The sequence below is a fragment of the Ovis canadensis genome, chromosome 5 (genome assembly GCF_042477335.2).
Source record: "Ovis canadensis isolate MfBH-ARS-UI-01 breed Bighorn chromosome 5, ARS-UI_OviCan_v2, whole genome shotgun sequence".
NCBI classification, from domain to species: domain Eukaryota; kingdom Metazoa; phylum Chordata; class Mammalia; order Artiodactyla; family Bovidae; genus Ovis; species Ovis canadensis.
In genome coordinates this window covers 20,096,469-20,157,085 of record NC_091249.1, presented here as the reverse complement: position 1 = coordinate 20,157,085, position 60,617 = coordinate 20,096,469, and the positions used below count along the sequence as shown (strand labels likewise).

Here is a 60,617-nt window from a genome sequence, read left to right as displayed (position 1 = left end):
ATCAAACTGGGTGTCATCTTTTCAGAGTGACTTCTTTCATCAGAGGTTCCTCTATGCCTCCTTGTGGCTTGATAGATGTTTTTTTTTTTTTTTTCCCATACCAAATTAGAAGCTCCATGACTTGCCCCTGGGGACCCTCAGTAAATCATGAAGAGAGGTGGGAGCTGATGGTGCTCCGCCACAAGCTGCTCCTTTCTGGATGGGCCCTGGAAGAATGTGCACAGAGAGGACACCTGTACCTGTGGGAAGAGAAACGGCCCAGCCTGGTGTTGGCACGTGTGCTGTGAGAGGCAGGGGCTGAGCCGTGCACAAGGGACCAGGAAGCAGCAGCAGCTGCTCAGGAGGGCATATGGAAGAGGAGAGTTCGCGCCAAGAGCTTCCTGAGGAGGGGGCTGCAGGCTGGGTCCCTGCCCCACTCTCCTGGCGTCCTCATCACTTCAGGGGAGAGTTCAGGCTCTCTGGCTAGCGCTGCTGTCTTGCAGGCTGCTTCCCTTGTACCATGGATAATTGTTTCCAGCCTGTGTCTGGCTTCAATGCCTTCATTCCGATTGTTCCTTGTGCCCAAATCACTATCTTTAATTGAGCTAATTATTTAGACCATAAATTCGCCCTTTTAAATATTGCAACATAGCGGCTTTTAGTATATTCACAAGGTTATGCAAGCATCCCCTATGTCTGATTCCAGAACATTTTCATCACCCAAAACCCCTCATATCCATTGTCCTCAACCTCTGGCAACTACTTTCTGTCTCTATGGATTTATCTATTCTGGACACTTCACAGAAATGGAATCACACAATCTGTGGCCTATGGTGTCTGACTTATTTCTCTCAGCATGTTTTTAGATTCATCCAAGTTGTAGCTCATTCCTTTTTATAGCCCAACAATATACCATTGTATGGGTTCAGTTCAGTTGCTCAGTCGTGTCCGACTCTTTGCGACCCCATGAATTGCAGCGTGCCAGGCCTCCCTGTCCATCATCAACTCCCAGAGTTCACTCAAACTCACGTCCCTCGAGTCGGTGATGCCATCCAGCCATCTCATCCTCTGTCGTCCCCTTCTCCTCCTGCCCCCAACCCCTCCCAGCATCAGAGTCTTTTCCAATGAGTCAACTCTTCGCATGAGGTGGCCAAAGTACTGGAGTTTCAGCTTTAGCATCAGTCCTTCCAAAGAACACCCAGGACTGACCTCCTTCAGAATGGACTGGTTGGATCTCCTTGCAGTCCAAGGGACTCTCAAGAGTCTTCTCCAACACCACAGTGCAAAAGCATCTATTTTTTTTTAACCACCAGTTGATGGGTGTTGATTTATTTCCTTTTGTGGGGGTGTGCTATTGTGAGTAATGCTGCTGTGATCATTTGTGTAGAAGTTTTTGTGTGAACATATGTCCTGAATTCTCGGGTGTAAACCTAGGTGTGGAAATGCTAGGTCACATGGGAACTATGTCTAACCTTTTGAGGAACTGCCAGACTGTTTTCCACAGTGACTGTATCACTTTATATTCCCCCCAACAGCAGTGTGTGAGTTCCAGTTCCCCATATCCTTGTCAGCACTTCTTTTTCTTTCTTTGGCCACACTGCTAGGCATGCAGGATCTTCGTTCCCCAACAAACGGCCGAAATTGCGCCCCCTGCAGTGCAATCTTGGAGTCTTAACCACTGGACTGCCAGGGAAGTTCTGTCTTTTTTATTGTGATCATTTTGGTTGGGTATCCAGTGGTATCTCCTTATAGTTTTGATTTGCATTGTTTGAGGGCTAATAAGCAGAACATCTTTTCATGTGTTTGTTGTTGTCTAGTTGCTAAGTCCTGTTTGACTCTTTGCCACCCCATGGGCTGTAGCCCACCAGGATCCATGGAATTCTCCAAGCAAGAATACTGGAGTGGGTTACCATTTCCTTCTCCAGAGGGATCTTCCCAACCCAGGGATCGAACCTGCATCTCCTGCATTGTTAAGCAGTTTCTTTACCACTGAGCCACCTGGGAAGCCATCTGTATACCTCCTTTGAAAAGAAATGTCATTCAGATCCTTTGCCCAGTTTTTAACTGGGTTGTCTGTTTAGAGTTGGAAGAGTTCTTAATATAATTCTGTATACTAAACCCTTATAAGATATGGTTTGCAAATTTCTCCCATCCTGTGGATTGTCTTTTCACTCTTTTGGTAGTATCCTTTGAAACATAAATATTTTTCATTTCGATGAAGCCCAGTTTTTCTTTTTTCTGGCCACACTATGCAGCATTTGGGAACTGAGTTCTCCAACCAGGGATTGAACCTGTGCCCCCTGCACTGGGAGCATGGAGTCTTAACTGCTAGACTGCCACGGAAGCCCCGCTCTTGCTTTTGGAATCATTTTCTAACCCAAGCTCATGAAGATTGATGCATCTGTTTTCCAAGAATGTTTTCATTTTAGCCCTGACTTTTAAACTTTTGTATATGGTTTGAGGTGGGGATCTGTATTAGTTTTCTAGTGCTGAGGTGACAAACACCGCAAACTTGGTGGCTTAACGCCAGTTATTTTAAAGTTCTGAACGTGAGAAGTCAGAACTGGATCTTACTTGGCTACAATCAAGGTTTGGCAGGGCTGCATTGCTTCTGGAGTTTCTGAGACAATCCACTTCCTTGCCTCTTCCAGCATTTAGAAACTGCCCACATTCCTTGACTCATGGCCTCTCCCTCCATCTTCAAAGCCATCAGCAGTGGGTCAGGTCTTTTTCATGCTCCTCCTCCTCCTCCTCCCATTTTCCGTGACCCTTGTGATGATATTGTGCTCATTCATGTAATCTCTTCTAAGGACAGGTGATTAGCAACCTAATTCAATCTGCAGTCTTCATTTCCCCCTGCCAAGTAACCTAACAAATTCAGATTTAGGGAACTAGGGTGTGGACACCGTTGGGGGACTATTTTTCTGCCTACTACAGGGTTCAATTTCATTCTTTTGCATGTGACTGTCTAATTTTCCCAGCACCAGTTGTTGAAAAGACTATTCTTTTCGAACTGAATGCTTCTGGCACCCTTGTTGAAGAGTCACTGATCACAAATATATGGTTTGTTGTTCTAGCTCAGTTCTATTCCATTGATATATGTCTACTGTATGTCAATACCACACTTTGATTACTATAGCTTTGTAGTAAGTTTGAAATCAAGAAGTGTGAGTCCTCCAATTTAGTTCTTCAAGACTGGTTGGCTATTTGGGGCCCCCTACAATTCCTCATGAATTTTAGGATCAGTTTGTTGATATCTCAGAAAAGGCTCTCAGAATTTTTTGAAAGGGATTACATCGTGTCTATAGACCAATTTGGGGATTGTTGCTATCTTAATGGCTTTCCCACGTGGCTCAGTGGTAAAGAAAGTGCCTGCCCACGCAGAAGACACAGGAGTCACGGCTTTGATCCCTGGGTTGGGAAGATTTCCTGGAGGAGGAAATGGTAACCCACTCCAGTATTCCTGCCTGGAAAATCCCATGGACCGAGGAGCCTGGCGGGCTACAGTCCACGGGGTCAGACACAACTGAACACAAGCACACGTGCTATCTTAACAATATGAAGTTTTCCAATCCATGAATATAGGATTTTTTCCATTTATTAAGATCACATTTTAAGTTACTCTTCGGCAAAGCTTTATAGTTCTCAGCGTATAAGTCTTGCACCTCTTTTGCTGAAATTATTAAGTATTTTATTCTCTTTGCTGCTATTATAAATGGAACTGTTTTCTTAATTTGCTACTTCTTTGAAAGATGCACTGCCTATGCAAATCTCACTGCACTTACTACACTATCCTAAACTCTCAGGTTCTGAGGTGGTCCAGCTGCCCTGACCTACCAGACCTCCTGCCCCTTCCAATCCTCCCTGCTCATGTTATTCCCTGAATATTCTATCTTATCGGGCTTCCCTCATGGCTCAGTCGGTAAAGAATCTGCCTGCCTGGAATGCAGGGGAACCCGGTTCGATTCCTGGCTCAGGAAAATCCCCTGGAGAAGAAAATAACAACCCACTCCAGTATTCTTGCCTGGAGAATCCCATGAACAGAGGAGCCAGGCAGCCTTGTCTCCATGCCGGCCCGCGAGCTGCCCTCTGCCGCCGACCTCGCTGGCCTCGCGCGCTGGACGCTGGGCTTCTGCGACTAAACCACCACCATTCTATCATATCAGCCAAGGCCCACTAGTCTCAGTCTGGGAGCTTCTCCAGGCAAGACCCACGGGGGAGGAGATCTCCACAGAAACATACAGGAGAAATTCAACACAGTTCCTACACCGTGCCACAGTTCAGGTGCGTTGAGAGGACTCTGAACAAACCAAATACAATCGTCCTTATCAAGTATATACTTTAAAATACATAATTATACTTTAATTAAAGAGAAACAACAGATACAGAAATTTCAAAGTCCACCAAAATCCCCGCCCTCCAAGAAATCGGCTCCCTCCAACCCCACCCCAGGGCCCCCTCATTGCGAGCCTCGAAGCTCTGAGCTCCGGTCTCTAGCCCCGGCCTGATATCGGGAAGCAGAGCTCAGCTGCACCTACTCTGCCTGCTCCAGCCCAGGAAAAAGCTCCATGATCAGGCAAAAAAAAACCCGTGAGCGCGTCCGGACTCACCGCCCGGCCCCTCTGGGACGTCATCCGTGGGTCTGCGCATGTGCCACAGGCACCTGGGTAACGGGGCGGGCGTTCACGCAGGCGCACTCGTGGCCGCCGGGAGGGCGTCCTCCTGCCTGCCGCCGCCACCGCCATGGCCGCGCCGGCCCCCCGCCTCATCTCTGTCTTCTCGAGCCCGCAGGAGCTGGGCGCCTCGCTGGCGCAACTGGTAGTGCAGCAGGCAGCATGCTGCCTGGCGGATGCCGGCGCCCGCTTCACGCTCGGCTTGTCCGGCGGCAGCCTCGTCTCCATGCTGGCCCGCGAGCTGCCCGCCGCCGCCGCCCCCGCTGGACCCGCTAGCCTCGCGCGCTGGACGCTGGGCTTCTGCGACGAGCGCCTCGTGCCCTTCGAGCACGCCGAGAGCACGTACGGCCTCTACCGGGTGAGAGCTACGGGGGCCGCCGGGGGTCACGCCGAGAGGGCCGCGCTCATCGCCTGGACCCGGCTACGGAGGCCCCCGGGGGTCATTTCGAAAAGGCCGCGCCCACCGCCTGAACCAGGCGACGAGAGTTATGCAGGGTAGCACCGTGCCCTCTGCCTGGACTGGAGCTGGGAATGGTCTGCTGGGTGCCCTGGGGTTCCATCAGGAGGTGCACCTCCGCTGCCACCCGGGTGGACCGGTGATGCATTTTGTGTGTGCTCTGTCGCTAAGTCGTGTGCGATTCAGGTGGCCAGGTAGAGGGCATGACATGAGCAAACGCATAGAGGCGAAACGGAGTGGTCCATGCCAGGGACTTCGAGAAGCGCAGGCGCTGCAGGCTAGTAAGTGCAGAGGCCGAGTTAGGAAAGAGCCAGGTAGGCGGGATCTGGTGTGGAAACTGGGCCTCGGTTTCCCCTTCTTTAACCTGGAGAGTTCTCTTTGATCTCCACTCTGCTTGTGGCGCTGACAACTCCGTGGCTGGTTATCTTTGTCTTGGGGCCCCAGACTCCTATAGAATCAGGGCAAGTCCCCACCCCCATTTTATAAGAAGGGAAACTGAGGCCTGGAGAAGCTATGGTCTGAGCTGCCCTCCACCACCCCCCACCCCACCACCCCCCCGCATCTGAGTCAACTCTTCCTGCCGTGGATGGAGAAGGAAAACCCACCCAGGGAAGTGTGGGAGGGATGGATTTGGCAAGAAGCCTCAGGTTGCTCAGGTCCTGGGTGTGTTGAGTTCTCTTCGCAAAGAAGCTTGAGCTGGGTTTTTTTGTTTGTTTGGTAATAAGGAAGGTTTACTGATTACCATAGCTTTATTCACATCATCTCATGAAACCCCACAAGCGCCTGTGAGGCGGGGACTGTTAGTACCTGCATTTCATAGATGGAGAAACTGAAGCCAGACAAGGAGAGTCACCTAGTGGCCAGGGAGGAAGCTGGGCTATGAACCTGCCTGGCGGAACCCCCCCAGAGAGCACCCGGGACACATTTCAGGGGCAGGGGCCACTCTCAAGTCTGCTGTCCTGCATGTCTTCCCCTAGAGCTTAATTTAAAAGTGACCTCGTGCTTCTTTTTTACTTTGCCAGACTTTGAAAGACTTTATAAATTTTTTTTTTATTTTTAAAGCTTTTTTTTGGGGGGGGGATGTAAACCGTTTAAAAAGTCTTCATTGAATTTGTTACAGTACTGCTTCTCTTTTATGTTTTGGTTTTTTGGCGGTAAGGCATGTGTGATCTTAGCTCCCTGACCAGGGACGGAACCCATATCCCCTGCGTTGGAGGAGGAAGTCTTAACCACTGGACCATCAGGGAAGTCCCTGAAAGATTTTTAATTAGGAAAGCCATACTTGCTCAAGTAACAGAATCCTAACAAAATAGTCAAAGAGAAAGTTGCAAGGATATTCAGTGTGTGTGCTTGTGTGTGTGTGTGTCCTTGTCCTTTTCCTTGTATCCAGCACTAGGGACAGTTCCCTCGTAGGGCTCACAGTGGGGTGGGGCACCAACACACAGGGCAGTAAGAGTGGAAATCCGCTCATAGCCGCGTGTAATGCAGTTTGGACAGAAGATAATAGTGTGAGCACCGGTAGTCCAGTGGCTAAGACTCCACGCTCCCAGTGCAGGGGGGCTGGGTTTGCTCCCTGGTCAGGGAACTTAGATCCTGCATGCTACAATGAAGATCAGAGATCCCAAGTGCTGCAGTTAAGACCCAGTCCAGCCAAATAAGTATTTTTTAAAAACAGTGTGAGATGATAAGACGTGCCAGGGGAGGAGGGAGAGCATCCTTCAGCCAGGGCAGTGGGGCGCTCTGAGGAGGTGACATTTGGGCAGCGACCAGGAAGATACGAGGAGCTGGCCACAGGTGAGCTGGGGCAGAAGGCGCAGCAGAGGCAAGTGCTCTGTGGTGGGAACCTACGTGGGGCGAGGACTTGCTCCTGCCAGTTTGCCCCGGAAGGGAATCATATTATTTTCCTGGGGCTGTGGTAGCAAAGTACTAACCAGTGGGTAGCTTAAAACAACAGGCATCGATTCACAGTTCTGGAGGCCAGAAGTTCAAAATCAAGGTGTCAGCAGTCCCGTGCTCCCTCCAAAGGCTCTCAGAGAGGAGGCTTCCTTGCCTCTTGCAGCTTCTGGGGGTTCCAGGTGTTTCTTGGCTTGTGGCCACATCACTGCAATCTCTGCCTCTGTTTCTACGTCACTTGTTCATCCGATTCTCTGTGTCCTCCTCTTTAAGGACACAAATCTTTGAATTTAGGGCCTATCCTAATGCCCTGTGACCTCATCTACGCTAATGACAACTGCAAAGGCCCTCTTTCTAAATAAGGCCACATTCTTTTTTTTAATTAATTAGTTAATTAATTATTTTTGGCTCTGCTAGGTCTCTGTTGCTGCAAGAGCTTTTGCAACGGGCTTTTCTCTAGTTGTGCCGAGCGGGGACCACTCTAGTCACAGTGTGCAGGCTTCTCATTTTGGTGGCTTCTCTTGTTGCCGAGTTCGGGCTTCAGTAGTTGTGGCTCCTAGGCTCTAAAGCACAGGCTCAGTTGCCCTGGGGCACGTGGGATTACCCCAGATTAGAGATCAAAGCCGTGTCTCCTGCATTGGCAGGCGGATTCTTTACCACTGAGCCACCAGGGAAGCCCACATTCTGAGATTCCAGGTGGCTGTGAATATGGGGGCGGGGTCACTAAGCAGCATGGTACAGGGATGCAGAGGTGTTCCTCTCCTGGAGGATGGACCCCGGGCAGTTGGGCTCACCCTGTACCATGGGCCTTCTGCTGTCCAGGCTGGGAGGAAGAGCTGGGGCCCACCTTCCTGGGGATGGTTCCTCAGCACCTGCAAAGTGTTTAGAGAGAACCCACCCAATCCAGTTCTAGGAAACCTGCCAAACCGATGTCTAGCCTGAGGAGGAGGAAATGGCTCTGAGCCTCTAGGGGGAGGGCAGCTATGAAGGGGACTCAGGTGACAGAAATAAGGCACCTGTATTCCCCCCTGATTTCACTCAGCACGATCCCCAAGGGTGTGTGTAGATAGGGACCTTGGGCAGAGCTGGTCTTTCCCACGATGGATCTTTCTGATCGTGCTCCTTCCCAGCTCACACACCCTCCTTGGCTCCCTGTTACGCTCAACACAGAGCCTGCACTCCGCAGGTCAGCATTTGGTGGGGAGTCAGCACCATAAGCTCTGGCTGGCTTATCCCATGTCCTTGCCGCCTTCCCCCTCTGCTCCAAACACTATATATTTGTTGTTTACCTACTTTTACTTTGTGGATCAGCCCGGCATTGACTTGGCTGAGCTAGGCCATCCCCAAAAGGAGGCACCGAGGTGGGGGTTGCCAGCATCCATCCCAGAGCAGATCAAAGACCATGGGGCTCCTCTCTGCAGGAAAGGGCTGGAACCTTCTGCCTTGCAGGATGCCTGACTCCAGGTACTTCTGCATTAAATCCACCAATCATAGGCTGCAGTGCTTGCTATGGGCCGGGCATGCTCACCCTATAGCGCAATCCAGAAAAGAAATCAGTGCTTACCACAGTTAACATGTCACACCCCCAAGGAGCAGTTGGGGAAGGTGCAGGCAGAGGTAGCTGCTCGGAGGAGGCAGCTCGAGGGATGTATAAGAGTTTCCCAGGCAGATCAAGAGCTGGTGTACCTGCTGAGGCCTGGAGGTCAGCAGGACCTCCTGGAGGGCTGAAAGGGGCTAGGTTTTATCTTGAAGCCCAAAGGACCCTGGGTGTTTAGAAACAGGATCCTGGTGTGGCCAGACAGGTGCAGGCCAGGAGACCTCCACTCACCAGGGACTTGAAAGACCTCTGGGGGAATGCCACTGGGATCCTCACTCACACAGGAGGTGGGTATAATGACAGTCGTGTCCTAACCTGGAGGATCCAGGTAGTCCCTGGTGTAAGCCCCATGCCCCACTGACTGCATGTTGCTGTTGGTGACACCGTGCGTCTGTCCACTGCAGACCCACCTGCTCTCCAAGCTCCCTATCTTCGACAGTCAGGTGATCACCATCAACCCCGCGTTGCCTGTGGAGGCGGCGGCTGAGGACTACGCCAAGAAGCTGAGACAGGTGAGCCCCTTGGAGCTCCTGCAGGGAGGCCTCATCCAGCCAGTGGGCTCTCCAAGAGTGATGGAGTAAGCCTGCTGGCGACACTGAGTGGTCTCCCTGGGGGTGGTCAGTAGACCCAGTCTCCCGCTGGGCAGACCCCTTTGAGAATCCCCCTCTCTCTGAGAGGCCACAGCCCTGCTCTGGGGGAACCCCCAAAGGCGGCCTCACTTCTGACACCCTGGCAGTAGGCCTGGGTATTCACGTCTTGGGCACAGCTGCATCCCCAGATTGTCAGGCCATTGAGAGAGACAGTGAAGTGTGGAGCCTTATAGATTAATAGAGTTCCTTTTTTTTTGCAGGTAAGGCTGAACCTTGCTTACTGTGGTATAGCAACTTGTTTTTCTGACAACTGTTTCTTTGTGTCCTCTGAGCTCTTCCCTCGCAACTTCTTGGGACTGTCTTCTCTCCCCACCCAGGCCTTCCAAGGGGACTCCATCCCGGTTTTTGACCTGCTGATTCTGGGCGTGGGTCCTGATGGCCACACTTGCTCACTCTTCCCAGACCACCCCCTCCTGCAGGTGAGCACACCCACGAAGGCCCTGCTCACGGCTGAGCCCAGCCTCTGCCGTCTGGGGTTGGGAGGTGCCTGCAGCACGGTATGAGTCAGCCTCAGCTGACAGGCGTGCCCACTGGGGCTTGACCCTTCTGAGCCTCAGTTCACCCATCAAAACAGGGGCCTTCAGTCAAGTACCACAGAATTAGCAGGGGGGGATGGAATGATGGCTGCACGGTGCCTGGCCTGTGTGAGTACTCAGGAAGTCAGATGATGTTTTTCTGTTTCCACCTTGGGCCTCCCTGCCTCCAGGAGCGGGAGAAAATTGTGGCCCCCATCCGTGACTCCCCGAAACCACCTCCGCAGCGCGTGACCCTCACTCTTCCCGTGCTGAATGCAGCTCGAACGGTCATCTTTGTGGCGACAGGAGAAGGCAAGGCAGCTATTCTGAAGGTAACAGTGAGGGCCCCCTTCCCTAGAAGGTTGTAGGCGGAAAATGCGATCCTAGACACTGCTGTGCTGAAAGCACCACATCCCAAGGCATTTCGGTAATTCTTGGGTTGAAGGAGAGATGAAAACTGCAGATACAGCCTAGTTAGGGGTTAAGAATTGGGAATTGAAATTGACAAGATACGGCCAAGATGGCTCAGAGGTAAATTCATAGCACTTAATATGTATGCATATATATTTCATTATTAACTAGAAAACAATTGAAATAAACCGGTCAAGCACTTTAGAATGAGAACAAAGGAAAATAACATAAATCTAAGAAAAGTCAGAGGAAGGAATAAGTGAGATTGAAATCACTGAATTGGCTCATATTCTTAAAAGCTTAATGGTAAATAGATCCGTAACATAGAGCCATGACACAGACATAGATCCGTAGCATAACAGCTACCCCTGGTGAAACTGGAGGAAAATCGTGTGTAGTAGGAATAAGAAAAAAGGTATAGTTATACATAATATATTAGGAAAGTATAAAATTAATAAATTTATATTTATATAACTAGAAATATTATATATATTTATAATTTATAAATTTATACATTAATAAATTTATATTGGCAAGAATCCTCCTGCCAGTGCAGGAGACATGGGGTTTGATCCCTGATCCAGGAAGATCCCACATGCCACGGGGCAGCTAAGCCCAGGCACCACGACTGCTGAGCCTGTGATCTAGAACCCCCAAGCCGCAACTCCTGAGCCCACGTACTGCAACTGTTGAGGCCCACGTGCCCCAGAGCCCACGCTCCACACCAAGAGACGCCGCCGCAATGGAAGTGGGTGTCCCACAGCTAGAGAGTAGCCCCCACTCGCCACAACTAGAGAAAAAGCCCACGCAGCAGGGTAGACCCACCACAGCCCCAAATAAACCAAACCACATTTTAAAAAAATCATGAAGTGGATATAAAAATAAACAGAAAAATACCTGAATTACCATCACTGAAAAGACCAACAACTATGGAAGAAACTAGACATATTTTTAAAGATAAATAAGCAACAATTCTTCCACCAACTGTTGGGCCCAGATGTCTCCATGAGGGTGGCTAATGTTAGGGTTCAGGGTGTAGACTCCAGCAGACCCAGTGGCCCTGCCAGTGATACCCAGCATGCCCTTAGATGGTCACTGAACCCCCCACCGCCCCACCAAGCCTCAACTTTCCCATCTGCAAGGTGCACTAGGAAGGTTCCTCCCCATGGACCTCCTGAGGGTCAGTTACGGCAGTTCCAACTCACAGTCCACTCACAGGAGGCTGCCCTCAGCCTCAGCTTCCCTGACTGTAAAAAGAGGGGTGAGAACAGAGGCAACCCTGCAGGGCTGTGGTCAGAAGTGAACAAGTTAATGATTCAGAGTGCTTGCCGCAGACCCAGCTGGCAGAGAGTACTATTTCCCATGCCTGCTGATCATGAAATCACATTAGGGGGTCAGCCCACCACACCTAGAGGGACCAAATCCTCCTGACAGCTAAGAAGGCTTTTGACCTTTTTAAGCGGTTGGGAGAAAAAGCAAAAGAGAAGGCATATTCTTTGGTATGTGAAAATGTTACAGAATTCAGATTTCAATGTCCACGAATAAAGATTTGTTGGAACCTGGCCATACCCACTTGGCGACGGGTCTTCTGCTGGTACTTTTGCCCTGTAACAGCAGAGCTGAGTAGTTGTGACAGAGTTGGGCTGTGATCTACAGAGCTGAAATAGTGACTCTCTGGTCTTGGCAGAAAAGGTGTTCTGGAGACTTCCCTGGTGCTCTAGTGGCTAAGACTCCATGCTCCCAATGCAGGGGGCGTGAGTTTGATCCATGGTCAGGGAACTACATCCCGTGTGCCGCAATTAAAGATGCCCAGTGCTGTAGCTAAGACCTGGTGCAGTCAAATAAATATTTTTTTAAATGTGTTAGAAAAAAAAAAAAGTGTGCTGACCCCACTGTTAAACAGTCACAGATGATAAAAAGGAAGAGACCCCCATCTCTGCTGGTTGCTTGAAGCCAGGACATCTAGGAAGGGTGATCCCAACTTCTGAGGGTTGGAGAGGTCTGAGGGGTGCTGGGGTGCAGGGAGGGGGGCCCACGCTCCTGCCCTCTCCACACAGCGCATTTTGGAGGACAAGGAGGAGAACCCGCTCCCTGCCGCACTGGTCCAGCCCAGCACTGGGAAACTCTGCTGGTTTCTGGACGAGGCAGCAGCCCGACTCCTGACCGTGCCCTTCGAGAAGCATTCCACGTTGTAACCCGTGCTGAGAGGTGCTACCGCTGTGACTGTGTGCAGCCCCAGTGGCCTGGGACCTTCTGGGGCTGGGCCCCACTGCGAGCCCGCTCCAGGCTTCATTTTAGAGCAGCCGAGTGGTGCCGCTGGAAGCTGAAGGGTCTAGCCACCAGGCCCGCCCAGGGGCTTAGCGCGTGGGCTGTGGCTCTGGGTGACTCAGACATTAAAAGGGGCATCTGTTTGAAGTTTCCACTGTCTCGTGGTCCTTGGTGGGTGGTGGGACCATGGGTCTCTAGGTGGCGCGCCTGACTTGTAACATTCATCCCAGCCTGTGGAGGGCAGGGGTGGGCGTCTGGCATGAGTGTCGTGGGCCTGCCATAGCAAAGTACCACACATCAGGTGTCTTAAAATAAGTGCAGGTCGCTGTCTCACAGTTCACAAGGCCAGAAGCCTGAAACCTCAGTGTCAGGAAGGTTGGATCCTTCCAGAAGCTCTGCAGGCGAGGATGTCCCAGGTCTCTCTCGTGTATTCTGGTTGCTGCTGGCAGTTCTTGGCCTTTCCTGGCTTGGTGATGCCTCACTCCAGTGTCTGCCTCTCTTGTCTGGCAGACTCTCAGTGTCTGGCCTTCTCTCTGTGTGTCTTTCCGTACTTGTCCTTTTCTTTTTTTCTTTTGGTTTGTCTTGTTTTTTTCTTTGGCCATGCTCCTAGGTTTATGAGATCTCAGTTCCCAGACCAAGGATTGGATCTGGGCCCCAACAGGGAAAGCCCAGAATCCTAACCACTGGGCCACCAGGGAACTCACTCCCATCCTCTTCTGAGAAGGACCCCTGTCCTTGGGCATAAGACCACCCTAAGTCCTAAATTCTTGAGAGTTTGTCTTAAGATCCTTAATTCATTATGTCTGAAAAATGCTTATTCCAAATAAGATCGCATTCTGGAGTTATCAAGGGTTAGGACATGGACTTAACATTTTTTTTAACTGTATTAAAATAACACATAAAATTTACCCTCTTAACCATGTTTATACAATTCAGTGTTTTCAAATACGTTTGCATTTTTAAGCAGCCGTCACTGCCATCCATCCCCGAAACTCTTTTCATCTTCTAAGTCTAAAACTCTGTACTTGGAACTTCCCTGGTGATCAAGTGGCTAAGACTCTGCTCCAGTGCGGGGGGCCCGGGTTCAATCACTAGTCAGGGAACTAGGTCCCACATGCCACAACTAAGACCCAGTGCAGCCAAATAATTAAATAAAAATAATAGATATGTATAAACGTGTATATATTTATTTTAAAACTGTATACTTATTAAATGCTCACTTTCTATTCTCTCCTCTCCCCAGCCCTGGCAACCACCATTCTGTTTTCTGTCTTTATGAATTTTTTGGAGGGGGGAAGTATAGTTGATTTACAATGTTGTGTTGATTTCTGCTGTACAGTACATTATTCAGTCACACATACATATACATTTTCTGTATTCTTTTCCATCCATGATTTATCATAGGATATTGAATGTTGTTCTCTGTGCTATACAGTAGGACCTTATTGCTTATCCTCTATGATTTTGACTCTAAGTGCTTCATATAATTAAAATCATACAGTATTTGTATTAATGTGATGGGCTTATTTCACTCTGCATAGTGTCCTCAGGATTCATCCATGTTGTAGTGTGTGTGACCTTCCTTCCTCTTTAAAATACAGTCATATCACATTTTAGTTATTTATTCATCAGTCGGCAGACACTTGGGTTACTTCTGTGTTTTGCTATTCTGAATAATGCTGCTGTGAACAAGGGTCGACAGATATCTCTTCCAGAGCCTACTCTCAATTCTTTTCAACAGACATCCAGAAGTGGAATTGCTGGGTCATATGCACATGGTAATTCTATTTTTAGTTTTTGGAGGACCCTCCGTGTTATTTTCCATAGCACTTGTAACATTTTTATATTCCCGCCAACAGTACACGAGGATTCCAATTTCTCCACATCCTGGCTCACGCTTGCTTTCTGGTTTCTTGATAGTGGCCTGTAGACATCATCCTTTGGGGGGACACAGTTCAACCCTCTCTACACTCGCTTGGCCGAACTCCCGCTGCAAACCCAGGGCCAGGGTGACTGCTGCAGGCCTGCTCAGAACCTTGAGTGCGCCGAGGCACTGCTGCTTTGCCTCAGGGCTACAGCATTTCACCAGAGTGCTTATGGCCCACCTGGCTCCAGGAACGAGGGCAAGCAGAGTGGGCGAGGGCTGTGGGAACTGAAACCTCAAATCCGAAACCACAGAAAGTGAAGTTCCTTTTAACATCTTGTCTGGGTTGATCACTCAGATGTGAGAGTGAGGAAGTGGGACCGATTCTGAGCGGAAACCGAGGAAGGTGGAGGAGAGGTTTGGAAGGAAAGCAGCCCAGCCGTGACCTTGGGCAACAGCAGGTGTCATGACCCCTGAAGCCGCAGGCGGAGGCTGAGAAGGGGAGGGAAAGTGATGAGATGGAAAGACCCCGTGTGGAGGGCCCTGCCTGAGGCATGTCACTTCTCCTGTGCCCCTCTCCTGGTAGCAGCAGCTGTTCCTGCTCCATACCTGCCTGTGGCTCCCCTTTGCCTTCATAGTGAAACCCATCCTCACTCGACCCGCAAGCCCCCATGTGTCCCCTGCAATCCCCACCCTCCTACCTAACATCTACTCCCCATTCAGTCTCCTCCAATCCATCCACCTTGTGTTCTTCCTGGAACCAGCCAAGTCCATTCCCACCTCAGGGCCTTTGCATGTGTTGAGCCCACTGCTCAGCATTCTTTTTCCTCCAGCTTTTTGCATGGCTTGGCCCTTGTTCCCTTCACATCTTGGTGCACCATAACCTCCCTGACCCTTCCTTGCACCTAGCATTTTCTGTTTTTTCCTATTCCATGTTTCTCTCTTATGTATACTGTCTGACAGTTTTGTTGCTGTGCTAACCAATGTTCCACTGGGGCTGGACCGTGTGGTCTGTTTTGCCCAGGTCTGCATCCCCTGCTCAGGGATGGCGCTCAGGCTATTATGGAGTGATGTTGAAAACAGAAACTCTGGGGAATTGGTGAAGATTACAGTCAGATGTTCCTGGTTTAAATGGAATGGAGATTTAGCTTTTCCTCTGGAGGGAGGCCACCCAGAACTGGTGGAGCAATGTCATGAACTCTCTGCGGACTCTGCAACTGACATCATAGTTGTGCCATTGTTATCATGTGAGTTTTACCTCGTGGTCCAGAGTGGCTGCTTATGCTCCAGCCATCACGTCCATGTGGCACCCACTGGAATTTGATGCTCTCTTCATCTGAAATCCTGTGAAAACCCCATCTGATCACATTTCAGTCTGAAATGTAGACCTTCCTTCCTTCCTGTCTGCCTTTCTGTCTTTCCTCCCTCCCTCTCTTCCTTCTGTTGCCAAACACTGAGGGCTGCTTTGTGCCAGGCAGTGGAAAAACAGGTGAAGGCGTAAGGAGACCCAGCTAATTCAACACAGTCCTCTGCTGTAGATGGGTAAAGCAGGATCTGAAGGGACATGTCCTACCTGTCTACAGCAAAACAGTGACACTCTACCTACTCCTGCCCCAGCACGGACCCCAGGACTGGAGGTATCAGTTCAGTTCTGTCTTCCCAACCTGGGGCTGGACTAGGCCTGAATCCTCCTGGGCCCAGAATCACTGCCTGGGTACAGATGAGGGGATAGGAACATGATTTAGATGCATGCCCTATCCCTGCCTTCTCCCCGTTTCCCTGGCCTCCCCATACTAACAGTTGCTCTCATGTGCTGCCGGATGTCTGCCCTTCATCCACCCTCCAAGGCCAGCTAAGTCTTTTTTCTCTACCCGCACCCTGGGGCAGCCCCTGCAGAAACCACCCGTTCTGGGGAACTTGGCCCAGGGGAGGCGGGAGGACACAGATGCAGGGTGCAGCGGGCGGGGCAGGGGCAGGGCAGAGTGGGGAGCAGGTGTCCCACGTGCACACACCCCAGGACTGTGCTCTGGCTTTGGATCCCAGGCGGCTGGCCTTGCAGCACTCCGGCCCTGCAGGTCACCTTGCTCCCAGGGTGGCCCCTGAGCTGAGGAACCTGGGGGGTTGTGGGGAACAGAGGGGTGTTTACTTCACTCAGCGGAGCCCAGGAGACGGCAGCAGGATGGGCGGGCGCCCCTCGAGCCCCCTGGACAAACAGCAGCAGCAGCACCTCAAGGGTGAGTGAGGTGGGAAGAAGCCCAATGTTGGCAGGTGGGATTTAGGGCTGGGTTGTCAGCTACACACGATGTCCTGTTAATGTGAATTCTAGAAAAGCAATGAATACTTACTTTAGTATCAGTGTATCTCAAGTTTTGCATGAGGGCATATTTGTGCTGAAAAAAAGTATTCCTTAGTTACCTGAAATTCAGATTTAACTGGTGTCATGTACTTTTATTTGGGTAAATGTGGTAATCCTACTTGGGGCATGGGTTCAGTTGTGGCGGGCGGGGAGGGCGGGGGAGCTGCATGGGGCCAGGAGGGAGGTGCCCCAAACCTGGCCAGATGTGGAATGATCCTCTCAGGTGGGCAGGGACCAATAGGCCCCTCTGTGTGGACCTCAGGGACTGAGTCACAGTTCTTTTGAGACAAAGAAGGGCCAGTGTCCTTCACACTCCGTACCTACAGCTGAGCACTCACTGTGTCACGCGCCCTGGGAATGTGGGGGGGCTCACAGAGAGACCAAGAAACAAGGTCAAGTTATCAGTACATGAATGGATTCAATAAGCTACTCTGCAGAGTTTTGACATTTTTTTCTGTAGTGGCTTACACAAGATATTTATTCTCCCTCTTATAGAGGGTTAGAATCCCTGAAGAAGGAAATGGCAATGCCTGGGAAATCCCATGGACAGAGGAGCCTGGCGGGCTCCAGTCCACAGGGTTGCAAAAGAGTTGAACATGACCGAGTGAACAAGAACATAGAGGGGGACAGAGGAAGGCAGGCTGATGATAGACAACCCAACTCCTCCCGTCTCATGGTTCCACCATGCGTGGCTTCTGTGCCTGAGGTCACCGCCTGGCCCAGAGTTGCTGCTCAAGCTCCAGTCATTAGATCCACATTCCAGTCTGCTCGATGGATGTGTTACAGACACAGTCAAGTGCACACATCTTAGAACAGCTTGAAGAACTTTAACACGTGTGTAATCACCTCCTAGATCAGGCTACAGGACACGTCCATCAGCCCAGAAAGTCCCCTTGTGCTGGGTGAGGTTTTTAAAGATTTTGATAGTCTCCTCAGGTAAGGGGCACAAGGAAATTTTCTGATGCAATAATCTGTTCTTTATCTGTGATGATTTCACAGGTGTGCACATATATCAGACTCATTAACATTTGTGATTTATACAATTAAGCCGTGTTGTAATCAGTTATAAATTAAGCCCGAGTCCCTTAATTCCCCTGCCCCCCACCAACCCCCCTGTGGATAAAAACAGGTCATGGAGGGTTACCAATGAATGGAATTGGAGCCTGTCTTTTGGGGAGGCTTTGGGGTGTGGGTAGGAATCCATAAGTCGCTTCTCTGCCTGTTTGGCCTCCACTTGGGCAGGTTGAGAGGACCTGATTCAGCCCCCTCACCATCCTCTCGTCCCTGCAGGCCAGGTGGACACTCTGCTGAGGAACTTCCTGCCTTGCTACCGTGGGCAGCTGGCGGCCTCGGTCCTGCGGCAAATCTCCAGAGAGCTGGGCCCCCAGGAGCCAGCCAGATGCCAACTGCTACATAGCAAAGTGGGTGCCGCAAGGGGGGAGGGGGCGCGGAGCAGGCAGGGCTGGGGAGGCCGTTTGTTTGAGGGTCCCTCTTCACATCTTTGCCCTTGCTGGAGCCACGACCTAGGGTGACTATTAAAAATTCATTCTTGGATTGCAATAATGACATTAGCAGCCACATAGATGAAGCTAGAGGTTGTCATACAGAGTGAAGTTAGAGAAGGAGAAATATCGTATGACATCCGTTATATGTGCAATCTAAAAAGAAATGATGTAAGTGAACTTAGAAAGAGACTCATAGACTTAGAAAAGGAACTTATGGTTGCCAGGGGGAAGGATGGGGGGAAGGGATAGTTGGGGAGTTTGGGATGAACAGATACACACTGCTTTGTTTAAAATGGAAAACCAACAAGGGCCTGCTATATAGTACAGGGAACTCTGCCCAGTGTTATGTGGCAGACTGGATGGGAGAGGAGTTTGGGGGCAGAAAGGATACAAATGTGAAAAAAAAAGATTCATCCTTTGAACAAACATTCACTAAGCATCAGCTGCCTGCCACGTCCCTGGTTGGATGCTGGGGTGCAGGGTGGTGCTAAGTTGCTTCAGTTATGTTCGACTCTTTGCAACCCCATGAACTGTAACCCACCAGGCCCCTCTGTCCATGGGATTCTCCAGGCAAGAGTACTGGAGTGGGTTGCCATGCTCTCTTGGGTATCTTCCCAACCCAGGGATCAAACCCACATCCCTTACGTCTCCTGCGTTGGCAGGCAGGTTCTTTACCACTAGTGCCCCCTGGGAAGCCCCGCCAGGGAGGCTGGGGACACAATAGTAACTGAGAGACTTCCCTCTGCCCTCTGGGGCTCACAGTCTAATTGGGAGAAATGACAAGTTAGTTATCAAGTTAATGTATCATGATGCAGGATAGCCCCTGATAGGTGCCAGGAAGACAGAATGAAAGGTGGTGTTGAGGGTGGGAAGCTGGGGTGTAGGAAGGCCCTTCTGAGCTGAGATGTAAAGGATAAGACAGAGCCAGAGCATTCTGGAGCCCACATTGGAAGGTCATTTGGGGAGAGGGCATAGCCAATACCAAAGCTCTGAAGTTGGAAAAGGTGTGGCCTGGCTGAGTGCAGTTCCCAAAGACACAGCATGCCCGTTGGACCCCCAGGCCTCTCCATGTGCCACCCTCCCTATTCCATCCCATACTTTGGCTGCTACTTCTTCCAAGAAGCCTTCCTTGATTACCATCACCCTTGCCTGAGTTGGGCACCTCCTCTGGAACCCCCCATCTGTCTGCTTCTCCAGCACAGCTCCAGGGTCACAGGTCTGCCTCCTCCACTTGTCTGCTTTGTGGGACAGGGTTCAAGTCTTATTTCCCCTTCCCACGTGGTGCCTGCACCTAGTAGGGGCTCAGGAAGAGTATGTCGATGGAACGAAAGAGACTGGAGCTGCCCAGTCTCAGCTCCAAATGTCTTCTGAGCTGGACGATGGTGCCCAGGATCTCCATGTGCCCTGCCCAACTTACTACATCTTCACCAGCCTCAGAAGATGAGTCTTTGACTATTGAGGAAACCAGAGCACAGAGAGGTGAAGTGACCTGCCTGAGGTCACACTGCCAGCAAGAGGCAGAGGCGAGATTGGAACCCAGAGCCCACAGTCCTCATGACACTGGGTCATCTGTCCCAACTGGGGCTCTGAGATTTCCTTTTGGACACCCCATCTCCTAGCTGTGTCTGCCCTGGGATTGGGGCCCCGTGGTACTGTGGACACAGAGCCCACTCCCACCTGGGATGCCACCTGTCCCGCTTGGGGCACCATGGGGTCTGGGTGTTGCCCCCACCTGTACCTTCCACCACCTGTTGGTCCCAGCCACCTGGCCAGGGCACAGCTGATGTGGCGGTTCAAGCAGCATGGAGGAATCTCCTCTTGCTTCAGTTGGGACATTTTCTTTAATATTTATTTTTATCTATTTGCATTAGGTATATCATTTCTATAATAACATTTTAACAATATTGTTGTGACAAATGTCAGACCTAGAAAGAGGAATGGAGAATCCTTTAACAAATATCTTAGTTCCCACTACTCTACCAAAGAATTAAAACATCACAAATGCTGGTCATTTAGTCATCAAATATTTACCGAGTGCCAGCTATGCACCAGGCACCACTCTGGAGCCCAGTCGTGGGACAACACAGTTCAGGTGGACAGGCAGTGAGATGAGCAATAAAGAAAACGAAACAAGTTAATGTCCCATCCTGCCTGAGGGAGGGGCCTGTGGACAGAGGCCTGGCCGTTTCTCGTTAACTTAAACTAACACCTGTTCCATGATCTAGCAATCCCACCCGTATCAGTTAGCTATGCTGCGTAACAATACACTGCAGAATCACTCCTTCAAACAACACACATTTATCAATTTATCTTTGGTTGTTCTGGGTCTTCGTTGCAATGTGCAGGCCTCCTCTGGTTGCAGCAAGCAAGCAGGGGCTGCTCTTCAGTTGCCCCGCATGGGCTTCTCATCGCAGTAGCTTTTCTTGTTGCAGGATGGGGGCTATTGGGTGTGCGGGCTTAGTAGTTGCGACTTATGGGCTCCAGAGCATGTGGGCTCAGAGTTGTCGTGCGCAGGCTTAGCTAGGCCATGGCATGGAATCTTCCCAGACCAGGGGTCAGACCCATGTCCCCTGCATTGGCAGGCGGATTCTTTACCACTGGACCACCAGGGACATCCCAACACACATTCAGCATCTCAGTCACGGTGGGTCAGGAATCCAGAAGGGGCTTCGCCAGGTCCTTTCTTTCAGTTTCTCAATCAAGATGTTGGTCAGGGCTGGGGTCTCATCTGAAGCTCAAATGGGGGGGATCCCCTTGCAAGTAAGTTGGAGATAACAAAAGTGTCTGCCTCGATTCATATTTGGAAGTGAATGCTGTGAGCATGTGTGATAAAGAATAAAACATCACAACAGCAGCTCCCAAGCACCTTGTACTTGGGGGCACCCAGCTCACAGCACGAGCTGTCCAGGGGATTTGGACACTGGGACACCATCAGATGCTTCTGATATCTGCCTGCCCATCCTCCCACAGAAGCTACCCCGCGTCCGTGAGCACCGAGGGCCCCTGGCCCAGCTGCGGGGCCACCCACCCCAGTGGCAGCCAAGCTTCTGTGTTCTGCGTGGGGATGGCCGCCTGGAGTGGTTCAGCCACAGGGAGGTGAGTGCGTGGCTTACAGTCCATCTACGTCTCCATCCCACCCTCCCCAGTGTGGGTTTGGGGTCCAGTTCCTAGCATAGCCCCGCTCCTTTCTTTGGTCATCAAATATGAATCAAGGTCATCTGTGTGCTTGGCCCCTGGATGGGCAACCATCTCCTGCTGTGCCAGGCGGGTAAACTGAGGCCCAGGCCAGGGTAGGGACTCACTTGTGGTAATCAGCAGAGTGAGGTTGAAACCATGCGAGGCCTTTGCATATCCCACCTGCATCCTGCCTCCCAGCTGGGGAATTCTTATCTCCCTGGGACTCAGTTTTCACCTCTGTGAAATGGGATGATGATGGTCTACGCCACATGGGGCTGTGAGGATTCGATGAGATAGTCCTCATATAGCACTACAGACTGGCCTAACACACAGTGGGTACTGGGTGCTCCACTGTGGAGAAGGGCAGAGGGGTGGAGGCAGTGAGGTGGGTTAACCCCAAATCTTCCCCTGATCCCACGCTGGGACATAGAAGCCACCATTTAGATCTGTCCCAAGACAGTTCTTTGGATGCCTTTTGCAGGAATATGAAAATGGGGACCGTCCCCTGGGCTCCACGACCCTGACGGGGTACACAGTCCTGACTTCCCAACGTGAATATCTCTGCCTGTTGGATGCTCTCTGCCCAGACTCCTCAAGTAAGGCTTCTGGGGACCCCAAGAGCTGGCTTCTCTACTTTTGCACTGGTGATACTGGAGCCAGATCATTTTTTTTCTGCAGTGAGGGCTGCCCACTGCACCACAGGATGTTAAATAGTATCCCTGGCCTCCACCCGCCAGATGCCAATAGCACTCTGCATCCCAAATGTGACAATCAGATATAACTCCAGAAACTGCCAAGTGTCCTTAGGGGCAGCATTGCCTCTGGGTGAGCACTCTGTCTCTTGGAAGAGAAACACCCACTCTTGTCAGAGTGAAGGAGTTAGGTCACTAAACCAGAATCAAAGCAGCAAAGGGTAAAAATGATAAAAATCTGGTGTCAGCAAGCATATGGAGAGATGGACAGTGGTGGGCAGGAAAACTACAGACTTCCATCTTCCTCCTCTTCCTGCCCCTCCAACCTCTCTTCCCGTCACCTCCCCTTCCTCCCCACTCCTCCTCCTTCTCTCTCTGAATAGTGTAAGGAGAAACATAAGTGGCTGGCATGCATCTGACTGAGGGCCTGCATCATCTCATTGACTCTGTCCAGAAGGCAGTCCCATCACTAATCACCCCATTTCATAGAAGGGGAAACTGTGGCTTCGGACTACCATACCGTTAAGAGCCAGAGTTACACCCTTTGCTTCACTGCAGAGCTATTCTGCTGCTTAATGATGCAAAGATGTAGCAATGAAAACCATCTGCAGAAATGCTGATGATGTTGAAAAGATGGGAGTCCACCCAAATACTCATCCTTTGGGGCTGATTAAATAAACTACGGCCTGACCCTTAGGAAAGAAATCTGTGAAGCCTCTGAATGTATCCCAGACATACACAGGAGCCAAAAGGCCAGTTATACATCAGAAAACTCCACCCTGTTAAAAAATGCATCCCATATAGCTTTGTGCAGATTTAAAAATCTGGAGTAATGTCTCCCAAACTGTTAACAGTTATTATCATCTCTGGAGGCTGTGATTAAAGGGCTGCATGATGAGGAATGTCCACTTCTTTCTGCATTATTGTATGTTACTGCAGTTTATATCTATCACTCTGAAAATCTGAACAAAACGCTTAAGGATTTACGAGATCTCAATTTAATTAATCTGGGCTTCCCTGGTGTCTCTGTTGGTAAAGAATGTGCCTGCAGTGCAAGAGACCACAGGCAGCCTAGGAGACCTGGGTTTGATCCCTGGGTAGGGAAGATCCCCTAGAGAAGGAAATGGCAACCCACTCCAGTATTCTTGCCTGGAAAATCCCATGCACGGAGGAACCTGGTGGGCTACAGTCCATAGGGTCACAAGAGTCCGACCCAATTTAGCAACTAAATCACTGCCAATTTAATTAATTGAAATAAATTCACTAATTTTTGTCCTCCCAATTATTCTAGGTCATTGGTATCACTTTTTAGCTCATTTTACAGACAAGAAAACTGAGGGATTTTTTAGGGTGATGGAAATCTGTGCGAAGAGCTAGAAAATGGTTTGGCCAGGTATGAATCTGGGCCTAGCTGACTCCAGCACCCTCCAGCAAGCAGGACTCAGATCACATGCCAATTCAGACGGTTGTTGGTGGCTCCCCAGGCCGCTGTGTTGAGGAGAATGCTGAGGTGGATTATTAATATCTGCCCTGGGCACACCTCTTCCTGGGACTGAGCTGGAATAAGGATCTTCTAAATATTTCAGTATTCTTGCGAAAATTCCATGAACAGGGGAGCCTGGTGGGCTACAGTCCATGGGGTCGCAAAGAGTCGGACACGACTTGAGCAGTTGAGCTCACACATGGAAGCATTTCATGGGGAATGAAGGGAAGGAATGAATGAAGATTCGAGCTTCCCTGTCTGCTTTCAGGAGACCACACACAGGAAGAGCCTGATCCCCTCTTGGAAATGCCTGTTAGCTTCCCTCTGTTCCTGCAGCATCCCTTCCGCCAGCACCTCTGTTTCTCTGCAGCCACAGGGGAGGCGCAGCGTGCCTGGAGACTAGCCCTGCAGGGCGGCATACGGCTTCGAGGCACAGGTGGGTCCTGGCAAAGGGCAGGCAGTGGTGGGGTGCAGAATCTGGGGTCAGATGGCTCTGCTCGTGCTGGCTGTGGAATCCTCTCCAAGCCTCAGTTTCCTTATCTATAAAATGGATCGTGGGGAAGGACAGAGGGGAAACAGGCAATTATGCATGGCCAGGGCTGTGATGAGGACACAGGCCTGTGGGAGCTTAGCCTGGGGATCAGGGAGGGGAAGTCAGAGCTGGAGTCTCAAAAAGATGAGGGACCAGCCAGGTCAAGAAGAGGAACAGAACTGACACATACAGTTGGGCAGGTTGTTGACTGAACAAATGTACTTAACTGGAAAGGCAATTGGAGACTGCCTTGTGACCTGGGTGGTGACTGCCTGTAGGAGATGTCTCTTCCTAAATGGCATCGACATCGACGGGAATTTAAGCCAACTGCAGAAGATAGTGGAGGACAGAGGAATCTGGTGTGCTACAGTTCACAAGGTCACAAAGAATCAGACACGACTGAGCATCTGAACAAAAAAACATAAAGCTCGCTTATGGGCTGATGATGGTCTTAGGGAGGTGTGCTTCCTGCGGAGAGCAATTCTTTGTGCAAAGGTCTGGAAGTGGTTGACCTAGCTGTTTGAACCTGGCGGGGAGTCAGGCAGCCTGAGGAGAGTAGGGGAGGAATGCGTGGACACTTAGGAGTCGCCCCCTCAGTCCTGCAGCGAAGTCAAGCGCCGGCAGCCCGTGCCTTCCTAGATGCCATACGGCTCTACCGGCAACAACACGGCCAATTTAGCAACGATGACGTGACCCTAGGCTCCGACGCTGAGGTCAGTGCCGCACCAGGCCGCACCCGGGACCCCCAGATCCCCTCTCGGCCCGCTGAAGTACCCATGGTCACCTCTCCCGCAGGTGCTGACCTCGGTACTGATGCGGGAGCTGCTGCCAGCGCTGCGAGCCCAGACCCTGCCCGGCCTGCGAGGAGACGGCCGCGCCCGGGCCTGGGCCTGGACCAAGGTAGGCACAGGGCCGAGGAGGTGGAGTAGGGACGCTCGGGAGGCCAGGAGGGGGATAGGAGTCGGACTTGAGTGCCCAGTTTCTCTGCGCGCCTCTCTATGCTTGTCTCTGTCTCTCTGTCCCTCTCATCCCCGCCCCGCTTGGCGGTCTACCGCGCCCCTGGCCCTTGTCGGGTCCCCTTGCTGGTCTGAGTAGCTCCTGGACGCCGTCCACGCTGCAGTCCTGGCTGGAGCCTCCGCGGGACTCCGCGCCTTCCAGCCCGAAAAGGACGAGCTGCTTGCGGCCCTGGAGAGGACAATCCGCCCAGATGTGGATCAGATGCTGCGGCTGCGGGCACGCGTGGCTTCCAGGCTGAAGGGTGCGGTTCGGGGGCGTGGCCTAGAGGGGCAGGGCTTGCGTGGGAGGGGCCGGGCTGGCAGCCGTAGAAAAAGAAGGGGAACTGGTTGGGTGTAAGGGTTGGGGGGCGATGATCTGGAACCCTGAGACCTAGCAGGGGCAGGGCCAGAAAAGGAAAGGGCGGGGCCGAAGTGGGAGAATGGACGTGGTTTTGAGGTTTAGGCTGAGGGTGGGGCGAGACAAGGGCCGAGTCAAGAGGAAGAGCTGGGCCGCGGGAAGGGGGAGAGCCAGGGACGCAGAGGGTGAGACTCCAGACCCTGACTGGGTGGGGAGATGGGCCGAGGCGTTGGCAGGAGCGGGTCTGACCCGGGATGAGGTTGTCCGGTCAAACAGCGGAGATGGCTCCTACTCAGCGCAGTAACAAAGAGAGCTGGGTTTGAATCCGGACTCGGCCTCCTAGTGTGCGACTTTTGAGCTGATCCTCATCGCACTTGAAGCCTCAGTTTTCTCATTTGTAAAATAGGATAGAGGAGGATGCTCAGAGTCTGCGCTCCCATCTTCCTCACCCCGTTGAGCAAATAGTCGCACACCTCCCCCCTCCCCTCTCCTATTTGCTGAGCACCTGGAGGAGATCCAGGCCAGTGTCTTCCACTCGCAGCCGAGGTCCAGGGCCCCCTGGAGTCATGCCTGCGCGGGAAGGTGGATGCACAGCTGCCCCGGATCACACAGACACTGCTGAGCACTGTGGAAGCCGAACTCGCCGCGGTGCGGACCCTCCTAACCCAGGGCATGGATCGCCTGTTCCGCCTCCTTCGTGGGAGTTCCTCCAGCACCCAGCTGCGGAAGGAGGTGAACCTCAGGGGCTCTGGTTCATCGGGCCTATGGGCAGTGTCTTAACTTTATGGAAGAGTCACGTGAACCTTGCATCTTTCTTGTTTGAAAATCCTCTTTTGAAAATCTCCGAACTTTCTTCTAGGCTGCGTTTTACTCAGGGTGGGCCACGATGGGGGGGCGGGAGGAGTGAGAGGCCAAGATTAGCGATTTAGCAACAGTCATCTGGAGTCACCGGACCCGGAAACTCTTCCTCCTCCCATTCACTTGTTTGGCCACAGCCCACCCCATCTCCTGAGACAGAATTCTGCTCTATGCAGGTCAGCTCAGTTCTTCTGCTATTGAAATGAGAGCATACTATATGCCAAGAAACATTCAACTCATTGTTGACCTTTAAAATGAAACAGCCAGTTATTTTACCAACAAAACATTTTAGGGAGAGAGAGACACAGCCTCCACATTGTAATTTGGGACATGCAAGCTAGGGCAAAACCATAGGCAAATCTCACAAAGGGGAGGAAGGTTACTTTATAGAGAAAAAGGAGGAAGTTGGAAGGGGTGACTTTGAAGGAAAGCAGGAGTTCAGAATGTTGACACTTTCTCATTGGCTGAGTGGTGGTAGTTTCTCATTGGTTGGGGCTGTTACTGGGTAAGGAGAAAATCTTCCTCCTGTGGGACTGGTAAAGCAGTAATTTTCTTTTCCCTGTTTGGAGGGGAGGGCAGAGGGCAAGGAGTGACAGTGCATGAGAGCTCTCCCTTTAGGGCTTAATGGCTTCATTTTATTTATTTATTTGGCCCAGCCACTGGACTTGTGGGATCTCAGTTCCCTGACCAGGGATTGAACCTGGGCCATGGCGGTGAAAGTGCGAAATCCTAACCACTAGACTGCCAGGGAACTCCCACAACTTCATTTTAAATGAGGTTTCCAGTATTCTTGCCTGGAGAATCCCATTGACAGAGGAGCCTGGTGGGCTACAGTCCATAGGGTCTCAAAGAGTCAGACAGGACTGAGGGACTAACACTAACACTCCCTTCATGAATCTTCACATCTCCATTTCATAGTCATCCCCCCCAGAAATTTTCCCTGGTCCTTTCTGCAGCTGCAGCTGCTTATGCCTCCCTCCTCATATGAGCATTTACACACTACTGTGGTTGTTTGTCTGAACTCTGTCTCCTCCAACTTTTGCGTGGGCAATTTGAGGGAAAATACCACTTTGGATTATTCCACTTCTGCAGCCCCAGGACCTAGCACAAAAAGGACATCAGGTGATGGCATTGGTGGGACAAGGGCTGGGTGTGCCCATTTCCCCTCCGTCACGCCATCACCACAGTATCATTTTTTTCAAGTTTCACCGTTTTATGTCCATCACACCATACCTCACCTTTATTGTGGTTTTGTTTTTTTTTTGGTGACAGCTGAGTTGGGATGTGTTTCCAGTTGTGTTTCCCCTTCAGTGAATTGGCCATGAGGCCCTTGGCCCTGCTTTTCCACTGGTGGTGTTTTTCTCACCTGTCATTGAAATGCAGGTGTACTCATTTGGGGAGATGCCATGGGACCCAGAGCTGATGCAGATTTGCTACCGGGAGGCCAAGAGGAGCCAGGGGCAGCTGGGGCAGCTGGCAGCGCTGTTTGGCTTCTTTGGAACACAGAGCCTAGTGTTTGGGGCCCAGGATCTCGCACAGCAGGTAAGGGTTAGTTGGAGGCTGGGAGGAGACGAGGCAAGGATGGCAGCCCCTACTTAACAGGTGCTACGTGTGTGCTGAGGAGACCATAATGACCCAGACAGACCTGAGCCTCCCTGGCCGGGCTCCCAGGGTCACACAGACCCGAACTCGTGAGCAGGCAGTAACCACATCTGATGGACAGGGCTGTGACGGGGACACCCGAGGTGCTATGGGAACCCTGAGGGGGCACCTGAGCCATCTCCAGGGTTGGGAGAGTTTCCAGGAGGAGAGGACTGCCAGGCTGGGGCAGCCATGGGGGGAATGGGAATAGGGTATATCCTGGGTATAATGAACAGTGTGGTTAAGCGCTGGAAGGTGAGAGAGCTTGTCCACCTTTGGGAAAGTAAAGCAGTTTAGAGACATTGGGTTGTAGATTTCAAGAGTGGGCAACTATGTGAGAGATATGACAGAGAGGTGGGGAGGCAGATGAATCAGGGCCTTGAGTAATGGGGCTGCAGGGGCTGGGTTCTTTTCAAGGGCAGTGGGAACCACAGCAAGTGTGCGAGCAGGAGAGGGGCACGAGCAAATTGCAAGTTTTTTAGAAAGCCCTGCCTGCCATGGGGGGGCAGTGGCTGTCGGTGGCAGGAATGGAAGCAAGGAGGTCTGAACCAGAGCAGGTTGGTGGAGAGAAGCCAGGGGTTTTGAAGGCCAAGGGGATGGGACCTGCTAATGGACGTGGTAAGGGAGAGAGATAGAGACTGAGAAGACCCAGTTCTGCCTGGCCTGGTTGTTTGGTCTGCATACTGCACAAGAGAGCTCAGTCATGAAGACTGGACTCTGGACAACTCTCTGCTCCCCATGCTGGGCCTCCTGGCACTGACTGGATGAGGCTTAGGTCCTGAGAGGAAGAGAGTGCTATATTTTTCCTTTTTAAAATTGTATTTTAAAATATTTATTTATTTGGCGGTTCCCAGTCTTAGTTTTGGACGCAGGATCCTTAGTTGCAGCACATGGGAATCTTCAGTTGTGCCATGCCAACTCTTAGTTGCATCATTTGGGACCTAGTTCCCTGATCAGGGATCAAACCAGGCCTCCTGCATTGGGAGCTCGGAGTCTTAGCCACTGAACCACCAAGGGAAGTCTCAAGGGTACTGTATCTTGGGACAAGAAGTAGCCTGGGGGGAGGTAGCTGGTCAGGGCAGGCTGGATACTGAGAAGGGTTCAACTGAGCAGGCGCAGGGCCCAGAAAGAGCATGCGTTTCCAAGGCTCATCTCAGCATCTCCTCCCACAGCTCATGGCTGACGCTGTGACCACCTTCCTACAGCTGGCTGACCAGTGTCTGACCACGACTCTGGACTGCGACCAGGCCACCCAGCAGCTGGAGAAAGTCAGGGGGCGCATGCTGAAGGTGAGGTCTGAGAGGAGGGCATGGCAATGGGCCTGACTGTTCAGGTGGTTGGGGGACCAGCTGCTGTGTGTGTCATGCAGAAATTCCAGTCGGATAGCAGCTCGGCACGGAGGAGGTTCATCCACAGCTGGCTGCTCTGCATCTTCCTGCCCTTTGTGTTGGGCCAGCTGGAGTCGAGCTGCAAAGCGGTGAGCTGATGGGGGACAGGCCCTACAGAACAACCAAGCATCATAGAGCCACCCTGATGCTTAAAGACTTCGGTTCCCTGAGCCCTGAGGCTGGGTCAGATGGCTCCTCTGGGCTTCCATAATGTTCTCTGCTTCTCCCATGACATGGGAGATGTCTGCTATTTGAGAGCTGGCATGGGGTCCCATGTATCACATATCAGCAGGTGATACAGGCTTCAGAGCAAGGAGGAAGCAGAGAGGGAGTGTGTGTGGGGGGAGGGTTCTGAGTGGATAGGAGGCTCTCTTTGAGAAGATGATGCTTGAGAAGCAGTGAACTAAAGGCATGAGGCATATCAGGGGAAGGGTGTTTTTTGCATATGCATAGGTCCTGAGGTAGATCTGTTTCTGGTATGCTGGAAAACGGTGAAAAGGCCAGTGTGGTTGGAGCTTGGTGAGCGAGAAGGTGGGAAGTAGACAAGGGAAGAGGTCACAGGCACCTGGCTACACACGGCTTAGGGGCACTGGAAAGTGGTCTGCAGCAGGGGTCAGGCAGGAAGTGGCTGTGAGGGGACCCAGCAGGAAAACCTATCCTGTTCCCACTGAGGTGTGATGTGCTTTGTTTCACCAATCCCCACAACAACCAAGGGAATAATGAGTCAAGGAATCCATTTTAAAGATGCGCAGACTGAGGCCCAAATTTCCCTGGCTAATCAATGGACATGAGTTTGAGTGAACTCTGGGAGTTGGTGATGGACAAGGGAAGCCTGGGGTGCTGCAGTCCATGGGGTCACAAAGAGTCAGACACGACTGAGCAACTGAACTGAACTGAATCAGTGACAAAGCTGGGGAAGGAGTCCATTTTAAAGATGAGGAGACTGAGGCCCAAATTTCACTGACTAATCAGTGACACAGCTGGGGCTGGAACCCATGTCACACACAGCCCACTCCTCTAGCTCAGCCCCTCACCTGCTTTGGTTCTAGAAGCTGCTTAAGTTTGAAGGGGACGTCCTTGCTGTGGGCAGCCCTGCCCTGACCATCGAGGGGATTTACGAGGATGTTGTCCGGGCTTTCCTGCTCCAGAGGATCAATCGAGGTAAGCCCCTCCCCCTATAGCTCAGGGGAGCCTGGTGACTCCTTGCTGCATCTACTGAGCCCTACCAGCGTCCCCATGCCTCTCACTTCCTGTGAACACTAGCCTTTTGACTCAGGGCCAGGACTGGGAAAGAAGGTATCTGGGGTGGGAGAGCCTATAAGGACAGTGATGGAAGTTCCCTGAAGGAGGGGGCACTGGTGCGGGGCTGTGAGGGATGTGTAGGAGTTCTTAGGCTGAAAGGAGGGAGGGAAAATTTAAAAACTTGGGATACATATTTACATTTATTCATTCGAATAACCTCTCCCTGTTTTATTCTGAGCTGGCATTGAGGCCCCAAGTGTACGTGGACTTGAGAGTAGGCCTCTCAGGATTTCCTGGGCTGGGAAGAGGCCTTTAAGAGGCAGCCTTTAAAAAAGACAGATACAATTCAATGCATATATATGAATATGTATTAAAAAAAAAAAAGAGTAAGAAGGGATGCAGAAAGAGCAGTCAGAGTTAGCAAAATTCTGGGAGCCAGGAAGTAAGGGTGAGAAGAAACGCAGAGAATCTCAGAGGAGAAACTCAGAGATAGCAAAGTTCTGGGAGCCAGTAAGTAAGGGTGAGAAACTTCCTTGTTCTGTGCATGGCCAAACAAAAAGAACCCAGTTATCTTAGAATAGGGGACATTTTAAATGGAAAAAGTTTCTAGAAAACAAGTTTCTATTCCTAGAAGCTTTACATGTCATGTGGGTGGGGTATGGTGGGTGGCTGGGGGCGGGGTTTCCACCCTGAACTGATTTGTGAGGTCTGTTTGAGGTGCTGTGCTGAAAGGTGGAGTAGGTCGCCTTCAGGCTCAGTGAGGGTGTGAGGGTTGGCTAGCAGTGTCTGCCATGGGCACGGGTGTGGGCATAGGTTCGTCTGAGCCCTTCCCTTAGGGCTCCTGGTTGAGACACATCCCCCATCCTTTGCCCTCTTGTGGCCTCCCTGGGAAAATTCATGAAAGCCCTGGGATTCCGGGGTTTATCCATGTGGGCCCAGGGGTTTCTGTTTTATTTTAGAATTGAAAAAGGCCCTTGGGGCCAGAAACATGTCCTGCATTCTGGATGACTGCTCAGAGGAGCCATGGGACCAGGCAGAAACAGGTGAGGCGCTCAGAGGTTCTTGGCTCATGCCAGTGAATTGCTGGGGGTCAGGCAGGGGGGTCTCCAGGGGGGTTGTGAGTGTGGGTTCTTGGATGGAGCAGCATGCACCTTGTCTGCTGACTTGGCCAGGTGGCCAGGCTCATAGTGAGCTAGGGCAATGGCAAGCCACAGAGTGTACCTAAGTGATAGAGGTATCCTCTGACATGCATATGAATTTGTGTCCCATTTCTTCTTGTCAGGACTCTATAGGGCCTCTCCCAGCAGCTACTGGTTCCCAACACTGGTGGGGAAGATAGTGGTGATGGGAGTTTTGAGTTCACTTCGAACAATGCAAGGAACTGTGTTCAGGGCTGGGGCAGCCTGGCCTCCTACTATAGGACCCGACAGCAAGCTCCTTGTTGGAACAGTAAATGCAGGTAGGGCAAGAATTCCCTGAAATGGGACAGAAAACAGCTGGTCCAACTGGAAGCTGACCAATGGGCAAGATGTTTATAATCTGGGTGCTCAGAGCCCAGGGTGGATGTAGGGATTCTGGAGTGGCTCACAGCTCCTCAACTCTCTTGGGTATCACTGTTTCGAGAGCTTTGTGAATCCACCCAGCTATGTGGCTCCCACATTCTTTACCCACAGAAACTCTGAGATAATAAATGTAGTTTTCAGTGGCTAACTTTTGGGGTCCTTTGTTATGTGGCAGTAGCTAAGACACATCCCAGCTGATCTGGGGTAGCATCTCAGAGTCAATCGAATTTCTCAGGTAGCTCAGTGGGTAAAGAATCTGTCTGCAATGCAGGAGATATGGGTTCAATCCCTGGGTCAGGAAGATCCTCTGGAGGAGGGCATGGCAACTCACTCCAGTATTCATGCCTGGGAAATCCCATGGACAGAGGAGCCTGACAAGCTATAGTCCATAGGGTTGCAAAGAGTTGGACATGACTGAAGTGACTGAGCTCAGGGTCATTTCTCAACAGATTTAAATGTCTACTAGTGGCATTTCTGAGTCAAAACATATATACAATTTCAAGGCTTATTATGACCCCCACACCTTCACCTTACTCCTCTCCGGAAAGGCTGTGCCTTTTAATGAACTGAGTCAATTGCAGCAGATAAACTGATGAATATTCACACTTGCTGGGATGGATGAAGATTGAACAATTTTTAAATGATTAAAATTATCCTGAAATGTCAGAATATTTGGGGATTTGCAACTAGGATGAGGAACTGTGTATGGGCTTCTTAACCTATTGTTGTTCAGTTGCTCAGTTGTGTCTAATTCTTTGCGACCTCATGGACTGCAGCACGCCAGGCTTCCCTGTCCTTCACCATCTCCCAGAGCTTGCTCAAACTCATGTCCATTGAGTCAGTGATGCCATCCAACCATCTTGTCCTCTGTTGTCCCCTTCTCTTCCTGCCTTCAACCTTTCCCAGCATCAATTTAACCAGAATCTAATTGATGATGGGATTTTGCTTCTAGTCTTTTGCACTGATAGCTAATGCCACTGTGAATGACCTTTCATGTACTTTTCATGCAAGTGGGTAAATCCCCCAAGGTGAAATCTCAGGGTTTAGAGCATATATGTTTGTCATTTTGGTAGCAGTTTCCAGAGTGCTCTCCATCAAGATGGTCGCATCTGGTACCCCCTCAGCTGGAGGTGGACTATTTCCCCACAGGCTGTTAGCTGACTTGGGATTTCTCAGATCTTCTGGGTGAAAAATGTCTCAGCATCATTTCAATGAACATATCTTATTGGGAATGAGGTGGAGAGTCTTTTCATGTGTTTAGGAGCCTCTCTGTGAAACTCTGTTTCTCTTGTTGGCCCACGTACGTATCTTCTGGGTGCTTCCACATTTCTGTTAAGCTTTTCTCACTAAGCTTCCATTTCCTAGGTATCTATTATATGCCAGGCACCTGATATGTCCAAATGTTTTGGCATCATTACGATACTTTTCCATTTTACAGATGTAGAAACTGAGGCTCCGAGAGGGACTTGCTCCAGGCAACCAGGCCCCAGCACCGAGGTCTAGCCACTATGCCCACGGCCTCCTCGGGGGACATTCCAGCGCTGAAGCTCTGCCCACACTTATCGTCATTCTCAGCAGATAAATGTCTACTTGTGGAATTTCTGAGTCAAAACATATATACCATTTCAAGGCTTATTATGACCCCTACTCCTCTCCAAAAAGGCTGTGCCTTTTATTAACACTCCCACCAACAATATTTGTGCATATTCTCCTTTCCAAACACTGGAACTTTTCATAAAAGAAAGACTGCCAATCTGATAGACACACACAGATTGCATTGTTCAAATTTCTTTGATGACTATGTGCATGCATGCTAAGTCACTCGGTTGTGTCTGACTCTTTCTGACCCTTTGGACTGTAGCCCATCAGCCTCTTCTGTCCATGGGATTCTCCAGGCAGGAATCTTCGAGTGGGTTGCCATTTCCTTCTCCAGGGGATCCTCCCAACCAAGGGATGGAACCCTTATCTCTTACGTCTCCTGAAGTGGGAGGGGGGTTCTTTACCACTAGCTAGAAGGCACTAGCGACCCACTCCAATACTCTTGCCTGGAAAATCCCATGGATGGAGGAGCCTGGTAGGCTGCAGTCCACAGGGTCTCGAAGAGTCGGACACGACACTTTCACTTTTCACTTTCATGCATTGGAGAAGGAAATGGCAACCCACTCCAGTGTTCTTGCCTGGAGAATCCCAGGGATAGGAGCCTGGTGGGCTACCGTCTATGGGGTTGCACAGAGTCAGACACGACTGACGTGACTTTGCAGCAGCAGCAGCGTCACCTAAAAATATCTCTACTGACCATTTATATGTTTGTGTGTTTTTATGTTTTGCTTTGTTTTAGTGAGTTGCCTGTTCAGAGCTTTTACCTACTTTTATCTTCAGGAGAGTTTATCTTTTTCTTATTGATCTCTAATAACTCTTTATATATTAAGGATATTAACAGTTTTGTGATACAAGCTATAGATTTTTTTTCCCCTCAGCTTGCTGTGTGCCTTTGGAATTGTTTACTTGCTCCAAATCTTAACTTAGATTCAAGTTTCCCAGCTGACAGTAGAGGTTTTACTGGTTTCCCCCTGCCTGCCAGAAGCCATCAGTCCACTGGAGGTTGGCAGCTTCTGCACATCACAAGCCTTCCAGCTGCTTCCGGCACCAGTCCCAAGAGGGATTTCCCCAATGTTTTTCTCAGTTCAGCTTTCAGAGGGAGGACATGCAGACTCCCTGGTTTTCTCCCATTCTGCCCTGGAATGTTCATCCTCCCCCAGGAGAATGAGCTTCTCCTTAGCTTTCCCTCCTAAACTTTTGCCTCATGTCCCTTGAGCATATCGAGGACACACAATCTGTGCTGTGAATTTTACTTCACAATATTGAGGCTCCCCCCACCGCTCACGTTAACAGATATCGGAGCATCTTTCTTAAAACAATTTTTTATAACAACACAAAAGCGATCAGGGAAGCCTGGTGTGATGCCGTTCATGGGGTCGCAAAGAGTGGGACACGACTTAGCAACTGAACAACAAAAAGTGATTAGAAACACATTAGATTATTGGGAAAATTAGATTATTGAAAAACAATCCCCTTGTAGCATTTCTAGGGAAACGCCCACCTTGTCTCCAGAGCGTGTGCTCAGCGAGTTCTATCTTCTGACAATCCTGAGGTCGTTATGACTCCATTTTACATATGGGCAAACTGAGGCTCACACAGCAACCCCAAGCGCGGGCTGGATTTATAGCCAGGTCTGGGGGCCCATGCTCTTAGTATCCAACAGCCCCTGAGGACATCTCTGGGAGATTGAAAACTAAGACGGTAAAACTATGTTGCAGCAGAGGATACTGAGATTCAGACCTCAGGAGTCTCAACCCAGATCCTAACTATCCAGGTCTGCCTCGTGACACAATCGGTGTGTGTGTTAGTCGCTCAGTCGTGCCCAACTCTTTGCGACCCCATGGACTGCAATCCACCGGGTTCCTCTGTCCATGAGATTTTCCCGGCAAGGATACTGGAGTGGGTTGCTATTTCCTTCTCCAGGGGGATCTTCCCAACCCAGGGATCGACGCAAATTCTTTATCGACTGAGCTACAAATAGAAGTGGGACAGAGAATCGGGTTGATCCCGGCGGGGAGCAGTTTCTGAGGCAAGCCAGATTCTGAGCTCTGCACACTTTTACTGCACAGACCCAAGTTCAGAGCTCTCCAAGTCTATGAGGGGGCGGGGGATCCCAAGCCTGCCTATAAGTTGACGTCATTCCTCCTAGCCAGCTGCTGCTGAGGGTACGAGGCACTTGTGTCTTTAAGACCGTTTGGAGGCGGGCCCTAAAGCCTGATTCCGCCCGGAGCTCTCCTCCCCTTTAAGGCGCGGAGCAGGGGCGGAGTCCTGACGTCCCCTTTAAGGCGCGGTCCGCGTCCGCCGGCAGAAAAGCGGCTTAAAGGCGACTCGTGGCGCGATGGCGGCGGCCCCACGCGCGTGCAGGGGACACGGGCGGCCGCTCCCGGTACTGCTGCTGCTGCTGCTGCTGGCGCTGCCGCCTTTGGGGGGCCCGCCCGGCGCCGCCGCCTACTTCCCCGAGGAGCGCTGGAGCCCTGAGTCGCCGCTGCAGGCGCCGCGAGTGCTGATCGCGCTGCTGGCGCGCAACGCGGCCCACGCGCTGCCTGCCACTCTGGGCGCGCTCGAGCGGCTGCGGCATCCGCGGGAGCGCACGGCGCTGTGGTGAGCGCGGCGCCCACCGGCTCCGCATCAGGCCTGCTGTCCCCGTCCCGGCGGGTCCACGCCGCGCCCTGCCCTCTGTCTTCGCACTGGGCAGGGCGGACCAGACCCACGCGTGCCCTCTGCTTGCTGTCTCCTTCGGGCGGGTCAGACCCGCGCCGCGCGCGCGCCCTGCCTGCTGTCCCGCATCAGAGCGGACCAGAGCTGCGTGTGCCTTCCTGCCTGCTTTCCTCCGCCGCGTTAGCACCGGCAGAACCGCGCTGAGCCCGCTGGCCCCTTTAGGGTGGGGCGAGCCACTGTTCTGCCGCCTACTGGCTTCCCTGCCCCCACTCCCATTAGGACATATCCGGGATCACCCGTGCCGCGCAGCCCGAGACTAACCCCCTAACCCACTTGGGAGCATTCACAGCTTGAAAGATGGGAAGCCTGAGAACCGCCCCCCGCACTGGGGCGTTGCCGTGGCCCACACTGCACTTCTACTAACTGAACGTCTTTTCGCTCCTGCTGCTGTTTTGGTCCCTGAGCCCAGCCTGAATCAGACTTCCTGCCTCCTGACTACTGGAGTGGGTGGGTGGGGTGCCCGGCGGATGGCGGCGGGTAGGGGGCAGCAGGTCCTTCCTGGAAGCGGAATGGGGCAGGGCCAGGAACAAATCTGGCTGATGACTCATTGCTTCCTACCTCAGTTTTCTCATCTGAAAAGTGGGGATACTAAGATAACTCTGATTGAGTTGTTTTTGAAGATGAACCAGTTAATGAGTGTGAAGCCGTTGTGCCCGAGTTGTGAATATCATAATAATAATTTTGTTCGATTTTGTTGTTATTACTGTTATCAGTGTTATCGTTGTTGGCAACTAAAGAACAATTCATTTGGGAGAATAGTTCTCAGCTGATGGCTTATTCCTTTTCCCTCCAGTCCAGATAATCCAAGCACTTAGTTGGTGCTTAAGAAATGTTTCAACTCCACTGCTCACAGGAGAGAGTTGAAGAAGGCAGGACCGGACTGTGTGATATAAATGTATTTTTACTAAATTGTACATATTTAGTAACAAATATGGTTGTAAGATCCTAGATGCCCTAGAATACTGGCATCATGTCTAATGTGTTTTTCCAAAATGATCTTGTGTAGTCCCCTCTACAGCTCAGGGAAGTGGGCCCAGTCCTCACCCCCTGTGTTACAGATGAGGAAACTGGGGCATGGTGGGGGCATGTCATGCCCAGGGCTGTGTAGCTGGTGTGAGGCCCAGCTGGTAGGTGGCAGCCCTGGTGGCCTCACTGCTGCCTGTCCTGCCTGCGTCTCCCTCACTTCACTCCCTGCCCTGCTCCGCCTACAGGGTGGCTACAGACCACAATGCAGACAACACGTCGGCAGTGCTTCGGGAGTGGCTGGTGGCTGTGAAGGGGTTGTACCACTCTGTGGAGTGGCGGCCATCGGAGGAGCCCAGGTGAGCGCCAGGCCTTGCCCTGGTCCCCTCCTCCAGTTGCACCTGGCTGTGTCCCTGCTCACACACCCTCCACGGCTCCCATTGTCCTGAGACAGACACGCCCGCCCCCTCTCTCCAGCCCCTGATGCTCCAGTCCAGCTCTTCAGCCTTTAGCACCGGCTCTGGCTACCTACCCACCTCGCCTCCAGCTTCCCCAGTGGGCCATAATCCTCCTGCTGGACTTTTACCCCCCTCTTTTCATTCCACCTGGAATTCCTACATTCCCTAGGCTTTGTGGTGGACGCCCGCTGCTTTATTCCTTGCCTCTCTTAGCTCAGCTGTTTACCTTTCCCACGAGCCCTTGGCCGACGTGGAAAGTTCCTTTCGTTCTTTCAGGCTTTAGTTCTGTACCCACCCACTGCCCAAGCCAGATTAGGAGTCTAGGAGGAGTCTAGGCTCCCAGTTTTCTTTGACTCCCCATCCCCTCAGAGATGGGGGCGTGTCCCTACAAGGCAGTAGAGGCCCCTTTGTCTCTCACCCCTCTCCAAGCGTTCTTCCCCTCTGGGTCTTTGCACACACTGTGTCCCCTACTTGGGACATACCGTACCTCCGTCCTCCTCTACTTTCTCCTTGCTTCTTCCCAGCCTTCAGATCTAGCTTACACATCCCCTCCTCCAGGAGGCCCTCTCTGACTACCCCACATTCAGCCAGCTCAAGGCCTCTCTGGGCTCCGACATGCCCTGTGCTTCTCCCCTCACAGCTGCCTCTCCGCAGGTCCTACCCAGATGAGGAGGGCCCCAAACACTGGTCTGACTCACGCTACGAGCATGTCATGAAGTTGCGCCAGGCGGCTCTGAAATCAGCCCGGGATATGTGGGCTGACTACATCCTGGTGAGTTTCTCGGCCACCCAACCCAGGGGTCCCCAGTAGAAGGTCTGAGGTCTCCAAGGGAAGGCGGAGCCGTGGGATTCAAAGATCAACCTTAACCCCATTTTACAGAGGGGGAAACTGAGACTCTAAGAGGGGAAGTGAGTTGTCAGAGGTGACACAGCTGGTTAGTGGAGGAGCTGGGTCTTGATCCCAGGCCACCTCGGTTCTTAATCATCAGAAGTGAGTGGGTTTTTATGTCCCCTGTGGTTGGACACTTGTTCATCTCCCCTTTTATCACCATCACCGGTGATCTGATATCTCTGCCCAGTTGCAGTGATGACCTCTGGGTGACTCCAAGAAGCAGGAGGGGGGCGCTGGGGGATGTTGGCGACACTGATCTGCTAACCCCTGACTTTCACTTCCTCCTCCTGGGCCCTTGGCAGGAAAGGGCTGGTTGAGGTTTGAGTGCAATATTAGGATACATGCCCACAGATCACGAGTCTTCTGTGAGCTCCTTCAGCCTGGCCCCTTGACCAGGCGTGGTCCCCTCACTTGGTGCGATGGGCAGGGGACACTGACCACTGAGCTTAACTCTGTGGAGGCTGAATGTAATAATGTCAGACTAACAGTAAGCCTATGGTGATTTCCCATCTATGCACCAGACCCCAAGCTTTGATCTTTTCCTTCTCTTAAAAAAAATGTTTTTCGGCTGCGCTGCGTGCAGGCTACTCTCTGGTTGCGGTGTGCGAGCTCCTCGGTATAGTGGCTTCTCTTGTTGTGGAGCACGGCCTCTAGAACACGTGGGCTCCGGTAGTTGTGGTGCGTTGCCTTAGCGGCTCTGTGGCGTGTGGGATTGTCCTGGACCAGGGACCGAACCTGTGTCGAACCTGTGTCCCCTGCATTGGCAGGCAGATTCTTAGCCACTGGACCACCAGGAAAGTCCTGGTCTCTATCTTCTTATTTGTTTATTTTTGGCTGCGCTGGGTCTTGGTTGCTGCTTGTAGGCTTTCTCTAGTTGTGGCGAGTGGGAGCTAGTTTTCTTTGAGGTGCACGGGCTTCTCATGGCGGTGGTGTCTCTTGTTGTGGGGCCCGGGCTCTGGGGCGCACAGGCTTCGGTAGTTGCAGTGAATGGGCTCCAGAGCTCGGGCTTAGTTGCATGTGGGATCTTCCTGGATCAGGGATCCAACCTGTATCTCCTGCACTGGCCAGTGAATTCTTCACCGCTGAGCCACCAGGGAAGCTCTAGTCGGTACCTTCTTAATGTATCAATCAGCATGTGGCTCTCAGCCACTCCCCTTGCCTGCCCTCCTCGTGCCAGGCCTGGGGGACACAGTGAACATAAGCACAAGCTGAGCCCCACCTTCCTAGCTTCCCAGGAAAGGTGAAGGTGACCAGAAAGCAAACAAAACCGAACGAGGAAGTATCAGAAGGCGGCCAGTGCTCCGAAAGACACTGGACAGCGTGGTCAGAGCTCAGGGGCTCCTGTAACAAAGGGCCAGCACCGAGGGGCTTGACATGATGCAAGTTTCTTGTCTTACACTTCTGGAGGCCAGCAGTCTGAAACCTAGGGGAGGGGGCTTCCTTGCCGCTTCCAGCTTCTGGAGGCTTCAGGTGTTCTTGGCTTGCGGCAGCATCCCTGCAGGCACGGCTTTTGTGATCACGTGATCTCTTCTTATAAAGTCACCAGTCACTGAATTTAAGGCCCACTCTAATCTAGCTTGGGGCTTCCCCTGTGGCTCAGTGGTGGAAAACCTGCCCGCGGTGCGGGAGATGCAGGGAGACAAAGGTTCGATCACTGCATCAGGAAGATCCCCTGGAGGAGGGTGTGGCAACCCACTCCAGTATTCTTGCCTGGAGACTCCCTGTGGACAGAGGAGCCTGGCCGGGTACAGTCCACGGGATCGCAGAGTCAGGACAGACTGGAGACGAACACCTTCGCTTTCACTAATGTAGTATGAATCCCATCTCTTTTTTAAAGTGATTATTGTTTTATTTATTTTATATTCTTTTCCACTGTGGTTTATCACAGGATGTTGCATCTAGTTCCCTGTGCTATACAGTGGGACCTTTTTGTTTATCTGTCCTGTGTATAATAGCTGACACCTGCTAATCCCGTACCCCTAGCCCCTCCCACCCCCACCCCTCCTCCTGCTGCTCTCAAAGTCTGTGAGTCTGTTTCTGTTTTATAGGACAGGTTCGGCGGTATGATAGTGTAGCTTCTGCGTGTAAGTGATGTCATACGGTGTCTGCCCTTCACTTTCTGGCTTTCCTCGCTCAGTAGGAGCCTCTCTAGCTGCATGCCTGTTGCTGCACACGGCACTGTCCCATTGTGTGTACGGATGTCTTCTTGACCCGCTCGTCTGCTGGTGGACATGCGGGCTGTTCGCGTGTCCCGGCTGTTGTGAACAGTGCTGCTGTGAACAGGGAGGTGCATGTGTCTTCTTGAATTAGAGTTTTGTCTGGATGTATGCCCGGACCTGGGATTGCTGGATCATACGGTCGTTCTATTTTTAGTTTTCTGAGTCGTCTCCATAGTTTTCCATAGTGGCTGCACTACATTCCCACCAACAGCGTAAGAGGGATGAACTCCACCTTAATCACATCTGCAGAGACCCAGCTTCCAAATAAGGTCGCAGTCACAGGTACCAGGGCTTGGGGACCTCCCTTAGGAGGGGGCCCTAGCGGAGACCTGAAGGAGCAGAGGAGCCAGCCTCAGTGGGAGCTGGGGGTCAGTGTCTGAGACAGTGAACAGAGCAGGGAGCAAGTTTGGGGCATTCCGGGACTGGCTAGGAAGCCAGTATAGCCAGAGTGGAGTGATGGAGGGAGGGGGTGGTGCTGAAGTGGTGGGTCGGGGCTGGACTGTACAGGCCAAGAGGGAGGGATGTGGCTTTTACTTTGAGGGTAATGGGGAGCCGTGGAGGATGTGTGAGCAGGGGAGGGCTAGCTTCTGATTTCTGATTTTTAGAAGTCCCTGTGGCTGCCGTGGGGGCAGAGCCGATTGGGCAGAAATAGGGCCATCGGGAGGCCAGGGTGGGCGCTGATATGGGGCTGTGGCTTTAGGATGTGTTCTGAGGCTGAGAGGACAGTCCCTGCTGGATGTTTGGATGCCAGAAGGACCTCACATCCTGGGCATGAGCCTTGTGGGGAGGACAGAGCCATCTCCTGGGAGGAGGAAGGAGGTAACAGGCTCGTCCTGGGATCCCTGTGACTTGGTGCCTTATCAGACCATTTTACAGATGGGAAAATAGAGGCTTAGAGAGGTGACAGCCTGCTGGGTGGCGTCTCAGAACCAGTGAGGGACAGAGGTGGGCTCAGGCCTTCTGGAACCATCCAGCCCAGGGCCGCCTTGTCTGCCTCCCTGGGTTTTGCTTTCATGGTTTGAGGTTGGCTGGTTTTCACTTTTTTCCCTCAGCAAACCTGGGTGGAACTCAGGGATCTGGTTCAGAACTCAAAGCAGCTTTTCACACACTGATGTATTTTTGTTAACTGAGGGCTTTGGTAATCCATCTTGGAATGTGAAATCATTTGTTGAGTGTTTTTTTTTTTTTTTAATAATTTTATGTGTTTATTTGGGGCTTCCCAGATGGTGCCGTGGTAAAGAATCTATCTGCCAATGCAGGAGACTCAAGAGATCCAGGTTCCATCTCTGGGTTGGGAAGACCCCCTGAAGGAGGAAATGGCAACACACTCCAGTATTCTTGTCTGGAAAATTCCGTGGACAGAGGAACCTAGCAGGCTTCTGTCTATGGGGTTGCAAAGAGTCAGGCACGACTGAGTACCTGAGTACATGCATTTATTTGTTTATTTTTGACTGCTCCGGGTCTCCATTGCTGCACGTGGGCTTTCTCTAGTTGTGGCCAGCAGGAGCTACTTTTCCTTGCGGAGCACGGGCTCAAGGGTGTGCAGGCTCTGTAGTTGTAGCATACAGGCCCAGTTACACCAGGCACATGGAATCTTCCTGGACCAGAGATCTAACCGCCTACCCCCTGCATTGACAGGCAAATCCACATCTATTGTCCTGCCAGGGGAGTCCCTAGTGTTTGAAAATTGTTATTAAAAAGCCCTCTTTCTCTATTTATGGATACTGTGGGTGTTACGTGTAAGAAAATACACAAGAAACAGTAAGAATTAGCTTAAGGGAAAAAAAAACATACCTTGTAATGTCACCTCCTAGAGAGACTCACTCTGGCTGTGTTTTTCTAATTGAGGTACAAGTCACGTCACATAAAATTAGCCCTTTTCTAGTGTACAGATCAGTGGCCTTTAGTACGTTCATCATGTTTTACAACCACAGCCTCTGTCTGGTTACAAAACTAGCTTCCATCACCCCCAGGGGAAACTCAGTGCCCATGAGCAGTCACCCCCGATTCTCCCAGTCCCTGGCGGCCACTGATCTGCTGAGTGTTTCTGTGTGTTGGCCTGTTCAGGGCATTTCGTAAACTATGCGGTGTGACTTCACTCGGCCTGGTGTTTCCAGAGTTCGCCCGTGTTGCAGCGTGTGTCCCTGCTTCACGCCTCGTCACGGCTGAGTCATGTTCTGTGCGTGAAAGGGCCACATTCTGTTTTCCTCGGCTGACGGCCGCGTGGTTGTTCCCACTGTTTGGCTTCTGCGGATAATGCTGCTGAACATGGCGCACAAATGTCCGTTAAGCCCAAGTCTCCAGGTTCCTCATTCTGTGTCTCTGAGTGAACTCGCTGTAACTCGACGTTCCACTTCCTGAGAAACCACCAGACTGTCCTGACCGTTTTCACCGCGTGTATATCCCAAGGTCGCAGATTTGCATGTCCGCAGTGGCTGGGCGGGGGATGTCACAGCACTGCACGGTCTGCCCCAAGGGGCAGCCACCTCCCATCTCCAGCTGCGCCTTGCCTTGTGGGAATGCTATTCCCCTGTTGCTGGAGAAGCCTGGTGTACTAGTGTTTGCTGTTTGCAGCAAATGATTTGAGCATTCTGAAAACCCTGCGTGAGTAACGGAAAGCACGTTCTGTGGACTAGATGCATTAAAAAAAAAAAAAGAAAAACCAAGAATCCCACCTTCTGACAGCTCTCTAATATATTGTGATCTGTGTTTTCACATCCCGGTCGATAGAGAGATCCTTACTTGTGTTCTGTTGCTTGATTTTCACTTGTCTCGACTCTTGAGCCAGACAGTGCGACAGGGCCAGAGTTTCTGTAGCTGATTCTCCACGGCTAGACTCCTGAGTCGTTCCCAGCTTGTGTGATGAACAACTCTGCCGTGTGACTTACGGGGGGCACCAGCAGGCGCACACCCCTCCGTGATGACCCTGTCTGTGGGTTGGTGAATTTCCTTCCAGGTTGCTGCAAACGAGTGATCATCTTTTTACTCCGATGTTCAAAGTGTTAAAGGAAAAAACGAACCTTACGTAAAGATCCCATTTTTACAGAATTTTTGGTTGGTGTTTAACTCACATAGAAAAAAGTGTCTTTCTCCCGGCCTCTCCCTGCAGAGGTGGCTTCTGCCCCAACCGTCCTTCTCGTCAACCAGCGCTGCCCATCTTGAAAGTTCCCATAAATGGAGCCACGTGGTACACCGGCTGTCACTTCCGGGGTCTCGCCAGCACTGTGCATGGGGCCCGTTTGTATTGCTTTGTGCCATGTGGCCCATCCCTTCTCTTGCCGTGTAGTGTATTTCATCATGTGATCGTAACTCTGATGGTGACTTAGGTCAGAGCTATCTGTTGAGAAGCACGGGGGATTCCAAGGCCGCATGTGCTACTCAGGGTACCCCAGGCCCCCGGGGCTCTGGCCTCGGCCCCAGCTGTTCCAAGCCGTGGTCTACCCCAGGTGTGTCTGCTGGCCCACGCTGATGTCAGCCCAGGTGACTCTGATGGCCCATGCTGATGCCACGTTGGGTGTTTTGCAGTTTGTGGATGCCGACAACCTGATCCTCAACCCTGACACGCTGACCCTGCTTATCGCAGAGAATAAGACGGTGGTGGCCCCCATGTTGGATTCCCGGGCTGCATACTCCAACTTCTGGTGTGGGATGACATCCCAGGTCAGGGGGCTGCTGGGGTAGGGCAGGGGCCTGGGGGTGGCGGGGGCTGGACAGAGCAAGTAGGGGCTGGGTTTGAAATCTAGCTTATTACCTTGCTGCCTCATCGTGAACATTTTATAAACACCATTGTGACAATCCTTAAATTAGGGGATGGTCTGAGATTGTTTCCACCCCACCCGCTGCCCCCGGCCACCAATACCCTGAGGCAGAAACAAATACAGAGAGGGGGAGTGACTTGCCTGTGCAAACATCACGAGGACGTGGTGACATGGTAGTGCCAGGGTAGGGCTTCAGGCATGATCCATGTGTTCAGCCAGTTCCTCCTTCCCTTGAGAGACTTCATTTTCAAACTCCTGGGGAATAATTCCAGCAGCATTCAGCTAGTTCACTCTGATTGAACCTTGTCCAGTCTCCTTCTCCACCTGAACCAGTTACTGAAGCCAGGAAAATGCCAGGCTCTGATCACCCCACCCCAGAGTTGAGGGTGGGGTTGTAGGGAAAGCCAGAGGGAGTGAGGGACAGCTGCTGGAGCAGGGCTGTGCCACTGGAACGGGGCCAGGTGGCTAGAGCCAGGATGCTGACCTATCCTATCTCTTCCTGTCTTTTTGTTTTGAATTGATACATAATTCATAGAATATAAAGTTCACCATTTTAAAAGTGAATAATTCAGTGGTGTCTATATTTTAAAGTATTCATAGAAGTCTAAATTTATATGCTAACAATTCCAATTTGTAAAGGGTACAAGGAAGAGAGAGAACAATTCCAGATTGTTCCAGAAGCTTTTAGAACTTCTAAAACATTCCCCCTGACTTTTTTGAAGTCCTGCTTCTGGTGTTTTAATTTTAAAATCAAAGAAGCTCAAGTATCTGGTCCCTTTTCAGGTTTTTAATTTCCCTTCCCAAATGCTGCCTTTCTGATCAGAAGTATTGATCTGGGTCTGTGAGTGACTATTTCCCTGTGTTCTCTGCCACTGCCCAGCGACTGAGGTTTGGGGGTTGGAGACTGCTTGGCCCTGCCCAGAGCTCTGCACTCGGAATGGCCACTGCAGCCAGGGGCTGACACCTGGTCTTACTCTCCAGGTGTTCTGGGCCTCCCATTGTTCTGGTCTCCAGCCTGCCCTTTAGGGACCCCCACGCAGAACTCTGCCTCCACTTCCCGCAGGGCTACTACAAGCGCACACCTGCCTACATCCCCATCCGCAAGCGGGACCGCCGGGGCTGCTTTGCAGTCCCCATGGTGCACTCAACCTTCCTGATCGACCTGCGGAAGGCGGCATCCAGGAACTTGGCCTTCTACCCTCCGCACCCTGACTACACCTGGTCCTTTGATGACATCATTGTTTTTGCCTTCTCCTGCAAGCAGGCAGGTGAGCCCACAGGGGATTTGCCGTCATGGGATGTCTGTCTGGTTCTTGGGGACCAATTCTCAGCCCACAGAAGGTTCACAGAACCAGCACTACAGAGTACAGCAATGACCTCAGGTGCAGCTGTATCCAGCCCTGGCTCTGCTGGGTGACTTCACTCCCCAGGTCTTTAAGTCTCCTTATTGATATTTTCCTATATTCTTCCAATTATCTATAGTTGACCATAATTGCTCTCTAATTGTATACTTAGGGCAAAAAAAGTTTTTTTTAAGAGAAAGAGAACACTGAATGCTGACTTGTCATTTATTTTAAAGATGGGTCAGCAACTCATGGCCCCTGGGCCAAATGCAGCCCACCATCTGTACTCACTCATATGGACCCAAGCTAGAATGTCTTTTGGGTTCTAGGATCCAACTCCCGTGTGTGTATGTTGGAGATGGGGTAATGTCCCATGCCAACCAGCAATTCTAGGACACCAGCAAGGTGTCTGATAATTCAGCTCAATTCTATTTCAATTTTGACTCTGTCCACCTGGAGATAGCATCCGATTCCACAGGTTAAGGTCTCAGGCCCACAATACTGACCCCTCTCCTGCTTCAGATGCTGGCCACAAGTTCAGGTTGTCACCTGTGTTTCTACTCCATACTCAGTCGCTCAGTTGTGTCTGACTGCGCAACCCTATGGACTGTAGCCCGCAAGGCTCCTCTGTCCATGGGATTCTCCAGCAAGAATACTGGAGTGGGTTGCCATTTCCTCATCCAGGAGATCTTCCCTACCCAGGGATAGAACTCACATCTCCTGTATACATTGCAGGTAGATTCTTTACCACTGAGCCACCAGGGAAGCCCCCGTGCTTCTGACCAAATGGCTATAAATCAGAGGTTTCACAGCTCCTTCCTTGGGTTCTGCTGATTTGCAAGAGCAGCTCAGAACTCAGGAAACTCATTTACTCACTGCTGCTGCTGCTGCTGCTGCTGCTAAGTCGCTTCAGTCGTGTCCGACTCTGTGCGACCCCATAGACAGCAGCCCACCAGGCTCCCCCGTCCCTGGGATTCTCCAGGCAAGAACACTGGAGTGGGTTGCCATTTCCTTCTCCAATGCATGAAAGTGAAAAGTGAAAGTGAAGTCCCTCAGGTTACTATTTATTATAAAAGTGTGTATAATCCCGGAACAACCTGTAGGAAGAGATGCATGGGCCAAGGTGTGGTGAGGGGCGCCGAGCTTCCATGCCCTTTCTGGGCACATTCTGAAGGCAGACTTGAGTTGTTGAGATAGAGTAGTTTGCCCCACAGACCTAAACATTTACTATCTGGCCCTCTGATGAAGGGCTTCCCTGGTAGCTCAGCAATAAAGAAGGCATTTGCAGTGCAGGATCCTCAGGAGATGTAGGTTTGATCCCTGGGTCGGGAAGATCCCCTCGAAGAGGGCGTGGCAACCACTCCGGTATTCTTGCCTGGAGAATCCCATGGACAGAGGAGCCTGATGGACTACAGTCCATGGGGTCACAAAGAGTGAGACACAACTGAAGCGACTTAGCACCCACACACCTTGAATGAAAATCATTTTCACTGGGATTATCACTTTAAAATATATATATATACTTGTTGTAAAGTTTTAAACCATTCAAAAAAATGTTTTAGCTATTCAGAGAAGGACAAACAGACAGAGGTAATGATATTCATGGTTTGTCCAACTACATCTCATTTCTGTACGTAAATGTGAGTATTTGCTGTTCACCCACCATTCTGTGGTTTGCTTTGTCACGGAAGCCTGCAGGGACGGTCAGTACCCATGCAAGGTGGAGGTTTTTTTGTCTGCTCGCCTGGCACTGTGAACCCTTCTTCTGACTGCAGTTCCCAGATGGAGTGCTGGGGTGGTCTCTGCCAGTTGCTGGGAACAGCTGGACCCATTTATGCCCCGGCCCCACGCTGGGCAGTGAGGCTAATGCTGCTGCTAGGAGGCTGCCTCCGCGGCCTTACTGCTCTGTGTTCAGTTCTCATTGGTGTTGCCTTGGCCCCAGAGGTCCAGATGTACGTCTGCAACAGGGAAGTGTACGGCTTTCTGCCGGTGCCGCTGCGGTCACACAGCACCCTCCAGGACGAGGCCGAGAGCTTCATGCACGTGCAGCTGGAGGTCATGGGTGAGTCTGTCCGCACCACCCCGGGAGAGCCACGTTGCCTCCCTCTCCCCACCATCTCGCGTCTATCTGTGAACGCTGATCGAGTGTCTGTTGGGCATCCATCTCTTTGCCGGGCACTGAGAATCCAGTGTGAACAGTTGCCCCCGCTCTCATGGCTTGCAAGCGGCTATGCATGGCACGCTTGGGGAAATCAGGGTGAGCTTTCTGGTGGGGGTGGCATTAAGATGCAGGATGAGTTAGCTGGAATGGAGATTGCAGCTGGAGGGAGCAGCATGTGCAGGAGCTGGGCAGCTGGAGGGGCTGTGAGCTCAGAAAACAGGCAAGGTTGGTGGGGCAGAAGGGGGACAGAGCCAGCAGGCAGGGCCACCTTGGGGGCATCAGACATTGGACTTAGGAGCGGGTCTTGTCCCCAGGGGTAGGCAGGAGCCGTGGAAGGTAGGTTTCACTGATGACCCTGCACGTGTGTGGCTGAGTCAGCCATTTCATCACCCATGCCCCTGCCAGCCCCCAGACCCACTATTTGTTTAACGTTTATCTTATGGGACACTTTCTTTTTTTTATTTGAATACACTTTGAAAAGGAAACTTTAATATGTGTTTTTACTGTGGTTGCAAGCTGATGTCTTTCTAACACATATACAAATAAATCCATAGGCAATTATATTAGCACCTGTACCTCTGGTGAGGTGGGCTGAGTGCACAGGGCTGAGCCACCATTGAGGCTGCTTGAGGAAGGGGCCTCTGCCCCAGCTGGGGAGTCTCTGAAGCAACCAGACAATGGAGCAACATCCTCTCCTGTGGAGGCCTGGCCCTGTGCTGAGCACCCACTTCCCTGTGAAGGCCTGTGAAGCAGCACAGCGATTCTTTCCACTGCACAGAGAGAGGATTGGAGGGCCAGGCCCCTGTCCTGGGGCTCAGTCCCCATCACCCCATCCATTTCTAGAAGGTTCTGTCTATGGCTCCCCCTTGTGGTTGAAGATGGAACGACACTCTGCTCTCTGTTTAGAGGGGGCTTTGGGGTCTTCCCTGGTGGTTCAGATTGTAAAGAATCTGCCTGCAATGCAGGAGACCTGGGTTTGATCCCTGGGTTGGGAAGATCCCCTGGAGAAAAGAATGGCTACCCACTCCAATATTCTTGCCTGGAGAATTCTGTGAACAGAGGAGCCTGGCGGGCCACAGTCCACAGGGGTCACAAAGAGTCAGACACAACTGAGCGACTAACACTTAACACTTTGGGTCTTTTGAGATAACACCTGGAGGCTGCAAGGTCACCAGGGCGAAGACCCCCCCCTGCCCCCAACAGCCAAGTGTCTGTCCCATGCGGTTGCCCAGGCCCAGCACGGCAAACCCGCCATAGTCACAAGAGGTGGGTCTCTGCTTATTGGCAACTCCTTTCGGTGATTGGACCCTGAGAAGCTTCTCTGTGGCTACTATTAATGGTCCTAGTTTAAATTTTCACGTATATTCTTGTTTCTGGTTAGGAAACTGTTCACTCCACTGTTATAAACTCAAACACAGCAGAGGCATGAATATTTTCCTGTTTTTTTGCGGGCTCAGGCAGTATCACCCAGGACAGATAGAAAGAGGGGTCTGGAAGTTTCAGATATTTGGGCAAATCCTTCTTTACAGTGCTTCTGAAAACCTTTTCTCTCTACCTGTATGTGGGTACCTGGTCCCAGGCCATGCATGTGATTTTACATGTGTTCAAAGATCTTTCTTACAATAAAATTTCAAGCTTACAGAAAACCTCGGAGAGATGCCCTCTGTTCATGGGGAATCCAGCAACTTGCTCCCTTCCCTGCCTGCTCATGGAGTGTCTTTCCCAGTTGGCCCCATACACTTGGCTCAGTGTAAGGCCTGTTCTCTGAGTCTTAGCACACAGAGCAGTGACGGGTCATGGGTGTGCAGTGATGATTGTTTTATATCCCTTTATATGCAGATGGAGACCAAGCCCTGACCCTCCCGTGTCCCCACTGCCCCGAATCCACCGGCTGACAGGCCTTCCCATTTTGTGTTTTGCATCAGCAGAATCACACCGTGTGCTGCTCAAGTGCGGTATCTCCCCCTCAGCGCCCCTGTCCGTGCCGTCACTGGCTGCTGAGTGCGGCTGTGACTCATTCCCGTGCCTTGCTGTCTCGTATTCCATGTAGACGTTCAGCTACAGATCTATCTACTCTTAGCTGTGTCGTCGGTCACTTTACCCATCCTCTCTGGGGCATGCAGGGCATTTCTTGTTTGCCAGCATTGCAGAGAGTTCTAGACATGCCTCTGTAGGTGCAAAGTTAGGAGATATTTACCAGATTGCTCTCACTTCTTACGTCAGTTACATCAGGAGTCCCCAAGAACATGTTCAGGTTGGGTCATCTACTAGAAGTACTCAGAGCTCACTGCAAGCTATTAAACTCACAATTTATTACAGCAAAAAGACACAAGTTGCAGTCTTGGCAAAGGGAAAAGGCGCGTGGGGCAGCATCCAGGAGAGTTCCGAGCACTGGGATTCCTGGTGTCCGTTCTCTGCGGAGTCGCATGGACAGTGCTTGCTTCTCCCAGCGCTAGCGCATGGCAACATGCATGGCGTACTGCCAGCCCGGGCTGCTCCCCAAGCTTCTGCGTCGCGGGCTTATGCTGGGGCTCATACAGATACAGCTGATGCCCTGTGGCTGACCCCCGTCTCCAGTCGCTGTAGAGCCTGAGCCAAGACCCCAACCCTAAGTTACACTGTTGGCATAGATACCCATTATGGCCCAAGGCCTGAAATAAACAAAGACATTTCCAAGGTCTTCAACTACCCAGCAGCAGAGAGCAAAGGCCAGACCTCTCTGTGGTCAAGTTTAATCCTTCACCCTATGATAGGTCTATCAATGTTACAATTTTTTTTTTTTTTTGGTTAATTTGACTGTGTCTGGAGTTAGTTGCAGCCTCTGGGATTTTCCACTGTAGCTCACGGGCCCATGTGCCAGCTTAGTTGCCCGGAGCATGTGGGATCTTAGTTTCCCAATTAGGGATTGAACCTGCATCCCTTGCACAGGAAGGCGGATTCTTAGCTACTGGACGACGGGGAAAGTCCCTAGGGGTGTTGCATTTTTATATCACTGTGACATAGCTGCATTGCCTTGCTCTTTCTGGACCTTAATATGCTCCATTTCCCCAGAACTGATACTCCACTTCCCACAGGCAGATCCTTCCCACATGTACACCCCAAGGGGAGCAGGCAGAGACTGAGAAAGAGAGGGAGAGTAATTTGCAGCCGGATTCTCAGATCCCTAAGCCTTGCCCTTTTGGGTCCCAGGGTCCCCTGAGGATGGCAGCGGGTGGCAGGGAGCTGTGATGGGTCCCGAATAGGAAGAAGCCCCAGGGTGCAGTGTCCCTAGAGGAAGAGGCCCAGGCTTCAAGGTGGGAGGCTCCAGGTGGACTCTGGGCCTCACCCAGGCCTCTCGCAGACAGAGGGGCCTGTGTCTGCCCTGCTAGCTCACACAGGGCCTTTGTTCTTGGGGAGGTGGATGCCACGCTCACCGGCATGCTGGGCTTTTCTGGGCCTCAGCAGGCTCATAGTCCCCTGTGGATCTATTCCTTCTATGGGGAACCATCAGGGACGGGCCAAGACAGGGCTCTGGGGATGTGGTCTGAGCACTGCCCACAGCAGCTAAAAGGGGAGCGCTCATGACCACCCTGAAATTCTTAGCATACCTGGGCTTGTAGACACCACTGCAGTCACACGGCCGCCAGCTCCCTGTGTGTCCTCACCCCGTCTACCCTCCGTGGGGGTCTCTGTGTCCAGATTTCCCATTTTTATAAGGACCCCAATCATACTGATTACATGCCAAGTGTATATGTGCTAGTGGCTCAGTTGTGTCTGACACTTTGTGACCCCATGGACTGCAGCTCTGTTCAGGGGATTCTCCAGGCAAGAATACTGGAGTGGGTAGCCATTCCCTTCCCCGGGGGATCTTCCTGACCTAAGGATCGAACCTGGGTCTCCTGCATTGCAGGCAGATTCTTTACCGTCTGGGCTACCGGGAAAGCCCATATTGATTAGAGCCCACCACCCTAATGACCTCATTAAAGATCCTATTTGTAAACAAAGTCACCTTCTGAGGTACTGGGGATCAAGATGCCAGTGTACCTTTTGGGGGGAGGACACAGTTTAACCCAAAATAACATGTGATTTCATGGCATCGACTCATGATAGAAACCTCGAGAGGTTTTTTAGTCCATTTTCAAGACTGAGGGAAGGAGGAGAAGGGGGCGACAGAGGATGAGATGGTTGGATGGCATCCCCAACTCAATAGGCATGAGTTTGAGCAAACTCTGGGAGGTAGTGAAGGACAGGGAAGCCTGGTGTGCTGCAGTTCATGGGGTCGCAAAGAGTCGGACACGACTGAGCGACTGGACAACACAGATGAGGAATGTCATTCCTTTGCTTGATTTATGAGTTTGTGCCAAGCTCCTTGTTGGGTGCCAGGGAGCCAACGTGAGTGGGTGGACCTGGTGTCCGTCTGGTGGAGCTCACGGGAGATAATCAGAGAATTGGGACTTAAGGCAGCCGAATGAGGCTTTGACGGAAAGCTGGGTGCTGTGAGGGCCTCCAGAGAGGTACCTGACTCAGCCTGGGGAGGTCAGGAGACTGCTGTTGGTGCATCGCCCCCCTCCCCAAGACATCTTAGCTGATAACTCAGGGAAAGGAAGCGAGGAAGGAACAGGGTTTCAGCGAGGCCCAGCATGTGCAAAGGTCCAGAGGTAGGAATACAGGATGGGTAAGTCTGGAGCAGTGCCAACAGCCAGAGTGTGTAAGAGGCAGAGGAGAGAGATTGGCACTGCTTCTGTGGGTGGGGCAGGGTCAGGCAGGGTCTCTAGCATCAGGCTGAGGAGCCTGGGGTGACACCGAGCCATGCAGAGGTTGGGGAGGGGGCATCAGGAGCGAGGCTGGAGCCCTCCGTCTCCATGACCCCCTGCTGACCCCTCGGCTTTGCTGCCCCCCAGTGAAGCACCCACCCTCGGAGCCCTCGCGGTTCATCTCAGTGCCCACCAAGACGCCAGACAAGATGGGCTTTGACGAGGTAGGCTGGGCCTTCCCTCAGGGTGGGGGCCGGGGGCCGGGGGCCGGGGGCCAGCCTGGAGGGTCCAACAGAGGCTGTGGGCCGCAGGTCTTCATGATCAACCTGAAGCGGCGGCAGGACCGGCGGGAACGCATGCTGCGGGCCCTGGAAGAGCAGGAGATAGCGTGCCGGCTGGTGGAGGCTGTGGACGGCAAGTGAGTTGAACCCTGCTGGGGGAGGAGCGGCGCCACGGGTGGGTATAGACCACCCTGATGGCCCCGCGGCGGGGGCGTGGGTCTGACGCTGGCCAGGTGCTCAGACCTGCGCACGGGTATAGACCACACCCAGGCAGGCCACATCCGGTCCGGGATGGGTTGGGGGAGGGTGGGGAAGGGAGGCTCACTAACTGGTGGGATTGTGGATAAATACAGTCTTCCTCTGCCCCCCACCCCTCCCCACTTGCAGAGCCATGAACACCAGCCAGGTGGAGGCTCTGGGCATCCAGATGCTGCCGGGCTACCGGGACCCCTACCATGGGCGGCCCCTCACCAAGGGCGAACTGGGCTGCTTCCTCAGCCACCACAACATCTGGAAGGAGGTACCTCTGGCAGAGGGGCGGGACCCGCCTCAGCCTTTTTTTTTTTTTTTTTAATGTTATGTATTATGATTTTTATTTATTTGGCTGCCTCCGGTCCTAACTGCAGCACTCAGAATCTTCCCTTCACACGGGGGCTTTTCGTCGCAGCTAGGGGATTCTCCAGTTGTGGCTCTCGGAGTCTCTAGTTGTGGCTCACAGGCTTAGTTGTCCCACGGCATGCTGTATCTTAGTTCCCCTACCAGGGATCAAACCCGTGTCCCCTGCGTTGCAAGGCAGATTCTTAACCACTGGACCACCAGGGAAGTCCTCTCCTTGGGCTTCTTAACAGCTCAGGAAGGGAATCCCCTGCACCCCAGGCAGGCTTCCAAAAACACTGCAGGACACTCAGCCTCTCTGCTTGGGTGAATATGGCACCTGAACCCTGGGTGGGGCAGCTGCCATCTTCCCACTGTGCAGATGTGAGTCCTGAGTCTGAGGAAGGGTGAGCCTGACTGTAGAAACAGGTGGGGTCTGAGGCCCAGGACCTCCTCTTCTTCATACCCAGCCACTGTCAAGAATCTAGAGCCTGGGCACTGTGCTCAGAGCTTACTAATAGGAGCACCAGCCACAGTGATGTTAACTAGTGCACAGCCCACACATTGGTGTCCCATCAGCCACAGAGGCTCATCAGACACCCTGGGAGGGAAAGGGTATGATGCTCGAGGATGCCAGATGGGGCTTCGAACCTGGAACCATCCAACTTGAGGCCACATTTGGTGTTTGAGGCAGTGCATTCTCACCCAGGTTGCTCTATTTTTCTGACATTCATCATGGAAGGTACGGGGCAAAGGTTGCGGTGTCCAGGAAGCTGTGGAGCCAGAGGGGATCCAGGTTCAAGTCCAGCCCTGCCTCTGAGCGGGGTGAGCTCTGTGAGCAAGGAAGGCATTTCCCAATGTGAGCCTCGTTTTCCCAGATGAAGAAGAGAGTCTTCAGCCATGAAGATTAGCAAGTTCATTCGTTCAGGGAAGATTTGTCAAGTACCGACTGCGTGCCCAGCCTGGTGCTGGTCCAGGGGACATGACAGCCCCCAAGGCACACCCAGCCCCCCACAGGGGATTCACAGCCCTGGGAGCTGGGGAGACTGATGCTAAACCACAGAGAAATGACTAACGTTGAAATAAGTGAGAGGCACCTACAGGAGAGGTCCAGGGTTATGAATCGTCCTCAACTAGCAGTTTTGGGTGATAGTCATGAAGGATCTCTTTAGTTGACGTTGGAACTGAGGCCAGCAGGGTGAGAGGGATCCTGCCTGCTGCTGCATGGGAGAAGGGTGCTCTGTATCAAAGGCACAGGGCAGGCCCAGGCCCTGGGGTGGGAAGGGGCAGCCAGGCTGAGGCTGTGGAATCTGCTTCCAAGTTGTAAGGAGAAGGTTTTGGCCAAGAGGTAGATCTGAACTTGTGGTGGTGTGTGTGTGTGTATTTTGCTTTTTTCCTGGTGCCCCAGACCTCTTAAGCAGAACTAGCTTTGGGGTCAGGCCCGGTCTTGATCTCTCCAAGATCTCAGCGGGGCCTCCTCCCTCAGGTTGTGGACCGCGGGCTGCAGAAATCCCTCGTATTTGAGGATGATCTACGCTTCGAGATCTTCTTCAAGAGGCGACTGATGAACCTTATGCGGGATGTGGAGCGGGAGGGTCTGGATTGGGACCTCATGTGAGTCGGGCCTGGGTGGGGCCGGAACTTGGAGGTGTGGCCTGGAGACTAGCTCTGAGGGCCTTTGCAGGTTAATAGGTTGGGTTTTGTGGGAGGTTGGCAGGAGGACTCATACTTGACCTGGAAGTCGGGGGTCTTGGAAGCCTGCCAGCTCTTTCGGGGCCTGGAGACTTGACTGGGGCCTTTCTCTTACTTAGCCAGTGTGGCTGAGATTTGACTTGGAAGCCTGTGGGTGTGGCTAAAGAACTTGGGGGTGTGGCCTGGGTGGGTGTGGTCAAGGCTTGGAAGCAGGGCGGAGCCTTTGGTGCCGAGTGTGGGGTGTGGCCCAGGGAGCCTGGATCTTAGACCACTTCTAAGTGGAGGGTGGCCAACGTATTTCCAGAACAGTCTCATGTAGGTGGGTTGGTTCATCCCTCCCCTGTGCAGAGCCCTGATCCGGGTTCTGAGCCTCAGTCTCACCAGCGTGTCATTAAAATGAGCAGTAATGGGTCCCCTTCACTCCTGACCGCTTTACCTGAACCCTCCACCTTGCCCACCCGTCCCACTGCCCTCTGAACCCAGAGCAGCTTCCTTCTCAGTCCCACTCTGCTCCTTGTGGGCCCTAGACTTCTGTGGGCCTGTTCTCACCCAGTCCAGTCACACCAGCCTCCGCAGTGCTCCCCAGTTTCCCCACCCCAGGGTCTGACAGCGGCTCAGTGGCTCCCTGGGTTAGCATTCTTGGGCAGGTAGACAGGCGGAGGGTGAGAGAGCCCCCATTCTGCACCCCAGCTACGTGGGCCGGAAGCGGATGCAGGTGGAGCACCCCGAGAAGGCTGTGCCCCGCGTGAGGAACCTGGTGGAGGCCGACTACTCGTACTGGACCCTGGCCTACGTGATCTCCCTGCAAGGCGCCCGCAAGCTGCTGGCTGCCCGGCCGCTCTCCAAAATGCTGCCCGTGGACGAGTTCTTGCCAGTCATGTTCGACAAGCACCCAGTGTGAGCGGGGGCGGCAGTGGGCAAGGGGAGCTGGGGTCTCGCTGTGCAGCTGGCCTGGTTAGGGGGTGTGAGGCTCGCGGGCCCCAGGAGGGGGCTTCTCCTCTGCCTTCTTCCTCTGCCGCTTCCTTCATGAGTCCCCTTCGCCACGCGCTTCTGTCTCCATCTGTCTCTGACCCCCACCCCGCTCCTCCCCTGCAGGTCTGAATACAAGGTCCACTTCTCCCCTCGGGACCTGCGCGCCTTCTCTGTGGAGCCCCTGCTCATCTACCCCACGCACTACACAGGGGACGACGGGTACGTGAGCGACACGGAGACCTCAGTCGTGTGGAACAACGAGCACGTCAAGACCGACTGGGACCGCGCCAAGTCCCAGAAGATGCGGGAACAGCAGGCCCTGAGCCGCGAGGCCAAGAACTCCGACGTGCTGCAGTCCCCGCTGGACAGTGCCGCCCGGGATGAGCTCTGAGAGCTCTGAGGGGCAGTGGCCGTGAAGCCAAAGCAGCGGTCGCTGGCCCGGCCCCCACACGCCCACCGGGGACCTGTGGCCCCTGGCAGGCCCCGGAGGGCTCCCCTCACTGGGCGGCGTCCAGCCGGCTCTTGCTCAGCAATCACGTGCACGCAGGCAGCATTAATGGAGTGCCTACTGTATGCCAGGCGGCCTGGGTGGGAACTGTTCATCTCTGGGTGCACCCAACACTTGGATTGGTTGCAGGGTGCCAGGTTCCCTTGCTGATGGAGTCAGTCATCAAGCGTTATAGATCCCCCATCAAGAATCAGGCCCTAGTGATACACATTCACTGTTTCAATTCCTGCGAGTATTTATTGAGTGCCTGCTGTATGCAAGGCACCATCCCAGGCTCTGGGACAAGTGAGGCATACTTTCATTTGTTTGAGCACATACTGAACACCAACTCTGTGCCCGGTACTTGTGACACAAAAGTTCTTACCGACTCAGTGCGTTTATGGAGTGCCTGCTGTGTGCCGGGAGCTGAGCATGGTGCTAGGGCGGAAGATAATCAAGGTGCTTTTCACTCTAATTGGTTTCTTCTCCACACATCCAGAGAACATCTCCTGCGCTAGTGAAGCAGGAAACCGGACAACAGCTGTTCAGTCAGCATTCGAGCCCCCACAGAGGTGGGCGAGTCCTTCCATTTCTTTATGCAGCGAGCACTTACTGCGTGCCTGCTGTGTGCCTGACCTCGCGGACTCCCGGTGGGGCTGACTGAGTTTGATTCCTCTTCTGCACCACCCCCGTCACCTGAAATGTGTGTGCATAACATCCCCCCACCACTGCCCAGGAGCAGGGGTGACTTCCCTCAGCAGGGAGAGCCATGAGTTTCAGTGACCCCACGCCCTCATGCAAGGCTCCCCTAGACCCAGCCCCCCTGGAGGGGGCGAGGACCCCCCTGTCCTCGGTTGCTTGGCCGCCCTGCCCTGCATCTCAGGTGTGGTCTACCTGCTTGATGGCATTCTTTTGTCCAAGCCTCTGGTGGGATCATGTGTTTGGGGCCTCGGACGGGCTCCGCTGCACTGGGGCGCTATCCATGGCCCGGGCAGGACGTCCCCCAGCACAGCCTGGAGGACTCACCGTGCCTTCAAGCCTGAAACGAATGTCAGAACCGGCCAGCGGTGCCTCGTCCTCTGAGGGGTAACTAACTGCTGTCCCGGTCGGGTTCTGGATAACTTGCTTATTTTTTTATTAAATGTTCCTGGTTGGGTTTTCACATACATCTGTGTTCCCTTCTTGGCCCGATGGTCTGCTCATTGCCTACACACCACCCACACTCCCCACCCCCTGCTTCAGGCCAAGACGTGGGGGGAGACCAGGTGCTGGCGGGGAGCCAGTGAGGCGGGTGAGGGCGGAATGAGAGCCTGGTGCCCCAGTGCGCCCTGTGGAACTTATCCAGCATAGTGCAGGGACGACAGACGGCCAGCCGCACTCTACCCTATAGGGTCAGCTACAGGACTGTCTCAGAGGACAGAATGAGGAGGGCGCGGTCATAGTTTGGAGTCTCAAAAAAATAGACCCTGAGATGAGGACTTGAGTTATCCAAGAGATGACCCCCAGATGGCCCCCAGGGTGATGCAAAGAAGAGCGGGAAGGAGTCCTGCAGGGGTCGCCAGTGGGCCATTCAGTTCAGTTCAGTTCAGTCGCTCAGTTGTGTCCGACACTGCGACAGTGAGCCATTAACTACCAGTAACTGGGGGCCTTAGATGGGGCTGAGCAATATATAGCATCGACCTTAGAGTGGTCCCAGCCCCCAGATGAGGGAGGTGGGGCATTTATCCACCCTCAACAACATGTGCATTTTCTGGGTCAAATACTTAAACGTTTTCAAGATTCTTAAGCCCTTAGGGCTTGGAGGCATATACCGGAGGCTTTTACAAAATAACAGATGGTGTGTGATTCTAGTGAAGAAATGAGAATTTACAGTTAAGCAAACTGAAAAAAGGCAAAATTAAATCATACCTCCTCAGAGACAACAACTTAACGTTCTGGTGACAAAACTTTCCAGTCTTACCCATGTGCATGGTGCAAATATATACATGTTTTGAAAAAGAAGTTTCATATTACATAAACTCTGTTACAGCCTGCTTGTATTTTCTCCCACACATTTTTATTTCAGAAACACAGGATCAAATTGTACCCGGGTTGGTTTTTTTTTTTTCACCCCCAGCAAGGTTCTTTGTAACTTTAACAGCATATTGTGGACATTCTAATCAGCACAGGCACCTACCAGCTCTTTTTGGATTGTTACATACAATAAAAAATACCATAATCAGGATGGACCACCATTTACTCAATCATCCTGACCGAAGAATATCACAGTCCGGCAGTGAACGGCATTGTACAACACATCTTTCCTACTGGATTTTTTATTTCGATTGGGTAAATTGATACAGATGAGATTGCTGGGTTAACAGAAATGAACGCTTGATGTTTCAGTAGAGACTACCATATTTACTCTTGTTAAATCCTAACTATTCATCGTTTGTCTACCAGGGTGTCCAGTCCCCTCTCATCAGACACTGGAATCATTTCTCATGCGTTACTGTTGCAAGTGATGGTTCCATATCTTAACTCTCAGCGGTTAAATTAGGATTTTAAAATTTGGTGGGTCACTATTGGGTTGTGTCTCTCCAGGACATCTGGTGATGTCTGGAGACATTTCTGGTTGTCATGACTGGGGGTGGGTGCTATTGGCATCGGGTGGACAGAAATTAAACACCATGCAGTGCATGGAGAAGGTCCATAACAGAGAATGATTGGGCCTTAAAAGTCCACAGTCACACCCAGTTCCATTCAGCCTCCTGAAGACATGAGCCTCTAGAAGAGACTTCTTCATGGCGTGAGTAAAATTTCCTTCGCTATGAAATGTCTCTGATTCAAATGTAGATTCTTAGGCTCTGTTTCCAAACTGAAGAGGTCAGAATCTTGGAGGTGATGCCTAGGAACCAGAATTTTATTTAGAGGGCAGCAGAGGGTGAGATGGTTAGATAGCATCACTGACTGTGAATCGGGAAATTCTGGGAGATAGTGAAGGACAGGGAAGCCTGGCATGCTATAGTCCATGGGTTGCAAAGAGTCGGACATGACTTAGCCACTGAACAACAGCAACAGTCCAATTGTCTATGGGGCATTCCAGGTGGCACAGTAGTAAAAAAAAAAAACAAACAAAAAACCCGCCTGCCAATGCAGGAGACGCAAGAGACTCAGGTTTGATCCTGGGTTGGGAAGATCCTGCTGGAGAAGGGAATAGCAACCCGCTCCGATATTCTTGCTTGGGAAATCCCATGAACAGAGGAGCCTGGCAGGCTATAGTCCATGGGGTCGCAAACAGTCGAACAAAACTGGGTGTCTGAGCACACACGTGGGTATCTTGTTATCTAACTTGGATCTCTCCTTTGCTCTCTGAAACTGGGAGAACCACATCCTTCTAGAACATTCCAACAGAACTGGCTTACCAGGGGGAACTGAGGCTCCCCACCCTCACAGAAGGGGCAGTTGGGAGATTCTAGGAAGCTCCAACTTGGGGCACATACCTTGTATCTGCCTCCATCAGAACTGCCTTTCTTTTATTGTTGTTCTGAGTTTGGGCCATGCCATGTGGCATACAAGATCCTTAGTTCCCCGACCAGGGATCAAACCTGTGCCTCTCCATGCAACCATGGAGTCTTAAGCCCTGGACTGGCAGGGAAGGCCCACAACTGC

At 52.0% G+C, this 60,617-nt stretch overlaps 3 protein-coding genes across 7 annotated transcripts; all 3 read left to right on the top strand.

The window, feature by feature from the left end:
- Positions 1-2,089: 2,089 nt before the first annotated feature.
- Positions 2,090-12,590, top strand: PGLS (6-phosphogluconolactonase). Its single transcript, XM_069590657.1, has 5 exons — positions 2,090-5,010; positions 9,004-9,111; positions 9,567-9,668; positions 9,956-10,096; positions 12,233-12,590. Exons 1-5 carry the CDS (start codon positions 4,723-4,725, stop codon positions 12,368-12,370), a joined length of 777 nt encoding a protein of 258 aa, XP_069446758.1. The 5' UTR covers positions 2,090-4,722; the 3' UTR covers positions 12,371-12,590.
- A 3,592-nt stretch (positions 12,591-16,182) lies between these two features.
- NIBAN3 (niban apoptosis regulator 3) lies at positions 16,183-33,864 on the top strand. 4 transcript variants are annotated; one of them, XM_069590647.1, is made up of 16 exons: positions 16,241-16,541; positions 17,954-18,084; positions 21,139-21,264; positions 21,827-21,941; positions 23,789-23,956; positions 24,650-24,765; positions 24,848-24,952; positions 25,148-25,310; positions 25,947-26,137; positions 27,647-27,805; positions 29,110-29,193; positions 29,274-29,381; positions 30,342-30,453; positions 31,494-31,577; positions 31,817-31,993; positions 33,535-33,864. In XM_069590647.1, exons 1-16 carry the CDS (start codon positions 16,253-16,255, stop codon positions 33,597-33,599), a joined length of 2,193 nt encoding a protein of 730 aa, XP_069446748.1. In that variant the 5' UTR covers positions 16,241-16,252; the 3' UTR covers positions 33,600-33,864. The 4 variants fall into 4 exon arrangements, with proteins under 4 accessions (XP_069446750.1, XP_069446748.1, XP_069446747.1 ...); XM_069590646.1 differs by having other exon boundaries at positions 29,077-29,193; XM_069590649.1 differs by lacking the exon at positions 31,817-31,993 and having other exon boundaries at positions 16,183-16,541; positions 29,077-29,193.
- Positions 33,865-35,911: 2,047 nt separating this feature from the next.
- On the top strand, positions 35,912-58,132 carry COLGALT1 (collagen beta(1-O)galactosyltransferase 1). 2 transcript variants are annotated; one of them, XM_069590650.1, is made up of 12 exons: positions 35,912-36,296; positions 37,625-37,735; positions 38,489-38,606; positions 44,471-44,605; positions 45,767-45,971; positions 47,989-48,108; positions 53,088-53,164; positions 53,252-53,358; positions 53,609-53,741; positions 55,302-55,429; positions 56,198-56,404; positions 56,603-58,132. In XM_069590650.1, the coding sequence occupies exons 1-12, from the start codon at positions 36,034-36,036 to the stop codon at positions 56,868-56,870; spliced, it is 1,872 nt and encodes a 623-aa protein (XP_069446751.1). In that variant the 5' UTR covers positions 35,912-36,033; the 3' UTR covers positions 56,871-58,132. The 2 variants fall into 2 exon arrangements, with proteins under 2 accessions (XP_069446751.1, XP_069446752.1); XM_069590651.1 differs by having other exon boundaries at positions 35,979-36,081.
- The last annotated feature ends 2,485 nt before the right edge of the window (positions 58,133-60,617 follow it).

Coding starts and splice junctions, on each gene's coding strand:
- PGLS (XM_069590657.1), top strand. CDS start 4,723: ATGGCCGCGCCGGCCCCCCGCCTCATCTCTGTCTTCTCGAGCCCGCAG. Junction 5,011..9,003: donor GCACGTACGGCCTCTACCGG/GTGAGAGCTACG, acceptor TGTCCACTGCAG/ACCCACCTGCTCTCCAAGCT. Junction 10,097..12,232: donor GCAAGGCAGCTATTCTGAAG/GTAACAGTGAGG, acceptor CTCTCCACACAG/CGCATTTTGGAGGACAAGGA.
- NIBAN3 (XM_069590646.1), top strand. CDS start 16,253: ATGCAGGGTGCAGCGGGCGGGGCAGGGGCAGGGCAGAGTGGGGAGCAG. Junction 27,806..29,076: donor CCCAGGATCTCGCACAGCAG/GTAAGGGTTAGT, acceptor CTCCTCCCACAG/CTCATGGCTGACGCTGTGAC. Junction 29,194..29,273: donor TCAGGGGGCGCATGCTGAAG/GTGAGGTCTGAG, acceptor TGTGTCATGCAG/AAATTCCAGTCGGATAGCAG.
- COLGALT1 (XM_069590650.1), top strand. CDS start 36,034: ATGGCGGCGGCCCCACGCGCGTGCAGGGGACACGGGCGGCCGCTCCCG. Junction 38,607..44,470: donor TGTGGGCTGACTACATCCTG/GTGAGTTTCTCG, acceptor GGTGTTTTGCAG/TTTGTGGATGCCGACAACCT. Junction 55,430..56,197: donor GGTCTGGATTGGGACCTCAT/GTGAGTCGGGCC, acceptor TCTGCACCCCAG/CTACGTGGGCCGGAAGCGGA.